The sequence below is a fragment of the Periplaneta americana genome, chromosome 9, assembly GCF_040183065.1.
Source record: "Periplaneta americana isolate PAMFEO1 chromosome 9, P.americana_PAMFEO1_priV1, whole genome shotgun sequence".
NCBI classification, from domain to species: domain Eukaryota; kingdom Metazoa; phylum Arthropoda; class Insecta; order Blattodea; family Blattidae; genus Periplaneta; species Periplaneta americana.
In genome coordinates, this window is record NC_091125.1 from 127,105,442 (window position 1) to 127,175,904 (window position 70,463).

The 70,463-nt window shown below is 34.5% G+C and overlaps 2 long non-coding RNA genes across 2 annotated transcripts; both read left to right on the forward strand.

Moving 5' to 3' along the window:
- The first annotated feature begins 9,950 nt into the window (after positions 1-9,950).
- On the forward strand, positions 9,951-32,380 carry LOC138706467 (uncharacterized). Its single transcript, XR_011334003.1, has 3 exons — positions 9,951-10,100; positions 23,258-23,318; positions 29,277-32,380. It is a non-coding gene; the product is annotated as an uncharacterized lncRNA (long non-coding RNA).
- Positions 32,381-50,950: 18,570 nt separating this feature from the next.
- LOC138706468 (uncharacterized) lies at positions 50,951-59,689 on the forward strand. The gene is made up of 3 exons (XR_011334004.1): positions 50,951-51,053; positions 58,264-58,321; positions 59,536-59,689. It is a non-coding gene; the product is annotated as an uncharacterized lncRNA (long non-coding RNA).
- Positions 59,690-70,463: the final 10,774 nt, after the last annotated feature.

Genomic DNA, 70,463 nt, shown 5'->3' on the forward strand with positions numbered 1-70,463 from the left:
CATGATATCTAGGCTAGTTTAAGCACAATAATTTTTTGAAACTGACACATTTATTTATTCACACTTTTGATTTACAAAAAAATTATTTTAGCTCCTAATTTTTAAGACAATTAGAATATTTCAACGTTAGATCTCAGATAAGTACGCATTAACATGTACTAATATATGTATTTCTTTAAATTCGAGAGAGCGACACGAGCGTGGAGCATTTTGAATATGTAAAAATATAGTTCCGCGAAAAAGACAAATTTTTTAAATGAGATACAGTACTTACGTAAGAACCAGACCTATTAAAAAATCGCTCCTGGACCTGAAAAAAGACGTAGAGGCAAAAACATACCTCTTGCTGTCAACTTACTAATTGCCTAAGTACTATTTTCGTGCAAAAAACCGCAAATTCATTTTTTGTCCATTTCTTTTGTAAAAACATATTTCTAGTGTCCCTTAACAATTGTATTGATTTTTAACTTCGGCTGTACTTTTTTATTATTTGTAATGAAACTGCCAAGGTGACATAACTGATTATCTTCTTCTAATATTCATGTTGGTGTTTCATTCACCACTCATAATTTAAACTTCGTAACATTTATTATAAGTTCAAACTTCACTAAAATTGATAATAGTAATTGTAACACAGGTAGCCTACTGTCCATAGAATACCTTATCAGCATCTGGTCAAATTAAATTATTGTCCGAAAAGTCAAATGTTTTGTACCTTTATTTATCTGTCAATTTCTATTCTCTTTGTTTTTTTCTTTGAATATCCTTATAATAACTTAATAATAATAATAATAATAATAATAATAATAATAATAATAATAATAATAATAATAATAATAATAATTTTTTATTTATACTGGCAGATTTAAGGCCATAGGGCCTTCTCTTACACTCTACCAGGTCACAAAGTATTCAAGCAGTTAAAATTTAACAAAAAAGTTACAGAACAGAATACCAACATATTACAAAGAGAAATAATAATAGCATAATAAAATCGACACTAAACAACATGAAAATAATACCATAATAGAAAAAAAGAAAGTAAAATACATTGGAATATAGCAAAAGCAACTCATTTAGCACAAATGGTTAATATGGAAAACGTAAGGAAGAATATAACAAAATAGAATATAATAAAATAATAAAAAAGAAAGAAAATTAAATAAAAAAGGCTATGATAATAAATTCGTCAGCTGATAAAGGGAACAAAAAGGAGAAAGGAAGGAAAAGAAATATATAGCCTATATTTTTACATAACTATCGCAGAGAAAAGGGCTTATAACTGAAAGGAATCTAAGTTGAAAAAGTGCAATTTTAATTTATTTTTGAAACTAGACACTGTCCGACAGTCTCTGACATGTTGTGGTAGAGAGTTCCAGAGATGAGCTGCAGAGACGGTGAAAGATGAAGAGTAGAAGGATGTTCTGTGTTTAGGAATGGAGAGTGTGATATGGTATTGTGAGCGAGTATCTATTTCGTGATATGAGAACAAATGTTGAAAACGATGTATTCAATGTAATAATCACAAAAAGAATAGGTCTACTATATCTTTTTTAAATTTTTATAGAATATAATGATGCGTTGGTAACATCTATAAAAATATATTCTGTACTCATATGTTACGATTTCAGAATGTCTTTTATTATTGTTGTAAATTCAAATGATTTTTTTTTTCATGAAAGCAGTATAATATGTACGTGTTTGTATATTTGTATTAACTTATTTTGACGCCATTTGTCGGTCTTTTTAATACATTTTTTAAATGTAATAAACAGGCAGCGAAACTTAGTGCCCGATGGGAGAGGGGCAGTAATTTCAGGTTAACAGTGTCCTAGAGTTCCTCTACTGTATACAATCGAACGCGGCATGGATCGTACACCGTTGAACTATCATACCTTAGTTGTTCATAAGATGGAGTCACTGCAGTCGTTTGCTGTTTTTCTTGCTTTGTGATGCAGTCGACGAGTAACTTACAACATGGGCTAGAGACCACAGAATTTCGCATTAATTTCGGGAAAAAAAAAATTGTGATATATTATTATATTTCGCATTTTATTTGTAATTAGTTGTAAGATAATCGCAATAATTTCGTATAATTTGGAAAGCGATTTTGACATAAAAAATAACCCTCTATTACGTATTACGAGTCAAAATAATGATAAAAATATTTCATAAATCAGTTTATTTTACGTACAAAAATTAAACACAACTTTATAACACCGAGGAAAAAAAGACATTATTTGTAGTACGTAATATCTGCTGTTTTCATTTTTGGAATGAAAACATAGCAGAAGTCACAATATTATTTTCTTTAATCCTGCGCCTATGGTCACTAACAAAAATTATACTTTGAGAAAAACTTTTCTGCGTCAACAGATCCCCAAGGAACCTAGACACATTTTAACATCAGTTGTAAGTTCTGGGTAATTCAATATGAGAGCTCATAATGCCTCAATCACGTCAACTGTAATATTGAAAGTGTTAGATGATCGTTTCAAAACTATTTCTTTCAAAGCAAGGAATGCTACACTACAATCAGCACTCTTTATGTCCTTGAAGTAAGTCACTGTTTTAACCCTTTCTATGAGTGCTTTAACATTATCAACATTTGTCTGTACAATATTTTCTGGGTTGAATAATTCGTTTAAATTTACAATCAATGATTATGAATCATGTAACTCGCATTTTTCAATTTTCTGAATCACCAGTTTACTAACATGCTTAAATTATTCTTCTTTTTTAATCTTTAAGTCCAAACTGAAATAGTTAATTAATTTTCTCACTGACTTCCCTACATTATCAGAAATTACTATATTCATTCTACACTTCCGAAAATCTGTGATCTCTATCTATCCCTCTCCACTACCGATCATGGCTCTACTCACGCGCAAGTAAGGAAACCCGTATAAGAACTAAAGTCATGGAACAGCAAACCTGTTTTATCGGGCACTAAGTTTCGCTGCCTGGTAATAAATTATATTTTTGCTTTCTACAATACGTTCTCTTGTATATTGATGGTGTTTAGGTAAAAGGGCTTAATCCTCATTTTTAAAATTGGATTTTTTTTGCTCTATTTAGTTAAAATTTAATTACAAAACGTGGAGATATGTTTCTTGACAATTATGTTTACATACCTTCATATACAGTAATGAATAATAATGTGTTAAATTTTAATTATAGCTATTTCTCAAAACAAATTATTTTGTGGGATAAGCCCTTTTACCTGAACACTATCGCTATGTTACGAGTTGTAATAATATGTTATCAATGTAAGAAAATTAAAATCTATTTTATGTAACTAGTTTGTAAACATCTTTATTTGTCTGTGCATTCGAATTTCTTGCAGAAAGCTTTAAAGTAATCCATTTCCGTGCGTGGTATATTGCGTTGGTCTCCAAATTCCTTATGGAGTCATTATCTAAGGTAGTGCCATGTTTTCTAATTGCGCAGGGAAAAAAAATAAATTTTATTCAAGAACATTACGGTATTCTTTGCAATAATTATTATTGGCTTAAAGCTCAGAATATTGCACTTTGGAGTATAAATTTACAAAAGGATTCCGTTAAAGCCTTCATCAGACATTACTATCAGAATGTACTGTGTGTGAGGATCATGCCCCCAAGGTTTGTCAAACTATTTCTGAAACACTCTGTATAATCAAGTATGTCGTATTTATAGCATCTTGTGTTACAATTTTGTGGTTTAATAGACTTATAATTATAAATATACCACATTGCGAAGTATAATTTAAACGCATTTATTTTTCTCACTAAAACTAATGTGTATATTCCATTGAAACTATGGCCATAAATTCTGAACCTGGACCTTCCACACTTACGTCCTCGGTAAAAACAAGTCTTTGTGAAATGTTTTATCACGGGTGGAAACATGAAAATTATTAATTTGTACAGAAATCTGTCGAAGGATGATCCTATTAACTTACTTACTTACTTTTAAGGAACCCGGAGGTTCATTGCCGCCCTCACATAAGCCCGCCATTGGTCCCTATCATGAGCAAGATTAATCCAGTCTCTATCATCATATCCCACCTCCCTCAAATCCATTTTAATATTATCCTCCCATCTAAGTCTCGGCCTCCCCAAAGGTTTTTTCCCTCCGGCCTCTTAACTAACACTCTATATGCATTTCTGGATTTGCCCATACGTGCTACATGCCTTGCCCATCTCAAACGTCTGGATTTAATGTTTCTAATTATGTCAGCTGAAGAATACAATGCGTGCAGTTCTGTGTTGTGTAGCTTTCTCCATTCGCCTGTAACTTCATCCCCCTTTGCCCCAAATATTTTCCTAAGCACCTTATTCTCAAACACCCTTAACCTATGTTCCTCTCTCAAAGTGAGAGTCCAAGTTTCACAACCATAAAGAACAACCGGTAATATAACTGTTTTATAAATTCTAACTTTCAGATTTTTTGACAACAGACTGGATGATAAAAGCTTCTCAACCGAATAATAAAGGGCATTTCTCATATTTATTCTGTGTTTAATTTCCTCCCGAGTGTCATTTATATTTGTTACTGTTGCTCCCATGCATTTCAATTTTTCCACCTCTTCAAAGAATAAATTTCCGATTTTTATATTTCCATTTCGTACAATATTCTCGTCACGAGACGTAATCATATACTTTATCTTTTCGGCATTCACTTCCAAACCTATCTCTTTACTTGCTTCAAGTAAAATTCTCGTATTTTCCCTAATCGCTTGTGGATTTTCTCCTAACATATTCACATCATCAGCATAGAAAAGCAGCTGATGCAACCCATTCAATTCCAAAACCTCTTTGTTATCCTACATTCCTAATGGCATAATATAGAGCAAAATTAAAAAGTATAGGTGATAATGCATCTCCTTGCTTTAGCCCACAGTGAATTAGAAACGCATCTGACAGAAACTGACCTATAAGGACTCTGCTGTACGTTTGACTGAGACACATTTTAATTAATCAAACTAGTTTCTTGAGAATACCAAATTCAATAAGAATATCATATAAAACTTCTCTCTCAACCGAGTCATACGCCGTTTTGAAATATATGAATAACTGATGCACTGTACCCTTATACTCCCATTTTTTCTCCATTATCTGTCGAATACAAAATATCTGATCAATAGTTGATCTATTACGCCTAAAACCACCCTGATGCTCCCCAATAATTTCACCTACACATGGAGTTAATCTTCGCAAAAGAATAATGGACAAAATTTTGTATGACGTCAACAAAAGTGATATTCCTCGAAAGTTACTACAGTTAGTCTTGTCCCCCTTCTTAAAGATAGGTACGATTATGGACTCCTTCCATTGTTCTGGTACAATTTCCTTTTCCCAAATAGCAAGCAGAAGCTTATAAATTTCGTTAGATACTGCGCTTCCACCCTCTTGTACGAAGGGTGATCCCATGTCTAAAAAATATAGCCCTAGTGGATAAAGTGGTAAAATCAATAGGAGTACAACGAATAATCGGCGAAGTATAGACACATTGAGTAATCATGTGATGGAAAAGAAAGTCATGATTCTCAGGTCTTGATTACACGATAGAAGAAATAAGTCGTGTGGTAATCAACATTCGACATGAAGATTCAGCTTCAGATACTGATGAGAGGTATCTTTCAATATTAATGAGCTTTGCAATTTGCTTATCAGATAAAATCATCCGTAGAGACATATTTACAACAAAAGTGTCGAAACGTTGTTTTATGATCTAGGCCTGCATTAGACAAGCAGAATCTTTCACAATATACAGCGGTATGTTTATCAATACATCATTAACGTTCATGTACGTTTAAAATTGACTATTTTAAGACACTTTATCAACTACTATCTAGCGTCTTAATGAGATGAAGGTGATATGGACAGCGAAATGATTCCAGAGTCTAGCACTGAAATTTACTCAGTACTTTCTCTTAATGGACTGACAGAAAACCCCGGGAAAATCCTCAACCAGGTAAATTGACCCAACAAGGATTTGAACCCAGGCCCGCTTCTTTAACGGTAAGGCATGCCAACCGTTACTCCACAGCGGTGGACAGTCCATATACTCTATATTACTGTTTATTACTACTTTTATTAGTACTTTTACTAGAAGAGTTATCAAAATGTAATTAAATACAGGCATATAAACAATCCAAGTACTATTTAAATACAGGCATATAAACAATCCAAGTACTATTTAAATACAGGCATATAAACAATCCAAGTACTATTTAAATATAGGCATATAAACAATCCAAGTACTATTTAAATACAGGCATATAAACAATCCAAGTACACAGCATCTGGCATAATGAGGACTTGAAAGCAAATTATAATTATAAATTATAATTAGGCTATGCGTGTCAATATATTGTTAATATTTTAATTAATGTTTGTAAATCATTTTCTTATGTTAGCGATGTACCAAAAACAGTCGTGGTCGACTGTTTGGCCATATCCAGTTCATAAAATTGTGTATTAATAAAGTTATAATCTTACATATTTTATAATTCCTTGATCTTCAAGAAATATGAGTGAAACAGAACCTTATGAACAGCACTTTTTAACTGACATTGTATTTTATTTAATTCCGCTCTACAGACATCTCCTGGATGTAAGTAGTTTCGTGATATTTTCGGTAGCAATAAGTAATTTAATATATTTCATAGGTTATACATGAGCCAATCAATAAGTTTCCGGACTGCCCTGAATGTAGGCAACACACAGGACATAGGGAACGGAGAAGCTATCTAGAACCAGGAAAAGACCTGGAATCTATATTAAATGCATGACTTGAAATAAAGAGAAGTAATCTAGCCACAAGGCGTATATTGAGAGATTCCATGAAAGCTCACAATAGGTCCTTGACATGTTTGCACAAAATCACGTGTAAAAGCTCAGATCTTAAAGACAATCTGACGCTGTTTGGTAGACTGACATCAGAGAGCCAGTAGTTCGAAATACCTGCGTCAGAAAGAATAATGCTATTAACTCGCTAGAAGAAAGATTAATGTACACTCTCGCCCAACCCATTCAAGAGAAAACTTTCAGATTTTCAATCTCATCCACGCACCTTTATGATTGCGAATATTAGTTCACGTATTTCCTGCATGTCTTTTTTTTTTTTTTTTTTTTTTTTTTACAGTGGTCGCACAATACGTAGAACAGAAATTCCCAATAATCAACTCGCAGGCCAAATTTTTAACTCCATAAGTTTAGTTATGATCCGAAGTGTAAACAATAGTGAATATAAAAGAAAGTTTGAATAATTCAAATGATGTGCTTAATCGAAATAAGATGATATCTAAAAATGCAAAATTACATGGAAATATTCCACATTTTATCTACGCAAGTGACTTGGGTCTCAAAAATCATGCTTACAATGAGTGTTGCCAGACTAACAACGCAAAAATTCACACAAGAAATAAATCAAGCTCCATACAATTCCACGCATGACTTTAGAATGTACCCTTCACAGCCATTCTATTTTCTTTCGTATTAAGAATTATCCATTGTAAGAAAACATTTAAATGTAATATATTTGAGGAGTTAAGAACACACTAATATTCGAAGACCTATCTTTCCAAAAGTGCTAAGCACCAAAAACATTTCTGAGATATTAATAACAAATACTGTCAAATGTATGTAAGTTGAGATACCTCCAACACTATCTTTCGGCGCACGAATTAGTCACAGTAGAACTACGACAGAGCCCACTTAGGAAGATATGCTCATATTATGGACATACCTTCCTTAGATTGAATAAAATTAAGTTCGAAAAATTGGCACTTAGCCCGATTGGGAAGATAGGTTCCATTTATACTAGAAATGTTGCATAGTTGGTACTAACCCGATCACTTTCGATTACATTGACTGTTGTGGATCATTAAAAGCCAGATACAGTGTATCAGTAATTGCGTCATACGACAGCGACTGCTACACGTCATCATGGTGAACGGAAGTATAAAGTGACAAAAATGAAAATGAAGATAAATTTCACCGGTAAATATACGAGTAAGAGACATGGAAAAATGTTGGTGACAAAGTGTTTCACTGGACACAACCTTACAGACGAAAACGTAGCAGACCAAGAAGATCGAAATATGATGGTCTCAGAGAGGCTATGTCTGCATAGGTCTGCAAGATGATGCTCAAGACCGAGAGAGATGACGTTTAGAAATAGGAAGTCGGCACAGCTATTGCTACTGCTACTGTAGAGGTATGACATACAATTAATAATTAATAATAATCATAAAATTAGTTATCCTGAAAAAATATTTTCAGCTTTGTAAGTAATCGTACATTTTTTTCTAAATCATTGAGTAATATAAAATATTACAATTTCTGTCTTCTGCCCGCGTCTCAACACTGAAGAGAATCGACAAATTACTAACGAAATTTGGAAATTCAATGTGATTTATTTCTGCAACAATAATAATTATTATTACCGAGCGTGTTAGGTCAGACGTTTGCGTTTGAGACTTGTATTCGCGAGTTCCCGGATTCAAACTCCGGGGCATGCAAACTTGACTGAGGTTTTTTCGTGGTTCCCTCAATATAGCATTGTAATTTTATTACAAATCAAGAATGTAATTTTATTGTTTCAACAATAGTCACTTCAATTAATTTAGTTTCAGCTCTTCCGTCGACAATGGGATTTCCACTCCACACAGTAACACAGTATTCGTTATTGCACTCCACAGACGACAATGACAATTTACTTGAATTATTGAGAACAACAATGAACTGTTAATCTTAACTAATGTTCACAAAGCACTATTTACAACACAGAACTGTCAGTTCTCAGTTCACAATTCGTTTGCCTTGGCTAGTTCTTCTAGCTCAGTCACTCGAGTTCACAGTATCTCGAACCCCAGACCTTCAGACACAGTCCACTGAACGTCGAACTGAGGTCCCCCAACTGCGGTCCACTGCACTCAAACTCAGGACTTCGGACGCTCACACAGCTGCGGATACACTCAAGTCGAACTCCGGTCTTGAAGCTGGCTTCATTGCTACACAAGACTGGCTGGCTTGCTGTCCACCGATTACAACAACTGCTCAAGTTCACTCGCGTGTTGTATTTATAACTAAACCATAGTTTCTGGAGAGTACGATATCGCGATGAATCGACAGATGCCTAGAAGATGACGCCTATCCAGACCTCTCTGGATTTCTCCCCTCAGTCATCAGCTGCTTACTTCCCCCTCTCTCCCGCGGCCCAGCATGCCGCCGTTTCTCCTCTCCTCTCCTCTCCATCCCGCGCTCCGCCCCCCCAGTGCTCCGTGGAGCCCGTGTCGACTCCCGCGCGACTCTTGCAGGACGCGTGTTCGAGTCTCGATGTGGCTGTCACAGTATATTATATATTTCTAGTAATAAAGGAAAATGCCAGGTTGATACCCTGTTTCCACGGAAAACAGATCCATAACCCTCCGACAAAAGTAACTTATATTTCAGTAATCCGCCATAACATTATACACGAGATAGCCTCTGTATAGTGAGAGTTTAAATGTTCTGTCCGGAGATTTGATGGCGCTTTGGTAGGAGGTTTAAGTGTCCAGCTGTCGCGATAGATGTCGTGTTGGTGAGAGAGTACCTCAGTTGTGCATTCGGAGTTTACGCCAAACTTCAGACAAAATTATATCGCATCCATAGGAAAGTCGCGATATGACTATTGTAGTTCAAGCGACTAAATAAAGTACAAAAGAAATAATTATTAATCCTTTATCACATATTACAAGTTTCTAACGACTACAAGGACCTATTTCCAGCACTGCTGTATGTAATTTTCGAATGTCCTGATATTTAACACCTTCTGTTACAATTTTATTCGATTCCATGCTTGTTATTCACATATTCATCTCCGTTTGTTTTGTATTATCTCCACATTTAGTAGACTATGACAATATTTCATTGCAGAGTAAACATAAGTATGACAGATCGATTCCTTATCGTTACTATTTATCTTATCAATCCTCAGGAGAGTAAGCCTTTATTAAGCATCACTCTCTCCCAACCTTAGACTCTTCGATGTGATTCTGAACGTAATAGACGCTGGTATGGCAGACGATACGGGATCAGCAGGGTGCGAATGTCTCTCCACAGACTTTACTGGTAAGTAGTTGAATTCACATTTTCTCTGTTAATCTGTTTTCAGTTCGTGTCACCACAGACATAAATTTCTTGCAATATTCAACCACAGAAATACTACTGCAAAGTGATGGTGGCAATGGCTCAATTTTTAACGGGAAATACGGTTATATGGCAAGGAAACGTACCGAGGGTCTTCAGTATAGGGTAAACATTGGTAATTTCGTCGCAGTGGTTATTTCGTGATACTGTTTCTTTGCTCTTTTGTGAACTAACCAATGGTGTTACGAGATCCAAATTTCCGCCAGGGGATTGCATATGTTATTCAGTTTCCAGAAACATACAGCTACGCTTTGTGTGACTATTGTAGTTGCTTCAGTGAGCTTTCATGTTTGGAGAGAGCAAGTTTGCGTCGACTTCTCAGGCGTACAAATTTTGTGGATGTTTGTAATTACATTACAGGCTTATTACTAAAGGTAAGCATATGATATTTGGTACAAAGATTTATTGTATCTTCATGAAAGTTTAGGAAACGTTTTTGGAATTTTAGATACATCTGTAGTCGCCATATAGGCTTAGCTTTACTGATAGAAATCTTAGCTGTTTGAGGCGAAATTTCGTTGAGCATTAAGTGTTACATTTTATACTATTTTAAAAATTGTTTTACAATAGGAATTTTAGAAATCTGAAGACAAGATATGATAACAAAAAAAGAAAACGGAGACGCAATGGGTTCAGTGTAGCTTCTGTTTGAATTGTTATCATGCTAAGTGTCAATGATAAGTGTTAGGTGACTTATTTGCAAGAATTGTGACAGAAGATGGAACATGGCTCCACCATTTTGGACCGGAGACAGAGGCAGACAATGGAGTGGCATCATGCAAATTCACCATAGAAACAGAAATTCAAAAGTACACCTTCGGCAGGAAATGTTATGGCTACTGTGTTTTTCGATTCAGAAGGACTCTTGCTTGTGGTGATCATGCCACACGGAACCACCATTAATTCTGACGGGTATGTTGCAAATCTCAAGAAACTTCTAGTTCGACTGAGTCGTGTTCGACGACATCGGGAGAAGCAGGAAGTTCTGCTATTGCACGACAACGCACAGCCATATATCAGTCACAAGACCACAGACTAGATCAGAAAATTCGGATAGACAACACTGAAACATCCACCTTACAGTCCTGAACTGGCACCGTGGGATTACCATCTCTTTGGTAAGCTGAAGGATCCCTTCGCGGAACGAGGTTAGAAGATGACTCCCTTGTGCACGCTGCTAAAGAGTGGCTCAGACGTGTTGGTCCTGACTTTTACCGTGCTGGTCTATAGGCCCTCGTTCCTAGGTTACCTAAGGCAGTTGAAAGGGACGGGGATTATGTGGAAAAGTGACATTTTGTTCCTTAAGGATGCATCTACATTCTGTGAAAATAGCAAAGCTGTAGGATAAAAATATAATTTTTAAACAAACGTTATGCATTACTTTTGGAGTTACCCTAGTAATATAGGCTATAGTAAAGTCCGTAATAAAAGTATTCACCCTTTCAGGGAAAAGAAGATCACTTTTCAATTTCAATTTTTACTTTGATTTCATTCTTATTATGTGTTGATATATATTTCTATGTTTTCTTGCTATGAATATTAGACGGAATTACTATGTTTGAAGTCTTGTAACAATAAATGAGAATTTCATTTGAGTTTAATGAATTTTTCCACAATTCTTCTACCTCTCACGAAATTATCAATGCAATATCACGAAATTACCAAGGTTATCACGAAATAACCAATCTTTCAGCTTAAGTTGTAAAAGTGGTTTTGGCACATATTCAAGAACGTATACAATATTTTATGTCTCCAGATTTTTACAGCAAGTTATCGTATTTTAGATGAAAAAATCGGAATAATGATGTATTTACACATTTGCATTTTAAATTAGTTTTCATGAAATTATCACGAAATTACCATTGTTTACCCTACACCGCAAATTCCGATAGTCACTGTCGGATTTCGATTAGTCTTGGGCTAGGCAACGAGACGTTCAACGCATGCCACTCCAATGAGTGTAACCTCTTAATCCAGGGGTTCCCGACCGGTGTGTCGCGCAGCCCCATGGAGTGTGTCTCGAAATTTTGAAATTGAAAAATAAATTTTATATAATCCAGAATGTCTATTTACAACACATTTTTTAATTTACAACAAAGTCTTTGATATGATACATTTTATTTTAAGACAGACTTTACCATGAAACGTGAACACCTGCAACAATGCTCAGTTTAATTTTTCTGCCTGGCAATAATTCGAATATAAGTGAAGACTGCAACAACGTTTAGTAATCAGTGTTGCCAAGTCAGCGGTTTTGTAGCTAAATCTGATGTTTTTGGGACTATGGTCAGCTACAGAATTTTACCATCTGCGGCTAGCTATTTATTTGGCGTTTTTTGATGATTCCGGCGGAAGGAGACGATATTTTTTAGTTTTTTTCTGTAAAGATAATTGTATATGTACTTGCGGACAACAATATTAGTTAATCATAAACCAGAGTTTAATATGATATTATCATAATGTTTCATTGTGCGAGTATAAAATATCAACGTTTTATTTTAACTCGATTTCATACAAACACGTCCATTTCCTGCCTCATCCATTTTTGTACAAATAAGGTGTGCCACATTTGTTAAACTCTTAGTCTAATGATGTATGCATTGTTTTTGTAAATGAATTGATATATTTAATTATAAAGAGAAGATAATGAACTGAATTATTATTTTCATTTATGATATATTATTTAATTTATCATTCCGCATTATAGTTTATGCAACACAGACATACTTAAAATTTAAAACCAAACTCATTGCTGGCAGGCACGTCTCAAACACAGTGTGAAATCAGATTATGAACCGACTAGTGTGACTGTGAATGTGATTGTTTCCGAAGTGTCCAGTATATTTCATTCAATTTTGAAATATAGAGAGGAAGAAGTTGCCGGTGATAGCTGGAAAGCTCGATGTAAATGGTGTAAGGTAATAGGTATATTGAATGCAAAATATTCGGATTTAATTGTCCATACAATTTTGCATAGAACATAGAGCCTACAAAATGATATACACTTTTCATAATTTAGTCTACATTTTTATAGAGTGAGTAATGAATAACTCTGGCAGGAATCGTTTCCTCATACCTTCTGTGGCTTCACAGTCCGATAAAATATGGTGTGATGTCTCGCCTTTACCACAAAGAGGACATATTCTCGCCCCGTTGACGGTTTTTCTTCAGTTCCTAAAACTGTATAGTTTGTATTTCAAATTTGGAAGTGATGTGTTAAGAAAAATCTGGAGTTTTTTAACTACATTTTAGCGGTTTTTTTAAGCTCGTGCAGCGGTGAATGGAATTCTGAGTTGGCAACACTGTTAGTAATTCGTTTACACGTCCACTTAAGTTAGTAATAAACAGTTTAGAATCGTCAGAACACATTGGTTAGTTTCAGTATATACGTTTGAGCAGGTGATAGTGCGACTATTTTATTAAAAGCGCTTTATCTAGATTTTATCAGAACAAATTTTTAATTCGAAAAAGACAATCGGAATCAAGTTTTGTGTTACATGACAGCAGTGCTAATTCAAATAATGTGAGCGAAAATTCCCTTCAGGGTTCACAAAAACGTACTGCGCTTCGTAAATACAGTTATGAATAGTTTAAATATGGTTTTACATGTCGTGGAAATGAATGTAAATAAAATCCCGAGTGTCTTTATACGTGGAAAATTATGTGAAATCAGTCGATAGTGCCGACTCAAATTGTTGGATTCTCAAATTGTTGGATTCTTTGTAAGTTCATGCATATGTATATACACTTTTTGCTGGTTGAGTGGAAGAGAAGGCCTTACGGCCTTAACTCTGCCAGCTAAAATAAATCATTATTATTATTATTATTATTATTATTATTATTATTATTATTATTATTATAAACTAAAAAAATATTTATAACTGCCGTTTTCAACGTCAATTATGTGAGTCAGCGTTTTCTACCATGAAAATAGTGAAATCTAAACAAAGGAACAGATTGCTGCATCTTGTAGATGATTTACGTGTTGGTCTCTCAACCGTAAGGCCACATATAGATAAACTCTGTGCAACCCATATAGCGCATACTTCAAATTAATTTAAAGAGGTGAGTTTTCAAAAAACGATAATACAAATCTTTTATCGGACATCCAACATAGATACGTTGGGATTTTTGACACATAACTTTGTTTCTTTCTAATGCCACTCAAGTTGCTGCTTATTTTTTAGAATTTTCGATTGTATGTTAACATCGACCTATTTACAGCACTGGATGTCCGACACTACAAAGAAGTTATCAGTGCTTTTTATCTGGCGGAATGCGCATGAACGGCATTCCGGCACCTTCTTCTTGCATTTTTCGTTATGAAACCGAAATATGTGTGAATAATTATGTTTTTAATATAATTTTTCTTTGAATTCCACTTAGACCTTGAAAGTCTTAGTTGGACGAAAAGGAGCTTAAAAACGACAAAATTCCCGTGCAGTGAACGTAGGCCTAATCATCTCCAGGTCCGCTATAAAATATTCTACACAGAGTTAAACCACATTTTTCTTTAGAAGAAAAGCACTGGTTGTTATTATTATTACATTATTATTAAAAAAATCAAATAAGTGTGTCGCGATATAGTGGGCTTTCAGTGAAGTGTGTCGCCAGTCAAAAAAAGGTTGGGAACCACTGTTTTAATCAATGTATTCTTTATTATAATTATCAACTCAGGAAACAGTATAATCTAAAAAATTTTTAATATTTAATATATTCAAGGAAAACTAAGGTAACAGTTCAGTGTGGAAAATATCCTGTACGCTCGAAAATTATAACAGAAAATAAATCTCTAGGAAAAGTCTCTCACTTTGATTGTTTACGAAGTAATAGCCTATAATTTTGATGTAGATAGAGACATTGAAAATAAAATAAGTAAATTTCAGTCAATATGTTGAACAATCAACACAACACTTCAAAATAAGACAATGAAAGGAACAAAAATAAAGTTATACAAAATAATGGCTGTTTCAATTATTGTGTTCGCAAGTGAGTTCTGGATAATAAAAGAAAGAGATAAAAGCAAAATACAATCCACAGAAATGAGATTCTCCCGAAAAGTGAAGGGTTGCACAACAAACGACCAGATTAGTCCACACCTATGGAGTAACGGTTAGTGAGTCTGGCCGCGAAACCAGGTGGCCCGGTTCGATTCCCGGTCGGGACATGTTACCTAGTTGAGGTTTATCGGGGTTTTCCCTCAACCCAATATGAGTAGATGCTGGGTAACTTTCGGTGCTGGACCCAGGACTCATTTCACGGGAAATATCACCTAGGCTACATATCATTCAGGCTCTACATAACCTGAGATGTTGATAAAGCGTCGTAAAATAACCTACTGAAAAAAGACCAGGTTAGGAATGAAAATATATGAGAAAAGTTTAAAGCACACAGTTTATATTCTACTATTTTTTCGTTTAAAGAAAACTGGAGAATATATTTAAATCGAATGAATAATGAAAGAATTTCAGCCCTAGTATCTATGTATCAACCTACAGGTAGAAGAGATGCCGAGCGTTCAAGGAAAAGAAGGAGTTGAACATTGTGAAAACGGAACAGGTACTGTTCCCTAATACCTTCTATTAAGATGATGATGATGATGATGATGATGATGATGATGATGATGATATTTTATTTAAATTTCACGTTTCTTCTGATTGGAAATAAAAGAAAACTTGCAACGAGACGAAATAAAACTTGGTCACACATGCAAGTTTAATCTATTTCTCAATGGATTTTGACAAGTTGTATATAAACTAACTGTAGAAAATTCTGTTTAGAGAGGTAATTCTACAACAGTGATGAAGATCTATATCGATGATAGTAATCGGAATTTGTTGAAACAACGTCAGTCACAATTTTTGTGATGTTCAAGTTTGACGTTATTTTACATTATTTATAGACGGACGTATCGTTTGGTGTTAAAATTACTTGATTTATTTATCCATAATATATCTACAGAATACTACACTACATGAATTTTGTTTCAACAAGGGAATTTTTAAGGATAGGCTCACACTGCAGCAATCAAACTGTTTGAGGCTGCTCGAAACAAAATTCTTGTTGCTTTCCCAAACATCTTCAATACGCACTGCATAAAACAAGTCATTATAAAACACAAAGTGCTGTGATCCTTCAAGTTAAAATTGTAAACAGTAGGACTTTTCCTAATCACACAAGGAGCTTCTCAGTATTACATTTCACCTAAAACAATTTATTTCACTTTAAATAAATGGTTCAATTTCTTACAGTATCTGATCACAATTAACTGTGTTTCTATATATTAATATAATGATTGTATGTTATTAGTCTATATATTTAACGGACTATACGTATATTTTTACGTCTGTAATTGTTATCTCAGGTTTCGAATTAGCCGTGTACTATTAGTAGACCTACCTAAAATAATAAATCAGTTGTAAAATATATGTAACTGGTAGTAAGAATGTAAAGAGATTAACGGTGTTTGAGAATAAGATTCTTAGGAAAATATTTGGGGCTAAGAGGGATGAAGTCCCGCGCCGTGGCGTCGTGGTCTAAGGCATCCTGCCTAGGTCTCGCGTCACGAAATGCGCGCTGGTGCGAATCCTCATGGGAGAAGAAATTTTCTCATGAAATTTCGGCCAGTGTATGGGACCGGTGCCCACCCAGAATCGTGATGCATTTGGGGAGCTACGATAGGTAGCGAAATCCGGTTGCGAAAACCAGCTATAACGGCTGGGAGGATCATCGTGGTAACCACATGATATCTCCATTCTGGTTGGATGATCGTCCACCTCTGCTTCGGCATGTGGGCGTGAGGCCAGCAGCCGGCTGGTCGGTCTGGGCCCACGGATTATAAGAGGATGAAGTTACAGGAGAATGGAGAAAGTTACACAACGTAGAACTGCACGCATTGTATTCTTCACCTGATATAGTTAGCAACATCAAATCCAGACGTTTGATATGGGCAGGGCAAGTAGCACGTATGGGCAATCCAGAAATTCATATAGAGTGTTAGTTGAGAGGCCGGAAGGAAAAGACCTTCGGGGAGGCCGAGTCGTAGATGGGAGGATAATATTAAAATGGATTTGAGGGAGGTAGAATGAGATGGTAGAGACTGGATTAATCTTGAACAGGATAGAGATCGATGGCAGACTTATGTGAGGGCGGCTATGAATCTCCGGGTTCCTTAAAAGCCATAGGCTAAGTAAGTAAGAATGCAAAATAATATCAGATCGATGTTATGTTATGTTTTATTTAACGACGCTCGCAACTGCAGAGGTTATATCAGCGTCGCCGGATGTGCCGGAATTTTGTCCCGCAGGAGTTCTTTTACATGCCAGTAAATCTACTGACATGAGGCTGTCACATTTAAGCACACTTAAATGCCATCGACCTGGCCCGGGATCGAACCCGCAACCTTGGTCATAGAAGGCCAGCGCTATACCAACTCGCCAACCAGGTCGACTATCAGATCGATACTAGATGATAAATTGATACAGAAAACTCGTTTTCCTCAACTTTGGATTCCTTGCTACGAAGCTATTTCCATATATATATATATATATATATATATATATATATATATATATATATATGTAGATATATATATATATATACACATACATACTATAGCTAACTTTACACAGTCAAATGGGGAATGTATCTGAATTTTGATTGCTGCAAAGAAGTAGACATGAAACAACTCTCGGCTGTCTCTCCCTGCTTGGAACAAATAAAACGTTTCGCCTGCTTAGTGTGTTTAGGCCTATATGACAGGCTTTAAAATGCTCATCAAGGGCTAGTTGGTTGTAACAAACTATCTGAATTAATTTCAGTCAGCGTAACGCTGTTTTGTTTCACGCAGTGTGGCTTAGCCCTAAGTTTCCCACAAGTTTGGTTTTCAAGACTAACGTTGTTTTAACAAATACCGATTAAATTATAAGTGAAATGTCAAATGAAACAAAATAAACCTTAATAAAAAATGAATTGCGCATTACAAAAAGTTAGTAATACACAATCTTCTAAACATAATATGTATTACATTGTGCAATAATAAAGATAGAGCTTACAAAATATTTGAAGATAAATAATATACAATTGATAACAACTGATTATGTTACCTGTTTACGGTAAAGCAATCATAGCAGACTGATGTAATCACCCATGAAATCATTAAGAACGTTATGTAATAACTCGTTAAGCATGTATATTATCATCTTCGCAAATGTCGGAAATATTTATTACAAAATACAAAAGATGCCCACTTATTTTCATGATCACCAACTCCATATCCAAAATACAATTTTAATTAGAAAAGAAATCCTGGTTGGGACAAGTTACCTGGTTGAGGTTTTTTCGGGGTTTTCCCTCAATCCATTAAGAGCAAATGCTGGTAATTTTCAGACCTGAACCTTGGACTCATTTCTCTGGCACTATTACCTTTATCTCATTCAGACGCTATAGCGCTTTCAGAATAAGAAGGCCTATGGCCTATGCCAATCGAGTGATAGCAGCAGTGCGGCGTTGTCACACGGTGCACGATGTACGAGACGTGGAAGACAGAGACAACAGATAAGGACAGAAAATATTAGTATCAGTCGCTGCTGGGTGCAGCGAGCGGACGGGTCGAGACCTGTTCCTTCATTGTGTGTAATGTTTAAATATAATTACTCTTATTGAAATAATTTTCATCCCAATTTTTATTATTCTTCGCTTCACAGATCAGTAGATCTTGAAATCACTAACTTGCGAAATAAAGTGACATATGTAGAAATTTACTTTGCTAATGTCAGACGAAAAATGTCTTAATTTAAAAAAGGAATGCTGCATATTGTATTGCACTATCTGACATGTGGACATTCTCTCCTGAAAAAATTGAGGGCGAGAAACTTTACCCAAATGTTCAGACTTCCTTGTACAGCAATTCTCAATTTATTATTGTCTTTTTCGCCAAAGGAAAGATGAGATAGAGTTTGTTTGTAGAGGCAGCCTACGAATCTAGCGATATAAATCGTAAACATGTTTGTAAAAAACGTAATTTAGTATTGATATTGAAGTTGAAAAGTAATTTATTTTTCCTCTGCTAAATGAAGCCTGTATAATTTAATTTAATTCTCTAGCTTATACCTTACTCAGGGTCCAGGGTTCTATATTCTAATTACGAATCTGGCTATAATGCAACGTAAGCATAATAATTATGTGTTCATAATATATAATTCAGTATTCATACTGAAACTTAGATTATTTTATTTTTCTCTGTGAAACTAAGTCTATCTAATTTAATTTCAATCTCTAACTTTTACGTATCTAGAAGTCCAGTGTTCTATATTCTGGCTAAGAATCCGGCTATAAGAATATAAGCATATCTGCTCATATGTACGTAGGTCTAATTCAATACTCATATTGAAATTGAAGATGACTTTCTCTTACTGTGTTAAATCAAGCCTATCTAATTTAATTTAATCCTCAGGGTTATACCTACCTAGAGGTCCAGGGTTCTATGTTCTATCACTCTGGCCTGTGGCATATCCTACGAGTGAAGGTAGTTATAAAGACGTGAATGTGAAAACCGTAACCCAATAATATCGTTAATATATTGAAGGTAAATTTGTATATTAGAAAAACATATAAAATGTAATATATGATATATAATGTGAGGTTTTTAAAATAGAAATTGAGTTTTGGAATTGTAAAATCTTCTCGTTTCTAGCATGCCCGAATTTATTTTAAAAGTGAAATGTAATTAAATTGCTTATCTTATAAAATTTTTTTAATGCTCTTACGGAAGAACATTGTTAATACTCTTCGTATAACTCATCGAAAAAGAGGCAAGAGTGTTTATGTTTACAATGTCAACCAAATATCTCATACGTTTAAGCAATATTTCGTCTTATACCATGTATAATATTCCAATGAAAAGTGAAAATCGTATCTGTGGTTATTCTCAGCTTTCTTCTTGCTTTCCACGTTCTATAATGACACTACTGCTGCTGCTGCTGCTGCTGCTACTGCTACTACTACTACTACCACTACTACTACCACTACTACTACTACTACTACTACTACTACTACTACTACTACTACTACTACTATAGTCTATTTAAAATATCCTATGATGAAGTAATACACGGTTCTGAAAATCGTCCAAATAATTAACATGTTTGTTTTGCGTTATTTTCCAGGAGAGGTAAATACTGCTATACCACCTATTTGAATTGTCTCTTTGCCCTATCCGAGAATACAAGATAACGTATGTATTTATAAACCACACGCCTCTGCAGTGAGATTCTTTTTTGTGAAAAACTGACACGCACTGTATCATAAGCAGTATATACAGAAAATAGAATACTCCTCGTCTGTGAGTGTAGAACTATCCTTTTGCGTATAACAGATGAAATACCAGAGCCACTTGCAATACCTTCAAGATACATTGTTACAGTAAGTTACACACTACACAAGAGAAAACAATCCACGTCTGAATTTGGAAATAAACAGAATCTATCTTCGCTTACAGAGAGGGACTTCAGAGCAAAATATGCTGTATATTGTAGGTTGGATATCTCTGTTTAGTCTTATAGCGATAACACGCGAACCAGTTGACATATAATTGCCATTATTGTACTGTTGAGTTCAGAATTCGTAGCTCTATCGAATGGCATCGCTTAAAATTCATTCCTAGCCATAAATATTGCGCGCGCAAGAAATAAATTAATACGCGACGCTTCAGCGAGACTTTGCGACGATTTAACTAGGCAACACCGCTTCGCTGTTACTGGCGAGTCGAGATATGTGTGTGTATATATATATATTAAATCGCACTTTATTTCAATTATGTTAACTGTAAGTTTTAAATTACGAAAGTAAACAACATCGCAAACATTACATCGCAAGAGAATGTTCTGAACTGCGCCAAAATAAAGTTATGTCTGAACTTTCGAAGTCCTTGCAATAACAAAACAATATGGATAAATCTCAGGCAATATGAACCGGAAACTTATCATAAAAAGTATCGGAAAATTGAAGTGCTTTAGCTACTATCCGAGTTTAGAATATTCTGAAGTGGAGCACGTACCGAAGAGGAGGATTCCAGCGTATAAAATTTCTTAAATTCATTGAAAAATTGAATAAATTCATTTTAGATACCAGCGCATACGAAAACATTACAAATAAAATTATCTTGATTTGGGGAAATTGCATGTCACACAGTGTAATTTATGATATTTTATTAATTTTTAAGTCTTTAATCGAGATGCAAATTTTATTAATTTTTTACGTTTGCATTAATTAATCAACTCACTATATCTTTCATGAACCAATGTCTTCATAGGCCAATGAAGTATATATCATGCTTGTAATAATAATAATAATAATAATAATAATAATAATAATAATAATAATAATAATAATGACGTGAATATGTTAGGAGAAAATACACAAACGATTAGAGAAAATACGGAAATTTTACTTGAAGCAAGTAAAGCGATCGGTTTGGAAGTAAATCCCGAAAAGACAAAGTATATGATTATGTCTCGTGACCAGAATATTGTACGAAATGTAAATATAAAAATTGGAGATTTATCCTTCGAGAGGTGGAAAAATTCAAATATCTTGGAGCAACAGTAACAAATATAAATGACACTCGGGAGGAAATTAAACGCAGAATAAATATGGGAAATGCCTGTTATTATTCGGTTGAGAAGCTCTTATCATCCAGTCTGCTGTCCAAAAATCTGAAAGTTAGAATTTATAAAACAGTTATATTACCGGTTCTTCTGTATGGTTGTGAAACTTGGACTCTCACTCTGAGAGAGGAACATAGGTTAAGGGTGTTTGAGAATAAGGTGCTTAGGAAAATATTTGGGGCTAAGCGGGATGAAGTTACAGGAGAATGGAGAAAGTTACATAACACAGAACTGCACGCATTGTATTCTTCACCTGACATAATTAGGAACTTAAAATCCAGACGTTTGAGATGGGCAGGGCATGTAGCACGTATGGGCGAATCCAGAAATGCATATAGAGTGTTAGTTGGGAGACCGGAGGGAAAAAGACCTTTAGGGAGGCCGAGACGTAGATGGGAGGATAATATTAAAATGGATTTGAGGGAGGTGTGGTATGATGATAGAGACTGGATTAATCTTGCACAGGCTAGGGACCGATGGCGGGCTTATGTGAGGGCGGCAATGAGCCTCTGGGTTCCTTAAAAGCCATTTGTAAGTAAGTAAGTAAGTAATAATAATAATAATAATAATAATAATAATAATAATGGCTTTATTTAACCTGGCAGATATTATACATATAATATACACAGTGAAAGTCATTAATTTCAGGGGGGTATTCTTTGAGATATTTAAAGTAAAAAAGTTTAATACAATTTTACTTTTCTCGTTTCTATTTCCTTTTCGAGATAAAAATTGTTTTATATGAAACATTTCATAGCATGTTTTGGGAAAGCCATTCATTTGATTCCCAATATGCTCAGTCAATTTAAGAGAGCAGTGTATTGTGGTAATAAATGAGTAAAAAGAATTTTAGTTTTTCCTTTAAATGTGCAGAAATTTGATCCGAACAAAATGTAACATTCTAAAATTCCTTTTCAGAACGAAACTTAACATTTCCATGAGTACTGAATGAAAAATCAGATGATATTATTATGTGAAAAATACTTAACGCAATTTTGAGGAAACAGCAATTTATTAAAATTTCCTCAGATTTTTTCTTATTGGTTTACTTTATACGTTGCTTTATCAACTGCGATTGTTATCTAGCGTTGTTAAGGTGATAATGCCAGCGAAATGAGTCCAGGATCCAGCATCGAAATTTACCCAGCATTTTCTCTTAATGGGTTGAGGGAAAACCCCGGAAAAAACCTCAACCAGGTAACTTGTTCCAATCAATATTCACGGTTACTACCACAGTAATGGACTCTCAGAATTTTGTGCAGATTCTTGCCTCCCCTCCCACCAATATTACAAGTAAGTCGGCTCCTATGCTGGAGCTACGATCTCTCAAAATATGTGTTAACAGTGTTACCAATCCAATCTATGCTCATTTCAAGATATTTAACATAATATTATAATCTATCTTTCTTTCAGAATCTTTCAAGAATAACCCATATGATGAAGAACGAGAATTTGAAGATATAACACAAGTGTCGTAAGTACCTCCCCAGTTTTATAACATGTAGGGTGTTATTCATAGACATTTTGCTAGACTGCGTTACGAGCGTGCTAAACTAGCCCCGGCTATCGACTGATTACTTGTACAGGAATCATATCATATCATATCATATCATATCATATCATATCATATCATATCATATCATATCATATCATATCATATCATATCATATATCTTATCATATCATATCACATCATATCATATATCATATCATCATATCATATATCATTTGTCATGTCATATATCATCATATCGCTAACACTGGTTTATGAATACGAAAAACGTTACTTCGCTGATCACCGGAAGCCAGCGCTAAGAATGTCTATGAATACGGCCCGTAGTTATTTCTACCAGATTAACTCGTAGAACATTATTGAGAATAGATACTATGTATAGAGTAAAAAAATGGGTCTCTCTGTGGAAATTTGGTTATTCATTTCATAATATATTTTATGCTCGACCATGCCGAAATGTAGTAATTATACACCTGGTAGCAGTCCTTTAATGCATGTCATTAAAGTACACCTATTCATTAAAGTTCAGGTTTTCGATTATTCTCGGATATGCAATCGAAAGACAACAAGGGAAACGTCACGAAGGCTGGAAATCCAATACTGTCGCAGAAGGTTATGTTCTGTTACTATAATAATTAGCGTTAATTGTAAATAATATTCAATTAAATTCCATTTGTCATCTCGTTTTTCAATTCTAAATCAATTTCCAGATTATACATTCTCTGCATTACATCAAGGTCAATGACATTATTGTTCCTCGGAAAAAATCAATACTTTCGCGTCTGCGCACATCTCACAATTTCGAGCTATGAACAAGGTCACTTCCCATCTGTCAGATACAAATAAAATGAATATTTCTGAATAATTTCAAGTTAGAAATATGGTCGAGCATAAAAAGTCGTATGAAACTTGCCTATAATGGTAATTAAGACGCTCGTATGAAAACTATGAAACGAGCGCAAGCGAGTTTCATAAACTATCATACTTGCGTCTTAATTACTACCATTATAGGCTCGTTTCATAATGTACTAATTTGTGTAGAGTTGGACTTCAATGTAATTTCTATTACACTGGTCTACAGTGATTTTGCTACTGAACAAAAACAAGTGTACCAACCCTAATTTGAGTGTGCTGATTACAGATCTGAAGTCCGTTTTTTCCTATCGCGTCACAATTCTCAAATAATATTTTTAATACATTTACATCCATTTTATTTCATTTATTGTCATTGTAATACTGAACAAAAACAAGTGCACCAACCCTAATTTGAGTGTGCTGATTACAGACCTGAAGTCCGTTTTTTTTCTATCACGTCACAATTTTAGAGTGTAGTTGATGTTTAACTATTGAAGCAAAGCTTTTCAGGAAGCCCGAAGAACAGCTAGGCGCTTATATTTGCTGCTGGAGTAAATCATGCTCTTGGGAGTGTCACTGGGAATTTGGAGTATTTCCTTGACACCGCTACTAGTCATGTTATCTTAGAAGGAGAGTTCTGGGAATTAGATCTATAGGAGCTGTTTGTAAATGATAAGTCAATGTGGGGTCGTTGAACGGATTATAAGTCAGTTTTTGGTGAGGCAGTAGTAGATGACAATTTATCTCATTATTTTTAAGTTCGCTTAAGACCTCACTCGAGTTAAAAATCAAAATTTGATTGAAGGATACTCTCAGATATTTGATTTTTTTATCAACAGTAATCTCACTAGAGGTTTTGATTTATCTAGAGAAAATCAAAACTCGAGTGCGATTTAATTGACTATTCCATGATTAGAAGAAAGTATATAAAGATTAGAAGTAACGAAGTACTCCAATACAATAAAATATTAATTGGCTTACGAAAATACAACTGTCTTCAAATGTATTATTGTACCATCTCAACATTACGCTAGATGGCAGTAATGTTTTATGATTATGTTTTCTTGTTATCAGTTGCCAACTATGGAATCTTCATTGAACTCTGTGGACACTTACTAGTCAAGAAGGCTTCGTTGATTCAGTTTCATTTTTATTAAAACATTTGCATTTCACTTCAATCATCCAGATCCCAGTAATCACTTGACAGATAATTTTCAATAAATCTTAGTATTAAACAATCTCTGATACACTATCCATTATATCATATAGCAGAAGCTATAACAAACATAACCTAAATAATATAAACAAGTGTTAGAAAAGTTTTAATTAGGGATGATGAAATAAACAAGAAACGTTTTAATTAATGATGGTGAAATAAAAAATAAACATGAATAATTTTAAAAGAAACAATTATTGAAAGTATAATTTTCAAATTTGAATGTTTTAGTGGTTGGTGGTTCAGTTGATGTTATATTGGACGTGTGCGTAAAAGAAGTGAACTCATTGATGTACATGGTGTATCCCTCAACTTATTCAGGATTTCCGAATGGTGCTCTTCATATATGACCAGTGATCTTTATTAATTCTTGTTCTTGAATGACAATGCGAGTCATATTTGAAAGTGCTGTGCATCGACTGGAGTGGTTTGTAATTTTCTGTTTTTTGACGTCCAGACCAGTGCAGTTTGAAATGTTGGCAAACAAAGAAACAAATGCTAGGGTAGTGATAAAAATAAACAAGTGCTAGGGACGCGATAAAATTAAACAAGTGCTAGGCACGCGATAAAATTGTGCGATAAGCAGCCATGTTTGGTTGAAAGACGTCCTTTCGTACCGTTTTATTGGTCAAAAGTAGTGTGACGTAGTAAAAGTGTAATAGTCAGCAGAAATACTTTCGATTTCTCCATTGACAGTATTAATTACGCCTTTTTCCACTTTGCCAACATTAGTCAATAGGCTATAGCATGTGACTTCTGAAGATTTATGTTTAATCTTATTTCTTGCACAAGATTTATAGTTAGAGTGACTAAGGCTGTAACGGCTTCATTATCCTTTCCAATAATCACAAGGTCGTCGACAAAGCATAGTATAGTCTAAGGAACAGAGTCCCCTGTCAATTGAAATCCATATGCTGCAGCAACATCTCTGTCTGTGAGATCATTGAGTAGGCCTAAGTGGTTAATACTTAAGTTAAACAATATAGGAGAAAGCGGATCACTTTACATTACACCGCGCTTTATTTTAATTGGTTCTGTTCGGCTTACTTTCATTTCTATGTGGGAAGAATTGTCAATCAAGAGGTTTGTCAATAAACGTTTGGAAAATTGGAATGTTTAATTGTGGAACACAGATGAGCATGTAAGGCGTTCATGCACGTGGGCATTAATATATTTTATGCTCGACCATGCCGAAATGTAGTGATTATACACCTGGTAGCTGTCCTTTAATGCACGTCATTAAAGTACAGGTTTTCGATTATTCTCGGATATGCAATCGAAAGACAACAAGGGAAACGTCACGGAGGCTGGAAATCCAATACTGTCGCAGAAGGTTATGTTCTGTTACTATAATAATTAGCGTTAATTGTAAATAATATTCAAATAAATTCAATTTGTCATCTCGTTTTTCAATTCTAAATCAATTTCCAGGTTATATCAAAATTAGTTCATGTTATTCTCTACATTACATCAAGGTCAATGACATTATTGTTCCTCGGAAGAAATCAATACTTTCGCGTCTGCGCACATCTCACAATTAACGAGCTATGCACAAGGTCAGTTCCGATCTTCAGTCAGATACAAATAAAATGAATACTTCTGAATAATTTGAAGTTAGAAATATGGTCGAGGATAAAAAGTCGTATGAAACTTGCCTATAATGGTAATTAAGACACTCGTATGAAAATTATGAAACTCGCTTGCGCTCGTTTCATAAACAAACATGCTCGCGTCTTAATTACTATCATTATAGGCTCGTTGCATAATGTACTATAATTTTAAGAATACTATTTTTATCGTTGTGTTTATTATTATTATTCATTGGTTCGTCTAGAGTAGGTTGCTGCAACAACTAGTTGACTAGGGAATTACGATGTTCTTACGGATGGGCCTTTCTTATATGTATATGTAGGCAGTAGAGTTTATCACAAAATTGACAGGCAGATTTATCCGTATTATCAGAATCATTATTTTCCACAAAAAAAAAGAAACACACAAATTGATATGAAATTTCTTGTTGCCATAATTACTAATAATTAGTATCATTATATTCATGTACGGTATATCTTCTTCGGAATTACAAATCAGTGTCCTTAAATGTGATATTTCCTCATGTTTTAGATATTGGAATATAGTAAAATCCATAAATAAAACCATTTCAAAACTATATATCACATATGGTAGAATATTTGGTTGCTATTTACAATTCATTAAGCAATAATGAGTTAGCTTAGTGATTCGATAGAATTCAATGTTTGTTTTACGAATTTCGCTATTAAACTTGCATATGCAATGTCACTAACATTTGTACACATTCGTAAGATGTTAGTAATTTTAATTATATGAATTTTAGATTAAAATATCTTGATATGTGAAGAAAATAGATAAAATCTGACAGCTGATGAATTCTTGCAATCTGCAATATGACATGGCCTCCTTACACATGACATATTGACAGGGATATCAGCGAATAGGGATTATAAAGAATGGACACTTCGCGTCGGTACCTTTGATGTAGCCGGACTGATTTCAATGACCTTCAAGCCAGCTAAAGCGTCAGATTCTGCTTTCTCCCTAGAGTTGGCGCTGACATCACACTAGCTAGCAATCGACACAGCGGAAATATAACACATACAATTAATACATCTAGGTACATTATGTACTCAAATAAAATAAATTGGATCCATAAAATAATAAATCCTTCATTAACTGCAATGTCTAGACTCTAGAGTTCCTTTATAATGAGAGTTGAGACGTTGACCCCAACAACAATTAAAATATGTAATGATTTGATAGCGCTGAAAATGGAAAAACAAAACTCTTACGAGAAGTAAAACCATATACCTATATTATATTATTATACAAATATTAAACGAATTCGATACTTAATTTTATAATGTATTATATTATTTTATAATATAATGTATTATATCTGAAATATAAAATATTATTATTACAACTAGTTTATCACTGAGAAATAATGAAAAGCTGTTAACTTGAATTTATTTGAAGCAAAGCGTTACTGGATTATGCAATAAGTTAGGCGATGTTTGGATCCTGTGGCTCAACTCTATTCTCAATTATTATCTTAGCGTATGCTCGATTACACTACCTCTAGCGCTTGAAAGTGGAACTAACCGCTGGCGCACAGAGAAACAAAACATAGGAAAATACGCTCAGTGTCCATTCTTTATAATCCCTATTCGCTGGGGATATACTCTTGCATCATGAGTAATACTACACAGATTATATTAACTACTCTTTTTTTGTAATATAATTCTCAGATTTTCCTCCTCTATGCTAATAATATTAAACATTAGTTTTATTATTCCATAATCAATTATTTATAGTTTCGTTTCACATATATTAATTAGTATTACAATTTTTCCGTGTGTCACATTTGACTTCAGCAATTAGTTTTCTACACAAACAATAGCCAATTAAAATCGTTGTACAGTCGTTCGGATTAGCCTAGCGTAACGAGTCCAACAGAGTAGGCGATCCCTCTGGTTATTCTTATTTGCCCTAATGATGGAACCTGTAAGTAAGAGGGAGAGTCAAAAAGTAACCTTAATAATTGTTTTATTAATTGAATATGTTAAGTAACACTACAAACACTTCATCACTTTTCACCATAGTCCCAACTACATACAATGCAAGTGTTCCTGTTATACTATGTTGAAAGTGATGAAGTGTTTGTAATCTTATTGTACATATTCAATTAATAAAGCAATTATTAAGGTTACTTTTTGGCTCTCCCTTGTAGTTCCGAAACGTTGGAAATATCAAGTTCCAGAACATGCTGGAACTATTGAAAACTTAATTCTGAAGCAAATGGTTTGATTTCAGTGCTCCTGACGCAGGTGGAAGCCCAGGAGACAGTCCAACTGAAGGAATGTTGTGCACACCTTCTACTGAAGAACCTGCAGAAGGTTCAGATTCTCTCTAGCGGCGATGTACGTGAGACAGCTAGCTACATGCAGCAACATCAAATCAAAATTTCGAAGAATAGTAATTGTTATCTACTATGAAGTATCACAATTCGAAAATTTCCAACAAACCAATAATTGGTTCTACGTGCCAAGCGCTCTAACCACTGAGCTACGCCGAAGTTCAAAAACAAACCTATAATTGTAGGAAAACATTAATGGCTTTCATGTTTCAGATTATAACACATACAGTTCAGCAGTTGCCAAGACTTTCTAAAATATTTACAGTTTGATATAATTATACAGTACAGCACAGATTTTACGAAACTTTTAATATATTTATGGCAATTTAATATAAAAATATCATAACTGCTTTCTGTATGTAATGTCTATCTGTGCTCAGGGACGAAATGTCTTCAAAAGAAATGTTTTGCGGAACATTTGAAGATATCGAGGAAGAAATGTAAATAACACATTCTGCATTGTTAAAAAAATAAATTATCCATTGCTTCTCTATGTTTTGGATAAGAAATATACCTTTCCATATAGACAAGAATTTCTTGCCTGACTCAGGGAAAATTAGCAGTCAGTCTCGTCCTTTTCAATGAAACATCGAATGAATAAACTTTTCAATGAAGCAGAAATATAACTATTATCCTACAGAAAATATATATTATTGTTCCGTAAGGAATATATATTTATCATAGGGTTAAAAATATAAAAGAAGACTGATGATTTATTACATGATAGTAACTATGTTTATAATTAGATTTTCTTTTCTTTCTGTTTATCTTATTTTACAGTGAATGATATAAGACTTCTGTAACATGTATATAGATTATGTAACTAATTAAACAAATTAAAGAAATTAAAGTATATTATATTTCTAATACAGGTGGAAACTGTAATGAAAGTTTCAAATATAAACACTTGAATTAATACAACAATGAAAATCTTAAACAGAAGCAAGATAAATAATATAGAATAAGAAAAATTAATGTTGTAACAATGCAAGTAAAAAGAATCACAAACAGCAATAATCTTATTCCGATTTATTAACATATACTACCAAACTAAAAATAGAAAGGGATAAAAATATTGTAAAATACGTAAACATTTGCCAAAGGATTAATTTCCATTTAGTTTCTGATTTTTTTAATTTCTTTTATTGCAAACATTCTCTAATTATAATAAACATACAAGCAAAGTTAATATGTGAGTTATAGGTTTTCACGGTGACTGTGATCAGAATTGAATGGGCTTTTTTTTTTTTTTTTTTTTTTTTAGAAACCTCTTAATTCACGAAATACAAAGTTTTGGGGAAACACAAAAAAACTGTTTAAAAGAAACGTACGAGTTAAGAATTGAAATATTAGAAATGGGAACTATTGGTAAAAACATAACGAATATTTCTGTGTCCAAAAGAATATTTTTAAATAGAATATGACTCAATATTCATATTTGCAAATGTTTGACTTATGGGTTTCTCGAAATTTGGTAGAGGTTTAACAAAACATTCTCTTTATTTCATGAAATAATTGAAAATCTGGTTCAAAAGCAATATGAATTTGAATCTCAAAACCAGTATTTAGAAGCTGATTTCATAATTTTTGCTTCAAGTTAACAAATTTTACTCTAACCTATATGAAATGTCACTAAGGACATAAATAATAAAGTTCTGCATGAAATAATCTAATACAATAATACATTACACAAAAGACAACAACATTATTCCAACAAATCCAAAATTCAGACACAAAATAATTAATTTACCAAACACAAAAGCTTATGCTATAGTATTGTTCATTCTGTGTCAGCCTTGTCACTGATTTATGGGCCTCCTCCACGAAACCTAATTTTCAAGCGCACATGCCACAACAGAAATACCATTTTACTTTTGGTATATTTCTGGAAAATGGTATATCTATCTCTATAGAACAGGAATTAGCAATAAACTCAATTTTGTTAAAGTTTGACTTATGGGGTTTCTAAAAAAAAAACAATTCAATTAGGTTTTTGGGTATTCCAGGATACGGCAGAATACCCAAAAGCCTACTTCAGATGAAAATTAATATACTTGTAGAAGTAATACGAATGTCATAAATCATATGTTACGATTTCATAATACCACAGTCTAGTATATACAGTCACGAAACTCAATACGTAGTAAATATGCAAACATTAGATAGTTGCTCACCACTAGGATCGCTAATATCGCCCCATTACAGACAATGTGAAATAGTACCGGCGCAGTCTATTGTTTCTAGCACCCTCAAAACTCAAGCTTCGTGAGTGTATATAGTAGACTGTGATAATACGTCAAAAATTTTCATGAACTTCCTTACGAAATTCACGAAAATTTAAAAATTACAAATAACGAGGGTTATTATACTACCACATAATATTAAACATATATGTTATAGAAAATATCAATGGTTGTATATTATTGATTTTTACAGTTAGTTTTGTCATATTACTTTTGTTGAAAATCATCTTTAAGCGAATATCACAAATAAGAAATAAATAATTGTTTTAGATAAATTTAATGTAATTGAAGGTGGAACTTTACAGTCTAATAAAAAGGAGGCAAATTTTGCCTAGTAACAGATTGTGGGCTTCTCTTCTTAACGAATTAGCTGTAAATGAAAATATTCACACACGTATCATTAAGTGCATATTAAAAATGAAACAGATCTGGAAGGAAGAAAATACGTAAGCAGATGCATCTCTGTTCATCATGAAATAACATTCACTGAATGGAAAGAAACTTATGGACAATTTCGAGTACAGCTTCTTTCTCTGATCACAGCCGTGCTGATTATTTTGCCTTACATACTGTCTTAAAACTGTTAAGCTATATCCGTAATACTAGTTAATATAAGGTTGGTTATGAAATGAAAAATAATTTTATTGTAAATGTTTTGACTATATTTTATATCGAAATATATTTTATACCTTAAAATTCTGATTGAAAATGTTACTATGTAGGTGATATAAACTGAATAAAATCACCAATACAATTTACTGTGTATATGTCTTATTTATGGGAAATTATCAGGGTGTAATGTGTAATGAAAATGGCAGATATCTTCCTTAACGACAAAAGCATACTGACCTCTCTTTGTACATTGCATATCCCAGGCAGAGTGATAATTCCTCCACCCACCCACACCACAATGAACATTCTTGGAAGAAAATTTGCAAAATCTATGCAGACTTGAAAGTAGGGGAGTAGTGGGTACAGTGAGACACAAAATATTAAGACATATGTATGCAAGTGAAATTTCAAGTATTTTTAAAATCAAGTGCAATAGAAATATACATTAAAACATGGAGTACAATAATACATAAACAGAAATGTTAATAGATAAAGGACATAATATACAATGTGTGTTTGTCAAAAAAAAATGCAAATGTCTCACTGTTCCCATTCAGGAGGGTACAGTGAGACACCAGTGTCTATTAATGGACATTGAAATGATTTACATTTATTTCAAAAGAAAACAAAACTTGCTGTCTCTTTATCTTGCCATGTTCTGTAGACTTATTTAGAATCATTTTGATGTCTGACTTCGAAATCATTGAAACATCTGGAAAAGTGAATTTTCCACGACTTTTCAAACTTTTGCTAAAAAATAAAATGAATTTTTGATGACAACAAAGCTTATAATTATAAAAATTTAATTTAAATCTTTATTATTTTTAATATTTTTTTAATGTTGTGAATAATTTTTTATTTAAGAAACCATTAAAATGTAATATATCCATTATTTTAAGCTATAGTTCCTAAATTGGTTACTAGTATGTTCATTTTTAATGTTAGTTACCGGTAAATGTAATATAATTACAGCTTATTTTTGCAAATCATTGGTAAATGGGAACAGTGAGACGTCTCAGTGTACCCTTCAATGGCATGTCTCACTGTTCCCTTTACACATAGTTCGTTTAAAAATGGCACCATCACTTCAACATCAAAACAAGAAAGACGAAACTTTGCAAAACATAACATCAAATACCATAGTATTAGGTAACAAAACATTCATATTTCTATTTAATTTGTATATCCAATATAACCTTCATTAAACACAAGCCAAAATTTTACTTCTAGAGTGAAAAATTAAGAATTATTTTTTCATCATTCACCTTTATAACTAGAATCAAATCGAGTATGAAAATACTGTTACTTTACTCATGCAACATACAACTCCACTGTTACAAATATTTCAATATAAAAATGTACCATCCAATAAAAAATGTCTCACTGTTCTCCCTGTCTCACTGTACTCACTTCTCCTCTATTAACTGGCTCCAAAAAGCCTGTATTACGCTTCTTCTGAAAATGAAAGAGTAGATATAAAATTCTCATGTAAAGAAAAAGGAATGGTCTTTAAGACTCAATATGGGAACCAAAAATTGAATAACCGTCGAGATCATCCAGTGAAATCTGCGAAATTTTTTCTTCCTTCTCTTCATATTAAAATAGTTTAGACAAATACTTTATAAAGAATTCGAACCGAAGTGAGTGAGAGCTTGCTTGTCGATTAGCTACTGTTGGGAGTCACCAGGGATACTCCTGAGCTGGAATACAAAAGAGGAAAACAAATAGAAAGTGGAGTTCGTCAAGATAAGTGACAATGTTTCATAAGATACGTACATGTAATTTAGTATATTTCTGTTGAAAAAAAAGTTGTAATTATCGTAAAGCTGAACCAAACCGACATTTTGATTGTAATATTCGTGTTCAACGTCTTACAATGCATAATATGTAGAGATAGGGTTCACTGACGTTGCAAACAAATTGTTAAAATTTGTTGAACAATGCTATCAACATTTTTACAAAGTCATGGTGGTTGTTTACTTTCCAGCAATAGGTCGTTATTACGCACCAGTACTCTGTTACGCACGAAGTGTGGTTGCGAGCGTTATCATACAAAACAAAATACTGTATTACTGCGAGTTAAAGGAGACCTTATCTCTAACATTTACACAGCGCAGAGTGGAGATGTGTCGCAATGCAATATTATCGATTTGACAGAAGCTACAAGTTGCATGAGGATTTATCGTACCTAACAAAAATGTACAATAATCATATCTTTACTGATCTTAGCGAGCGATGACATAAGGTATGTTGCCAATAGACAGTTTTTCTATCTTTGGCTTAAATAAGAACGTCTATATGTGGAGCTTGTTTCCAAAAGGTACCAAATCCACAATTTTCGAAAAATGAGTTACAGATGGCAGCACATTCTTAGCTACCTCTAGAACGGAAACACTAACCATTTCTCTCGAAAAGTACCAAATCATATCTCCAGAAGTCACTGAAAACAGTGTTTTACAGCAGAAAATACCACATCCATGCTCAGTTTGATGCCAAAACATTCCAAATCTCTGTGTTCCTATTGGTTCTCAACTTTGCGTCACTGATATGTCAAGAGTTGTGCAGCAATTTCGTTGACTATTGTGGTGACGTATTAGTTGTTTGGGCTGCTGTGACATTAACGAACCCCCATTTTACAGTAATATTATAAATTCTGAGTCTGTTGTTAGAACAGAGGATTAGGATAACATTGTTGTTAATTATGATGATTAGAACAAACACAGCCTCTATTTTGTGAAATTTAATTAAGAATATTTAATAATATGTATTTAATTTTATAGTGTTTGAGAATAATTCCTGTACATCCCCATTCATGCCAATATCAAAGTCATGTTCAGGATGCTGAGAAAAAATATTTGAAAGTTTTGCTAGCATCCATGGGCTATTGTGACATTAACAAACTCCCACTTTAGGCATATAGTAATTTTATAAATTTTGAGTCTGTTTTTAGAACAGAGGATGAGGACAACACTGATGTTAAATATGATGATTATAACAGCAAACATAGCCTAAATTTGTGAAATGAAAAATGTTGAATTATGTATTCACTTTTACAGTGATAGTAAATAACTCCTGTACTGCACATCTCCATTCATAATACTGAATTATTTCATGCCAATCTGCACCACATCCAATTTTGTTGCCAAAATGTACCAAATCCAAAATAAAACCATCAATAACTTCTTATAAATGTGTGAAATATCTTAAATATAGCTAAATATGATTGATGACACACAAAGAATAGTGACACGAAGTCATAACAATATATAATATTTTTTTTAAGGCTATGAGCAGTTTTTTTCATTTCCTGTAAAATTAGGTCTGTTGGATTTGGTACCTTTTGGAAACAAGCTCCACATATATCCTCCATCCATGTATGGCACAAGAAACAAAGGAGCACAATGCAAGCCCAAGATCACAACAGATACTGTTCTCCAACCAGGAGATTAACCGTGAAAGGAATGTGCTTACTATTGCGTCATCTATTGGAGCGAAGTAGATAAATAATATTACCGTTATAACGTCAGTTTAAAAACCATGCGCTCTCCTGCATATGTTATTTCCTGCATGAAGAGATTAAAAGACCAGGAGATTAACTGTGATCTAATTTTGTAACTAGGGTAGTATCAATACGTATGTATCAATGTTATGGTTTGTGCTGTGAGAGCTAGCCAATAGAGATAAGAGTACCCACGTGTGTGACCTTATGACATCTTATGACATCAACATTCATTCACAGCATTACCCCGCTCCGTTTCATCCGGCAGAGACTTTCTCGTGGTTGGAGCACGGTATAAGTCTCGCAAGTACGGATTACCGACGCGGCGGAAGGAATGCGAATCGAATACTGCGATAAGGAAGAGCGGGCGGGAGAAAAGGTCAAGAGTACAGTCGGAAGAGAAATGACATCGATAGAATCAGTCTTGCGTTGTGATAGTTACATTACGACTTTAGTTTGTTCCATTGCATGTGAATACGTGTCTTTTATCGCACGGTATTATTATTTCATTCGTAAACATATGTTGCGCGTTTAATTAGCTTCGAATGTTTCTCTTGCTACGTTCTTTATTTCCACAGCGATGTCCTCATTTGTTCTTCTTCTTGGAAGAGCCAGTACTTCCATCGGCTCGCACCTCTCCCCCCTCGGCGTGCCTACATATACACGTCAAAACAGACTGCAACGCCTCCATAGGTTTTCGGTAATCGTTTCTTGAGCGAACTATACATCACACTAACATAAGAAAAATAAAAACATGTACGAGGATCCAGGAAGCCAAAAGGTATAAGTGCATGTTTTTAAAAACATGAGATAAGTAACCTTATATGTTCTCTTTGGATCACATAGGATATAGATATAGGTCTCGCAACCACGGATTACCGACAGAAGGAATGCGAATCAAACACGGCGATAAGGAAAAGCGGGCGAGAGGAAAGGTCACGAGATAACTTGAATGATATTCGAGAGTACAGTCGGAAGAGAAATGACATCGATAGAATCAGTCTTGCGTTGTGATATAGTTACATTACGACTTTACTTTGTTCCATTGCATGTGAATGCGTGTCTTGTATCGCACGGTATTATTATTTCATTCGTAAACATATGTTGCGCGTTTAATTAGCTTCGAATTTTTCTCTTCCTACGTTCTTTATTTCCACAAAGATGTCCTCATTTGTTCATCTTCTTGGAAGAGACAGTACTTCCTTCGGCTTGCACCTCTCCCCCCTCGGAGTCCCTACATACATACGTGAAAACAGACAGCAACGCGACCATTGGTTTTCGGTAATCATTTCTTGCGCGAGCTATATATTAATACCATTTGGCTTTCGGAGAGTTGCAAATATTGTGATGATATGAGATATCGACAGTGACATTCTCAAGAATTGTAAATATTTTGGAACCACATTGCGTGTTCTGTAAAAGACTACAAGAATGTCAGATGAAGAATATAATATTTGTAACTTCGTGCATGGTAAGCAGATTAAATTTCTCTACAAAAAGTTATAAAGCATGCCAGAAGAAAATTGACAGAAAATCTTCAATGAATATTCGTAGACGGAACATTCTACTGACGATTCTTGCTTTCGGCATCCATTAAATAGGCCTACACTCTTCAAAATGAAGTGAAAACAATGTAATATTATTGTAGGCCTACAAATAAAAATAATCGAAACTTTTGTTCATTAAATCTAATCTTTCAAAACTTATTAGTAGACTTCGTGGAATTGCCACGAGATTCGCAAGGTTTACTGCGCACGCGGAATAGACTGTATGAGGAACGGGCGTGCAAAGGATGGAGTATGCCTCTAATGTAAACACCGAGCAGTATACTGCGGTTACAATAAAACCTGTATCCTGTATTCAACAAATGTAATGAATGATCATTGAAGTAGGAACTGTCTAAACATATAAATACACAGTTATTTTATAGTGATATATTAACTCTTAAAATTTAATGTAAGATACTCACATAATCCTTGAATATGTACATTACAGTGAAGAGTTACATATATTTTGAGCGACTGCAAAGTAACCTCCTTCGATGGTCACTTAGACAGTTTTTATATTAGGAAAATGTACATTCAACATCACACGATGTAATATGTGCATATTTGAAGAACGGAAAGTCACTACTTTTTAGTGCCCCAACTTCAGACGTCTTGTCGTGGCCTGATAGTACATCATTTATGATACGAAGTTGTGAATAGGCAGAATTTTTAGCAATAATGTTTCTCAACTTACATTTCACTTTTTCTGAAATTAGTGAATTGTTATTTTGGATAATGGTTTGTGATACTTTATCCACTATATTAAGGGCTTCTGAGAGTTATACTTTAGACGATTCTAACAGGGTGATGCTTTTGGACACGATTTTAAAATTAGAATCAATGAGCAGAATATCTTCCAGTAGCTGTTCAGAAAGCAATGATTATACAGCTGCAACAGCGGAACTGTCTGTGTTATCCAATGCATCAATTATCTTCATTATTTTTCCGTAATGTTCTGCATAATAATTAACAGAATCCAACCACGTTCCCCAACGGTCAAGACTGGCTGCGAGGGTAAGGGTATTCCAGGGACAATTATTTGGAACAGCTACACTCTCATTGTAGTATGTTTGATTGAATTCTTGTCTGCACTGAACAAATGTTAAACTTTGACTATTCCAAACAAAGTAATGCAAAAACAAGTGCTTACATAGGTAGACATTAGCTGTAGCTGCTCTATCTATTTGGACCGATCACAACTCTCGCTCACCTCCTCTATACTACCGTACATCGGCAACCTGATAGCATGGTGCGTGTGGCAATTCAACGAAGTCTACTTATTAGTATTTTCTACTCCTGAAATAAAATAAAATACAAGACGTAAGGTAGACAAGTAGGCCTAAAGGCAAATAACCTGGATTACTTTAAAAATAAGGGCAATATCAAGCTCCGCAACAAAAAAATAACCCTGTCGAACTTTTATCAAAATGCGCAACTATCTCCCCTCATCAGTTACCCTCATTCTTTCACATAAATACTAAGCAGATTCCCTTCACACTACAGAGTAAACAAATTAGTGCTGTCAATATTGTGTGCTCTGTTCTAGGCTTAGGACTGCAGCATATGCCTTTATATCGATCAATGCTGACTGTTTAAAAATTGCTTACTAATGTTAAAAACAATAATCACCGTTATCGCTTCCTGTGTTGACTACTTGTCGAGCTTCATGAACCTCTTTGTAGTTTAGGTAGTATTGGATGAAGTTTTCTTCTTTGCGTGCATAAGTTCCTTCTTGTTAGGTTTGTATCCCTGGTCGTTATTGTCTCGCTTATTTCTTGTGGGGCTTAGCAGATTTCTCTCCTGATTAATTTTGAAGGTTTGTGAAACAAGTCTTCTTCATTGGATTTGCGTTTCGCGGCATTTGTAATCATCTGACGTTGTACATTTACATCTTTTTGATGGTAGTGGTTTCCTCTTGTATTTAAAAGAATATCACCTTCAACAGTTGTCAGCTTGGCATTACACATTTTCGTTATACACCTCCATTTCTGTTCTTCTCTGTTCTTGCAATACTTCCTGTATTTATATCTATCACCTACAGTTCTTTTCAGTGGCGGCTTCCGCGTATTTCTTAAGAGGAGGAAAGAAGGTAACAGGACGAAATGACACCTTCTTGAATGAAACATGCTACAAATTATCCAACATGCACACATGTAAGACCAGGTAGTGTTGGGGTTGACCTTCCCTTCTGTATAGTAATAATCTGTTCTTGTAAACTGAGTTTCCTAAATTTTCCATAAAATATAATGTTTTCACTTCCATTCATTGTTGAATAATTGCACAAATTAACAATTACAAGGAAATTCACCTCGCAGCATTTTTCGAGCACACTACAGCATCACACGTGTTGGAAGAGACTATAGCAACTAACACGTAATCGGAACCACGAAAATGGGAATGGGAAATAATCTGAGGAAAGCGAGAACACTGCACCCACCCATGTGGTCTGTGTTGCCACATGTACATTGTACAAGTTCAGTATCACATGCTTTTGAAGAATATCAGTTCTTGTAAAGCCATACTACCATTATTGTTCAAAGTTGCCGGTATCCAATTTTTTATGTTAAAAATAATGTAGTTTGGAGAACCTAGGTACTTACTTTCAATTTCAAATACAGTATATTTGTACAAAACTGACAACTTGGCTGTTGCCCTGTCTAGTACACAATGAACGGAAGTGAATTTCAGGGGCCAAAAAGATCTGCGATACTAACGTAGAACTACTTCCTATTTGTTTTATATAAACACGACTTTAACTTTCAAATATCCTTGAAAGTTTCAAACCATGAATAGTAGCCTATATAAAGTGCAATGAATAATATTTTTGATTTATAATTTTAAAAAAAAGTTTATATGGTCTCTTTCATAGCGTTGCCTTAAAACTGTTTTACTGTGCCTTCTCCTAGTTGTGTTATAGTCTGGTTGAATGCAAGATCGTTAGATGGCAGCGGTAGCGAGCTTCCTGCACGACCAGTCGGTTTCTATTTCCCGCCCATGCGCTGATTCAGAGGAGGATCTCCTCCCTCTCCGTTCATTTACTCGCTTTAAAACTCTGCTTCTTTCTCTGGCCGCTAGTGCGCTGTTGTCTATGTGTGCTAACTGCAGTAAAGGAGGAATGGATTGGCTTTCCTCCACACAAACAATCTCGCATCTTTCTCACAGTTTTCTAGCAGCACATGAGCGCGCATCGTTTAAAACTCGATCAATCGAGGTTTTCTTATAGCTGAGAACTTAAAAATATCGAATCTTCCTTGAATTTCAAGGCATATATTTTATTTCTTATTTACTTTCAAAAGAAGAAAAATGTGAGGAGGACGTTCTTCCCTTCCCTCCCCCGAGGAACCGCCACTGGTTCTTTTCCTCTTTGACTGTACATTTTAATCATATTCCTTATAGTAGCTGCAGATCGAGGTACGTACAGTGTGGAGAAATGACTGTGCCATAGCTTCGCGCGGTGTAATAAATGCTGCGCGCGCACACGGAAAATAGTACCCGAGCTATCACAGTAGGGGAGAGGAAAACGGTGGGGATAGTTGTTATTGTTGTGTCAGCGAAACATATTTGCGGAGTTTGAATATATATTTGCGGAGCTTGATAACACCAAAAAATAATATTACACCTATTGTACTTCTTTTTCCACATGTATTTTAACTATTCTTTCTGACATACGAATAGGTAACTGACAACCAACAAGTGTTTTATAAAACATAATACTACCGTGTTGGTTATGATTGTGAATTATGACTTTATGACCTGTCTTGGTTTTTAGGGAATCTGAATAACTACAGACTCGGAGAGATTTTAGTTTGTTGTTACTACAGTTTACAGCACTACAAGCATTTATTTTATTCAGAGACTTTATTATAAAATTATTTAAAAGTTATTAACAACCCACGCCCTTTTCATAAGAACGTGCTGGCATTAGCAATATTGGTCTATGGTATTATTATTATTTTTATTATTATAATAAATAGAAAACTGTCAGCACAATAATGTGCCTTGATTAATAGTCAAGTACCTTATAAATGAAATCACATCAAAACAAAATCAATCCTAGCAAACCTATGACCTATTGCTTCACCTATTGCTACAATTTCTATGTTAATTGAAGTTAAAATTTCATCAAACCTGTATATTCATTTGTTCGCACGTACGTCATATTAGCAATAAACCTCAGTGCATGTAACTGTATCGTATAAGTAGGATAAGTTAGTCCACACCTATGGAGTGATGGTTAGCGCGTCTGGCCGCGAAACCAGGTGGAACGAGTTCGATTCCCGGTCGGGACAAGTTACCTGGTTAAGGTTTTTTCCGGGGTTTTCTCTCAACCCAATATGAGCAAATGCTGGGTAACTTTCGGTGCTGGACCACGGACTCATTTCACCGGCATTATCACCTTCATCTCATTCAGACGCTAAATAACCTAAGATGTTTATAAAGCGTCGTAAAATAATTTACTAGAATATTATATAAAGGATAAGTTACCTCTCACCACAGTTTAACTGTCGGGAGACTCCTGACGCACATGACGTTATTCAAAAGTCGTTTCAAAGATCGAAAACAACCTTCCGTAGTTACTAAGCCAAAGCACTGTGTTCTCTTGTTTTCAAATTCTCAATGTCTACTCATTTCTAAATAAGACCTACTGAAGGTGACTCAGGAGAAGACGAATGTGGAGTGAGGAAAAAGGATAGTAACAGATAACGTTACGACAGCAGTGCAATACTTGTACTAATAGTAAGCAGAAAAGATGTTTCCGCTTACTAGTAGCCTAGATCATATATACTAACAGATAGCTCTTTTATATAGGCTTTAGGGTTTGCAGTCGAGGCCGGCTTGATGTAGTTCAATAATCGTCAACAGATGGCACAACGACCAACACCATCACGAGACACGAACTCTGAACCGGTCTGGTCGGTCTAAATCGATTATTTCCTGCTTACGAGATTATCTCGTATGTACTGTCGACAACTGATGACCATGGATAAATATTATTGGCCTATATGACCTCGGCAAGTTCGGAACGAGGGAGCTAAATATAGTTGTCACGTGGGCGAAGCGAAGAGATAAGATAAAGTACGCCTTTGTATTGAATAGAATGCAATACAATCTCTCGGCGCAAAGCCAATGTACCTATATAGAATATAGAATATGTAGACCATGTTATAAAGTTATCGGTCGGCTAAATTATGATTCGTTATCTCTTCTGTTTTTATATATTTGTCGTGAATATTATTTATATTATCAACTGAGTGTATAACATAATTTATCCGTTAATTGATATTTTACTAAGATAAATCCAAAGAATAATGGGAAATAAGGGACCAAACACTGAAAAATAAATAAAATAAGAGAATTTGACGTTCATAATTATAATGTTGTCGGAGTTTCGTTATACTTTACTTTGAATTATTTTAACTTGCACCACAAAAACGTATGAAAATTAATGTTAACATTACCTATTTAGTTATGATAGTAGTATATTGGAAAATTTGTGCATATAGCCTGATTACAATATATAAGTAATACTATCCTAACCTAAGCAATAGTAGTCTTGTTTATTTCATACATGTTCGTATAATTATACAAAAACAAGAATAATCTAGTTCGCAGCCTGTGATGTCTCGTTTACAGTATTATATAATATACATATTACGATATTTACTAGGTACTTTAACAATATATAGTTAATAATATAAAATATACAGGCCTAATCCATTACCAAGAAATACCCCTTCCCTCACATTTTCAATACTGTTTACCTCAAAAGGCCTTCAAATCTTAAAAACTATTAGACACTGGATTAAAATAGTCATGTTGATGTAGGCCTACAACATTACATTTTTTTGTTACTACTCCTGATCCCATTTTAACAGTTTCAGGTTTTGTAATTTGTAACAATACTAACAATACTGATGGGTCATTCCATAGTGACACACATAACATTTTCGAAGTAACTATGATCTTCACAGGATATTTAATTAAATACTTAAGAGTTTATGAAAGAGACATCACTGTCTTTTAACGTAAGCATTCCAAAATATAAACAGAAAATCTTAATGAAAAGGAATAATTAATCGTGTAAAAAATATGAAATATTATATGGTGTGACGAACATTTTCTTGCCACTTAATTTATTACCAAAATGGAAAATATTCATATTATTGTTCCAAATGACATAAATAGTTGTTTTCCAAAGAATTAAGACACTTGTGTAGTACATGTAACTGCTGACATACTTTAATCAAAATAACAGTGCCATTAACAAATAAAATATTACGAATTATATTGTGACACACGAACATTTCTGCCAAGTTGATTACTATTTTTTTCAGATGCATATCGAGATTTATACACAGTGCCTACAGTTCTTATTATACAAAGCAACACTTGATTACACTAAAATACACATTCAGATTTAAAATGTTCTTGGTTATTTACAACCATATGTGGTGATATCTCCTGTGTAATATCATGTGCTGAATATACCAATATAGGCTATCTATTTTTCCTCCCATTTGTAGTACTTTCCTTTCTTGAACATCACGGAAACTTTAAATTCATCACCACAAGCTTTTGTAACTTCCTCTGCTTATCTGACGTCTTTTTTTTAAATTGATTATTTAACGATATTGTATCAACTACTAGGTTATTTAGCCTCGATGGGATTGGTGATAGTGAAATGATATTTGGCGAGATGAGGTTGAGGATTCGCCATAGATTACATGACATTCGCCTTACAATTGGGGAAAACCTCGGAAAAAACCTCAACCAGGTAACTTGTCCCAATCAGGATTTGAACCCGGGCCCACTCATTTCACGGTCAGATGTGCCTACCATTACTCCACAGCAGTGGACCGAACATGGGTTATGTACATTAATTCTTTTGACTTTCAGTTAGCTTTCTTAAGAATACGCATAAAGAAATGTAGTGTTTTCAGGCTATCCTTGTAATATTAGTGACTTATTTCAACCAGTTTGTTACTAAAATATATACAGTACCTAAGTGTTTACTTGTGGCACTGGTGATCCATTTAATTGGTATATGAGACGAATTTAATTTTGTGTTTTACAGAAGGATACATATTGATTTACTTTTGCTCACATTGATTTTAATTTTATTTGTTGTAGTCCAGTTTTCAATAACGTCAAGCTAGTTTTGCAAGGCGGTGATACAAGATTTATCACTAATTTTTTCTATATATATTATACAGTCATCCACGAATAACCTTGCCTGAGAAGTGGCATTTCTATTCAAATCCTACAATAATTTTCAGTAAATATTTTGCACCGAGAAGCTATTATACATTTAATTTTACTTCTGAGACCAGTGAAATATATGCCAATTTTATTAGAAAGGTGCATGTATAATTATCCAATAGCATGATGTTATCTGCAACAAAAACTAAAGGGCATGAAAGAAAAGAAGAAAACATTAATGCTGTGGTTCTTAGAGTTCCATTAGAGTTACACGTTCATTGTCCACTGAAAGTTGTATTTCTCTATTGAAGTGTAAAAGAGAAACTCTCATAAATTATGTCAGAAACAAAGAGAAAGGCACCACCCAAATATGTGGGATAATTAATTTAATAACGTTATTACCGGGACTTGAAAAAAGCAATCATATGTAATGGGTGGGGAAAAAAATACTTTTTAATCGCGCTTCTATAGTTCGACAATGCAGACTATTCAGAGTTTTGCCTGACAGGTGAGCTACCATAAATTCCTTGAAGTCCTAGTTATTATTGAAGCCAAATGTGTGTCTATTGTCAAGAGTCCATTTTATTTATACTTGTTAAGACATCATTCATAGACTAGTTACCACTTTCAGTTTTGATACTACATACATTGAAATTAATCTATTATTATTCGTCCTATTTATACATTTATATTGAATGATTCGGTCTACCTTCATAACACATCTCATCAACAATACTCGATAAAGTTGAATTAGCTTCCATGCTGCGTTGTATTTATTTTGTCATGTTCCTATAGCAGGAATATTAAATAGGAATTCCTTAAAACAGATTTATATTCACTCCTATGCCTTTATATAGAATACCAGTACATATACTGTATTTCTTAAGATTTGGTTACTTTATAAACAGTATGTTAGTGCAAGAACTCTTTTTTTCATATTTAATAATTCTGGCATGTGTCATTAAATATGCTTGAGACCTCTGTCTCTCTGAATTACTCTTTACTAACTGGAAACATATTCCAAATTTATATTTTAAAAAAGTATTAAAATATCCTCACAATTTAGAGCATAACAATTCCCGAAATAATCATCCTACATTAAATTATTAAGATAAAAATGATTCAATCTATCGCTTGTAACAATACCTTTATGGTCCTAATAAATTAAGAAATAATTTACATCCAACAGATTTATTTTAAAATGGCCTGCAGTTATTATTTTGAATTTTATTGTACCTTAATAAATTGAGTTAAGGTACAATAAAATTTCATCAAGTTTCAAACAAAGTAATTCCATCTTTCCAACAGGGGGACAATAAATACTTAAAGTAATGCTAAACTCGAAAAACTTATTGATGCAACTTAATTTCATATTCTATACCACTAGCACCAAAAAAAAAAAAGTATCTTATTGTTCATACTGATTCAAGATGAATAGTTTCTTAGTGTTTGTCCATTCCACTTTTTTTATTGTCCTTCCCATTTCTATTTCTCTCATTTTTAGTAGGTACTTCACATGTAATATATGTTTTATTTTAATACATATAATGACCATGAAGATAAAATGGATTTGAGGGAGGTGGGGTATGATGATAGAGACTGGATTAATCTTGCACAGGATAGGGACCGATGGTGGGCTTATGTGAGGGCGGCAATGAACCTTCGGGTTCCTTAAAAGCCATTTGTAAGTAAGTAAGTAATGACCATGAAGATATTTGGATATGTCTTACAAAATTCTTGCTGAAGACCATTGTGGTAATATTCTGCCGCATCTGTAGTTTGTACATTTCGAAATTTTCGTGCTTCAGCCCAGAATTCAGGCGGGGGGAGGGGAGGTTGATGTGCCAATGTAGTTTTCCAGAATATAATAATATTCAAAACATTCTCTAATAGGAGGGGCCTCTGATATTAGCTCTGCAAAAAATCTGATACCGGTACTTCTGTTGCTGGTAAATAAGAAAGAACGAAATATAAAAATTTTTAACCACTTTCGAATTTCAGGTGCTTTGTGTCTCAGCTGCTGGTTTGATATACTGTTTGTTTCCTTTAATTTTCCAGAGCAAAAACTGTCCTAAGCGAAATTTACACTCTGTAATTTTAACACTGGGAACATTTATTTTGGCAGCATTGTGTGATGCTATTTCATAATATAACAAGAGCTTTGAAATGATTAACTGCTAACTACTTACCTGGGTGAAGCGGTTCCTGTGATTTCTGAAGTGAAAACCGTTCAATTTATAAGGAATTTTTTTGTGGAGATGCAGTTGATTGTATATGCAAGGTGTAAAAGTGCCTAAACTAACTGACCCCAGTGCTGTCATGGAGGCCACATGAGGCCATATATCGTATGGAACCTACAATTTTTTTTAATTAATCGTATGGGGAAATGAAAATTTTGTCTGTAAGGAGCCATACGGCATATGGTGCCTAAGTTTTGTACGTGGAGATCTATACAGATCTTAGATCATCTCTTCCTGTTCCTACTGTACCTATTTTGTTTGATGTTCATAAACAAAAATTATCCACCTCTTCAGCACTGGAATCCAGAATTATATAAAATAATGGTTGAAAAACAAGAAGTGCTGCAAATATACACTCCAAGATTCATCGAGACAAGTGTGCATCTATGGTGGTGCTACATGGTGTATTCTTTAAATCAAACTTGTACAATTAAATTGTAAAGCAAAACAATTTATTTACTTCTTCTTTAATATTAAAAAAAAATAATTAAATGGCAATTGGAGAGATAGAGAGAGGAGAGTAAAATATATTTCAAGGGAGAAAACAAGGGGTGGGGTGTATGGCCAAGAAAAAAATTACCATGACAGCACTGACCAAACCTAACCTGTTTACAGACTCGTGTATGCAAGGTGAATAAGCGGAGTATGAAGGAAACTACCTCAGCGCTAGTTTAACTGTTATAGATGAACTATATAAAGAATTTCAAGTGTCAATATTGTCTCAAAGGTTTCTGTGTAACAAACTTCATTTAGAAATGTCCATCTGCGATTATGTTAACTGCAGAAGAAGGAAGAAATATTGTCGTCATATGAAGTTACTCAAATTTCCAATTAAGGACAAGGAAAGGCTACAAAAATTATTTTTGATTTCACCCTTATAAATTGAACTATTTTCACTTCAGAAATCACCGTAACTACCTCAGCACTAGTTTCAGTAATTTAAGGACCAGTATAAAGTAAATTTGATTAAAGTTAGAAAGAAATTCGTAAGGGAGGCGGTCAGGAGGGATTGAGGTTGTCTACTAATTCGTTACAAACAACTATTATAGGCTATTTCATTTGACTAACGATGATTTGTAGAGAGCAAAATACCTACAGTAGGGTAAAGAATCTAAATCAGTACGTTTATGAGAACGGATATAAAAGTGTCAGGAAAATAACAGAATTACCGTATATTGCAATTAACTCTGCATTGGCAGAGAAACCGCACAGGGTATCTTAAATCTGTTGAAAATTAGAAAATTGTGTAAAAAAAAAATGCATTCAGAGCGAATTTTCCAGCCTGATAATATCTCGCCCACGTTATGGACATAATTCAATACCGTAAGACTGATATGAAACGAATACTTGAACAATTTGTTAAACAAAGACGATGTTCAGTAGTTATTTAACAACATACAGAGCAAATAAAAACACAAACGCATATTCTAGCAATAGTTCAGATGAAAAGAAAATGATTAGTACGACCGCTTATTTGTAAAAAGAACACTGCCAGCTGTGTAGCCTACATGAAGCAATATATCAGGTCTACGTTATGAACACGTTGAATTTAATGTGGACGAGAAATGTACAGTTATTATTTATCTGCTTCAATATCGCATCATATAATACACCTGTAAAATGAAAACGTGTAGGGGGAGGGAGTTGTAATTCTTCCCCTTTCGGATAAATTTCAGAAGAGGGATACCTGCTTTTCCTTCATATTCAAAAATTGTAATCTTGGTCACACAAAATAAATTAGTGCCTTTTCGTGAGCATCATGATGTGCATTCAACAAACGCAGACAAATCTGCTCTTTTTAGTATTTTGTGATAGTTGTTGCTAGGGAGGTATTGTATACTGAAAATTAAAAACAATTAGATATCGTACATCAAATGATGACAGATTATATATTGAACGCAAACAACATTATATCAGCCATGTACCAAAATGTCATCTATGTGTGTTGATGAATTTGGGTAAAACAAGCTTCTGTATGCTACAATTTAGCGACACATCAAAGTCTTATTGTAACATAACCTCACTTTACAATGAGAAAGAAATTTGGAGGTGGCATCACGTAAAAAAGTCTTCCCACAGTCGTATTACTCTATGTACTTTTCAGGTACTCTGCCATCTAGTGTTTGTTATTGCAAGCTCATTTCTCGACACTAGCGACGCATAGCGTCCGTTATTTTCCAGTTGCGTCCAAATTTAACATAAGCTTGAGCGATCTGTTTTATATATGATCTAGGCTAGTAGTTACAATTATTTCAAGTGTCGTCGTAATGTTATCTGTTCACCACCCTTTCTCCTCACTCCGTGCTCGTCTTCTCCTGAGTCACCAACTATAGTGATATAGGCCTAGTTATTACTTCGTTGTTTTTTATACGTACAGTAATGGCGAAAAAAACCGGACCGACTCTTGTAGCTGATTTCAGAGCCTTGTTCACTCCAGAGCACGATAGACTGGTAACTAAGACTTTCGTAGTTCGAATCCTGCCTGGGAAGGAAACTTTTTTTGTTCCTTATTCAAAATTATTCCCAATACTTTTTCGATTGCAGCGATATTTTACTACTTAATTAATTTATTATTCCCAGAACATGAATTTTACCAGCAATCGAAAAGTATTGGGAATAAATTTGAATAAGGAACAAAAAAAGTTTCCTTCCCAGGCAGGATTCGAACCACGAAAGTCTTAGTTACCAGTCTATCGTGCTCTTCAGTGAACAAGGCTCTCAAATCAGCTACAAGAGTCGGTCCGGTTTTCTTTTTTGCCACTACTGTACATAGGTTTCTTCGTTCATTAATTCATTCATTCATAGCGTTCTACCCAAGGACAGGTCTTTCACTCCAAATTTAGCATTCTCCAATCTTTCCTATTTTCTGCCTTCCTCATATCTCCGCATATAATCCACATATCTTAATGTCGCATATCATTTGAAATCTTATTCTGCCCCGAACTCCTTTTCCATTCACCATTCCTTCCATTGCATTCTTTAGTAGGTAGACAGTTTCTTCTCAGCCAGTAACACAGCCAATTCTTTTTTCTATTTGTCATCAGTTTCAGCAACATTCTTTCTTCACCCACTCTTTCCAACACAGATTCGTTTCTTATTCTGTCTGTCCATTTCACACGCTCCATTCTTCTCCATATTCACATTTCAAATGCTTCTAGTCGCTTCTCTTCACTTCGTCGTAACGTCCATGTTTTTTCCCCATACAATATCACACTCCACACAAAGCACTTCACTAGTCTCTTCCTTTAGTTCTTTTTCCAGAGGTCCGCAAAAGGTACTCTTTTTTTTTTTAAAGCTTCCTTTTCCATTACTATCTTCCTTTTGACTTCCTGGCAGCAGTTCATGTTACCTGTGACAATGTTAAATCCGTATGTCCTATAACCAGAAAAAGACACTGTATATCTCATTTACTTGTATTTCTAATAGGTATTAGTTGAATATTTGGTGCAGTTTCAATAAGAAATAGAATTGTTAATGTATATTGTTTCACTGTGTTTTTTTTTTCTTTTCATATCTTACATTTCTTTTATTTTTATAATTTTTGTGAAATTTGTTATGAAGTTAGATTAGTTGTAGGCCCTAACGGTGATAATGATACGGTAGTAATAATAATAACTGTTGTTAGTATTATTTTTGTTTTTAAGTTTCAAACTGGGCATAATTATAGCACGAATGGCCGTACGGGCTCGTGCGAAGAATCTTGTGTACTTGAGTTTGTATAATTTATTATGCATCAATAAATGCTGTCTGTCTGTCTGTCTGTCTGTCTGTCTGTCTGTCTGTCTGTCTATCTGTCTGTCTATCTATCTATCTATCTATCTATCTATCTATCTATCTATCTATCTATCTATCTATCCATCCATCCATCCAGCTCGCAACTGTCGAGGTTATATCAGCGTCGCCAGTGTGCCGGAATTTTGTCCCGCACTTCTTTTACATGCCAGTAAATCTACTGACATGAGCCTGTCGCATTTAGCACACTTAAATGCCATCGACCTGGCCTGGGATCGAACCCGCAACATCGGACATAGAAGGCCAGCGCTATACCAACTGCGCCAACCAGGCCGACTGTGACAATGTCAATCTGTACTTAATATGTACGGCAATTGAACAATAAAATATTATATTGAATTACTTCAATCCTGTAACTTCTTAGACTTTCCTTGAGATAATATTTACATAATTTCGAGATAAGATAATAAAAAAAGCAGGTGATAAAATCCCCAAAAGATTTCAATAGATCTCAGTTCCACAGAACTAGTCACTGAGAACGCTGCAATGCCAAAAAGCAGCGAGTCAGAGGAAGACAGCGAGAAATCCTGCGGCCTTTTCGGTAAGTATTTAGATTAATATTTTGTGTCTCAGTCTTTGTTTGCTTGATATCGCTGGCTATAAAGCAGTGATGTCAACGAGAGCGCAAACGTGCTCACAGCCCGTATGCGCTGATCAGAGCACGTAATGCACGCAGGTACAAGTCACCGGTGAACACAAGGGTTGTACATTACACATTGATGAAGAAGTCGTTCAGTAAGTTTCAGGCCGACTAGACTCTTAACTTCTTGTGTAAGTGAAAGATGAGGTTGGCTTGTGGAAATTATTTAGGTGTAAATACAAGCAGTGTCGAACGCCTGAATTTATTAGTTCATCTACAGAATGATATAATATTCAAATTAGTTTGCTTTTATTGATATTAAATAGTAGTAAATGTATGTAAAGATATATTGTAGAGCTTGTTCCTCACAGCATTGTATTTTTGTTTATAGAATAAAGTACAAACAAAAGTGTGTGCTGCTAATGGAGGAAATTCGTTAAATGTCGGTTAGGAGTTGTGTCTACAAATTGTCCAGATTTTCGTACATAAATTCTCAGTTTAACGATGTTTCTTACTATTACGATATTGTTCTGTCCAGATATGTTGACTCACGTGAATATTTATAAGAATTCATAATAGAAAAACAGAGACAGTCCAGAACTAGTTGACTCTACATGGATCGAGGAATGTAACTTTCTCAAGGATATAGGGTAAACTAGGTAGTTATTGACCAGTATACGGTGATTGACCGGTTCCTTTTTTCAAGTATATTGTGAATAAACCACGATCGTGATTTCACTTTTTGCTGCATATACCTCTAGTAGCAATCCTTATTTGTGGTTAGTTGTCGCTGTTCATCCCACTGAGTTAGTGTCTGTTGTCTGAGAGGACTGAAATCGATTGGAAATGCAACTGAAAGTAAACAAGTGTAAGTAACTAGAGAAATTGCTAAGAATAATGCACGCAATAATTTATTTATTCTGCAAAGGATACATAAATTCTGGTGCTCGTTTTTACACTCACAGTGTGAGAAAAGGTATAAGGTTTCCGTCCACAGAATATTATTTTGTTAAAGTTTTTATATGACATAAAAATGCCCCGTGGTCAATCACTATAAAGTGTATGTCCGCAAACTACAGTGATTGGTCGTTCATAAATTATTTGTTAGAATAATGACCAATTTGCTCCAATTCTATATATGTTATCGGTTAAATGATGGGGATTTTTACAGGACTGATACTATATTATAATGCCTAAGCCAGGTAAAGTGCATTATACAGGGGAAGCTTTACGAAACGCTACAGAACCTGTCCACAGTGGATTTGATTTAAATGAAGCTGCCAAGAAGTTTGGTGTCCTAAAAGCAACCTTAGCGTCCAGAAGCAAATATCCCGTTGAAGGAAAAGTGTTCTTTGGTTCTCGTCCAGTGCTGGGTGAAGCCATTTGTAATAACATCAGAGAAATGACACACACTTGCTTCTGATAAGGCACAAAAGAGAAAAATGGAAGAAGAGGCAAGAGAAGGAAGGAAGCGAATAAGAAATTAAAGAAAAGGCAGCGAGAAGAGTTCTTTTCTTATTTTTTTAACTTTGTTATTTAACGACACTGTATCAACTATGAGGTTATTTAGCGTCGATGGGATTGATGGTAGCGAGATGGTATTTGGCGAGATGAGGCCGAGGATTCGTCATAGATTACCTGAAATTTGCCTTACGGTTGGGCAAAACCTCGGAAAAACCCAACCAGGTAATCACCCAAGCTAGAATTGAACCCGCGCCCGAACGAAACTTCGGATCGGCAAGCAAACACCTTTGCCGACAGAGCTACGCCGGTGGCGAATAGTTCTTAATGAGAAAGATCAGAAGAAGAGAAACGAAACAGACAAGAAAAAAGTGAAAATTGTGAAAATGTGTTGTTCAATCACTAATAAATGAGTATTCAATAACTGTGCAGTAGACAGTCAATCACTAATAAGCGTGTGGTCAATAACTGTGCAGTAGACGGTCAATCACTAATAAGCATGTGGTCAATAACTGTGCAGTAGACGGTCAATAACTGTAAAAGTGGACTTGTTGTGTTTATTTAATTTATCTTTGCATTAAAATTTTATTTTTTCTTTTGTTTATTGATTTTGATTTGTTTCTGAATCTTCACTTGACCCAATGCCTTTAAAATTCTCTCAATAAGTTACCACCGTCTTCCTCTATTTCATTGTTTTATTATTCATTAGCTTAAGTGGTCAATCACTATACAGTTTACCCTATTAGAGCATCTGAACGTTATTATTAAAAGCTTTCAGATGAAGATTTCATTATGGATGTCGCAGATCTCACAGCACAATTTTTATAATTTCAACGCCTTCAGTAATTGACCTCCTGTTCAACAGTGTAAAATACTGTAATGTTTAAAAAAAATCTCTGAGAAGAGTTCCATAGACCTACTCCAGCTCAAGTTGGATTTGTCTCGGCAAAAATCAGAAAAAAAAAACACCTCTGAATTACGCGAGAAGTCAGGAATTTAAATTTGTTCCTAGAAGTGTGGTAATGCTCATATAAGTAGTACATGATTATGTAACAGCTCATAACAATAATTAGGCCCAGGCTAATTATAGGCCTCATCATGTAAAACTGCTTAAGCTAAAGAGAAGCTATGTTTATTATTTGTTATATCCTACTATGTTTTAATTAATTGCATTTATTAGAGAGGTACATGCTGCAAAACATGCGTTTATTTCTTGTTTTCTTATATGAGTGTAACACATTATCTATTACTTAAGAGCAGTTTAATTCATCTTGCAGCGATAGGCCAATAGAGTTCATTTTGTTCACCCCTTCTTGTTCACCGCTACTGCTTGTACAGGGACATCATTTTATTTTTACTTCAATTTTTATTGTACCTGAGTTTTTTAATGTACTTCACTCCCACCCCTTCTACTAATGAAATTCCAACTCCACACAGAACCAAGACCGCAGATAGTAAGCACTACTGAGTTACTGAGTTTAGTACATTCCAGAAATATGTTCGCGTTTTCCAGTGACGAAAGAGTTTTCAATATTGAATCATACTTTCGCACAGGTACTGTCCGTTTGCCTACGTCTCATCCCGATTTCTCCCACCTGCTTCTGCTCGCCCCTCTGTAATAGCTGGGCTGTCTTAGCTCTTTTCTGAAAACATTAATTTCTCTTAGGAATTGGACGTTTACGTAATATTATACAGCTGTTTAATTTAACTTAAATAAAAGGGCCTCGTTAAGAAATTAACTGTCACGTGATTTCCTCCCTTTCTACAATCCTGCGGTATAACCACTTGGACGGACAGTTAATAGCATGTTTGAGTAATTTTATATTTTCGGGTCGGGCAGAAGTGAAGATTGAATTTACAGTACGTAGAGTAGGTACAGAATTATTTCAACATGAGTTACTGGTACGAAGGACGAAACTGGCAATTGGAATTAGATGCAATAGTCTATAGTGCGATAATATGCACAAAAGAACTGAAGCCTGTATCGAAATGAACGGCCACCATTTTAAAAATTGTGTTTAAATATTCATATTATGATTATTTTTCAATTTAACTTCTTTCTCTATATTGTACGCTAATGTGCTGTAGACAGTATAATATACACCGCATAATGAATACGTTAGCATGGATAACTCACTTCGTGAGTAAAAACACTTATTCTTAATACAGTACTGTACTTTGATTAAAGAAAAACCTAATGAAAATTATCAAACTCAAAATCGCGATATTTCCTAGTTTACGTAAATGGATGAACTACTTTTCTTCTTTCCTATACCTAGTAGAGTGATTTGTGTTTTACGCCAGTATCATCGAACTCCAGTCTTGGAGGGGGGAGCAAGAGGTGTTTCCGGTTCTCTAAAGGTATAGACAGGTTAATATTAAAAATGTTAGTAAAAATAAAATGATGTCCCTGTAGAACAGATTCACTGGAACCCGAGAGCGCTTGGGAGCACGTAGCGTCTTTCGCGTGCTCTGACCTTGACATCCCTGCTAGAAAGGAATCCGCTGTTACATTGAACTTGGCAGTATTTGCTACTTAAGGCTCACGGTGTGCCTTTCATTATGTGTAAAAACCACAATCAATATAAGCTTTAACGTACTATGTATTTGGCTTACAATTGATATTCCGTCTTATAGGTACAATTACTTGGACTCAGTGAAAAGGTGGTAGGGAATAAGAGTCTCTAAAACTACATGGAACGTTTAAGTACAATAGTTTGTGATAATGTGATTGTAAGGGATTGGAAGTTTCTACGTCTTGATGTGTATGAAATAACTTAAGGACCATTATGAATGTTACATTATTAAGTGTTACCTTCTTTCTATTCTTTATGCTATCTTAAGATTACCAGACGTCCCCGTTTTCCGAGGACAATCCCGAATTAATAGTTTTGTCGCCAACTATAACCTGTCCCCGGAATGTCCCAAGTTTTTAACGAACTTCCCAAAATGTACCGCGATCTCATTTTATTATGGTTAAGTCGGTAACCTCAGATACGTTATCATTTAATTATATCATAGGATACATCTTTAAGACATTGCAATGAAGAATTTGTAACATACATAATAATTAACAGCTGATACATTTTATCTTCACTAGGCGGTGAGAAAATAGTGCTCGTAGTTTTCCTACACTGTATTACTTCATTCTTAATTCCGAATTAAACAGAGTTTTAAATTTGGAAACGGAATTGTTTGTATTGGCAAAAGCTTATTGGGTACATAGCCAATGCTAGCAGTTATTTATTTAATTATTTATTGATGTACTTATTAACCTATTTACTTATTAACCTATTTACTTATTTATTTATTTATTTATTTATTTATTTATTTATTTATTCATTTATTTATTTATTTATTTACTTATTTATGTATTTATTTATTTGTGTATGTATGTATTTATTTATTTATTTATTTATTTAGTTCTACTGGTATAAAGGCCATAAAGACTTCTCTTCCACTCAACCAGTATTAGAACAATCGCAAATATGAAAATGGCAGGTCCACACCTGTGGAGTAACGGTTAACGCTTCTAGCCGCGAAACCAGGTGGGCTGGGTTCGATTCCCGGTCGGGGCAAGTTATCTGGTTGAGGTTTTTTCCGGCGTTTTCCCTCAACCCAATATGAGCAAATGCTGGGTAACTTTCGGTGTTGGACCTCGGACTCATTTCACCGTCATCATCACTTTCATCTCATTCAGACGCTAAATAACCTAAGATGTTGATAAAGCGTCGTAAAATAACCTACAAAAAAAAAGAAAATGGCAGAAATACAGGAACAATATACGATTAATAATAATAATAATAATAATAATAATAATAATAATAATAATAATAATAATAAAATGAAAACAAGTTTAGTTACATGTAATTATAAGAATAAAACAATCGAATCGAATGCGAATCGAAGTAATTGTTAAAATAATAAAGAAAATTTATATGTTAAAAAATAAAAATCATATATTAGAAAAAAATATTTTAGGAAAGCTCACAACAGGGTTTTGAAATTAGTAAATGTCTGACAACTCCTTACAGAATGAAGTAGCGAGTTCCAATGACGACAAATTGAAACGGTGAATGATGAAGAGTATCGGGAAGTGTTATAAGGTATACTCAATGTACCAGTAATCTGAGATCTAGTATTTTGAGTATGATTGGAGCATAAATACACAAGACGAGATGATAGATAACTTGCGGTTGAGGTACGCAGAATTTGAAATAGAAGAGAAAGGCAGTGTAAAGTTCTGCGATCGTTGAGCCGGAGCCAAGATAAAGATTCAAAAAATGATTAAATATCGTATCGTACAACATTGTACAAACCATTAATCTCTGTTCCTCTCTCAAAGTGAGAGTCAAAGTTTCACAAGTTTTATAAATTCTAACTTTCAGATTTTTTGACAGCAAACTAACTTAGATGACAAAAGCTTCTCAACGAAATAATAACAGGCATTTCCCATATTTATCGTGCGTTTAATTTCCTCCCGAGCTTCATTTATATTTGGACAGTCCACTGCAAAAAGGGGGAATGTTGAATGTATTGCATTTTGCAGGAAATGCAATTTAAACTTTGACATTCCCACTCTTGGTTTGGTATACCAATTCGTCAACACGATGTATATCTGGCACTATCATCTTTCTTGCAGTGCAACAAAATGTATTATATTCTACTCCCTTTGATCTATAGTACTGAACCTTCATCTCATTTTTCATAAATTTACGACATTCCCCCTTTTTTGCTGTTGCTCCAAGATATCTGAATTTTCTCACCTCTTCCATTACTTACCAGTTTATGAAATGAAAGTCGTAAGTCGTCTAACCTTTGATGGCTGTGTTAGTATAGACTCCAAAACAACGCCATTGTCAAGTACGTTTTGCCGTGAGAGTACTGATTAAGAAGTAAGCGCTGGCAATATATTTTGAGAACTTTACTAATGTGATCTAAATTGTCACCTCACAATACTATTACCTCGACATAGGCTGATGAAAGCCTTTAATTTTAAAATAATTATTATTGTTGGCTGAGGGAAACTTTATAACAATTATTATGTTACATGATTCGTAATTTATCTTCTCCGTTATCTGTGAACTCCTCACTTTATTTATCATAACTCATTCACAGACACAGCCAAATCGGCACTCGTACTGAAACTGTGTTACTGAAACAAAAGCTGCTGCAGGTATTGTATAGCCCTGTCGCGTTCCCCTCCAAGACGATTCACTCCCTCCAGGTAGGGGAATAGAGAGTGCACATCGCACAGAGACAGTTGCACAATGTGCAGGATTTTGACATGCCTGCTCTATGCAGACACAAGGAAACAGGTGATATGGAGAGCTCACATCTTTTTTTTCTTCATTTTATTGGGTTATTTTACGACGCTGTATCAACATTTAGGTTATTTTGCGTCTGAATGATATGAAGGTGATAATGCCGGTGAAATGAGTCCGCGGTCCAACACCAAAAGTTACCCAGCATTTGCTCGTATTGGGTTGAGGGAAAACCCCGGAAAAACCTCAACAGGTAACTTGCCCCGACCGGAATTCGAACCCGGGCCACCAGGTTTCGCGGCCACACGCGCTGACCGTTACTCCACAGGTGTGGACAGCTCACATCTTACCAGCTATTTCAACTGGATAAAAGTGAATGAAAAATGTACCTTATTTTGTGTTGTGTTTGCTTGTGAGCATTACAATGGGATCTCTCTTGATTTCAGACTGTCTCACGAACCCTTATCAGGAAATACGCAGATTCATTAGAGATATAGTTATGCCGTAAGTATTCAATCTATGAATTACGAGAACGTGTAATTTTCTCTACCGTATCAAATCGTGGTACTAACACCACAGGATACTCGTATTACGAAGAAACTGTGTGTAGTAAAAAGGAGTATTCAATTTCAAACATAACACGGACATTCAATATAAAATTATTCTCAATACTTACTTACTTACGGCTTTTAAGGAACCCGGAGGTTCGTTTCCGCCCTAAATAAGACAGCCGACGGTCGGTCCCTATCCTGAGCAAGATTAATCCAGTCTCTACCATCATATCCCACCTCCTTCAAATCCATTTCAATAATATCTTCCCTTCTACGTCTCGGCCTTCCCAAAGATTTTCCTCCCACCCCCGGACTCCCAACTAACACTCTATATACATTTCTGGATTCGCCCATAAGTGCTACATGCCCTCCTCATCTCAAACGTCTGGATTTAATGTTCTAATTATGTCAGGTGAAGAATACAATGCGTGCAGTTATGCGTTGTGTATCTTTCTCCATTCTCCTGTAACTTCATCCCTCTTAGACCCAAATATTTTCCTGAGAACCTTATTCTCAAACATCCTTAATCTCTCTTCCTCTCTCAAAGTGAGAGTCACAGTTTCACAACGACCTCTAGGAAGAACACTAACTGAAATTTTTAAGAATTTGAGTTTAAGAGTAGATCTGAAGGTTTTATAACAGACTATCTGTGGTATAAATATGATTACAATCAGTTGGAAAGTTAGGTAGTAAACGCGCAATATTCAAATATTGTAACCAACACTGATACATGTTATAATATTTTATCTCACTTAAGAATTTTTCAAGTGTGTATTTTCGCAATAATGTCCCGTTATAATTATTTTAATTGGCATGCCATATTCTTCTCTGTAGGAAATCAATTAATTATTAAATCAGTGTGTGCAAGTAAAAGTATTGTATCTGCATTCTACAGCAACATGCAGTCGCCTTACCTTATAAACAACATAAAATTCGAAAGGAAAAGATCCGCAACCGCATCTCCTAAACTCTCAACTTCTATATCCTCGGTATAAATGATATGTGGATATCAGAGGACCTCAATGATCGCAAGAGGAGATTAAATTTGAGAAACTCGAAATTCAGTCAATGGTGTAATGTATTCAGGGGCGTAAAATAAAATCAATATACTGCCGTAAAAATACTGTGAAATTATATCTAAAATTTGCAAATGATTTTGTTTTACAGTTCTCCTGATGAAGAAAAAGCACCAATAAATAATCCAACTCCAAATACGATGTGAACTCCAGGAGAATAGCTATAACATGCATATAGATCTTAGAATTTGGAAGAATGTAAGGAAATATATGATGAAATTTAAAATAAAAATTTTGAAAATATATTTTAAGAAAAATATTGTGACTTTGGAGTCCCTTATCTTTAATGCGTAGTTAAATACGCAGATAACATCATACATTACATGAACAGCTTATTTCAGAAAGGGACTAAGTCACTTTTGTAAGCCTTGAGAAAAACACAAAAATATGTTAGAATATTGATTTATTTATCATACATTCTTCTCTTTTAGTGTATTATTTTCCTACATTACTTGCAAATTTTGGGGCTGTTCAGACGAAAATTTAAGCAATTTTACTACCATAAAAAATATATGAAAAATGATGACTCAGTCCCTTTCTGTAATAAAATAAGACATAGCCAATGTAAATTTTGTTTCCAGCTTTATTTGAAGTTTATATTAACCAAAACAAAATCGAATACAGCAGTTTAACAAAATTCAGAACCTTCATTATGTGATAAAATATATAGAATCTTATCAGGGATTCTCCAGACATCAGAAAAAATTGTTAGTGGAAAGATACGTAATTTCACTGTTTGATACTGATCCAAAATGTAATCAAACAACAGGCAGAACCAGTACTTCAATATTTTATACTTCTACGTTCACAATATTAAAATTCAGAATTTTAGTTCCACAAATTCTCTAAATTGTGACTGTCCATGTTTAACCAATTCCACTAAAGTTAAATATCTAGAAATATTAATTAACTAGAACCTTAGATGGGACATATATATTGCATTTTTATGTAATAAAAACGCAAAATTATATATAGATTTGTTATACTTCGTTCTTAGCTCTCTATCAATATTTTAAGATTAATTTATTTATCCTTGGTGCATTGTTGGTTGAGGCAATGTTTCTAAATCCATAAGAAAGCCGCTGGATTTACTACAAAAGATAATAATCAAAATTTGTCTGAAAAAGTCTATTGATTACCCTACTAAATATCTTTATTCAGATTTTACCGTTTGAAATTGGAGCAGATATATAAATATACAGTAGTGGCTGAAGGTGACCACATCCAACTCCAGAACAACGCTCTTCAAATCACAAACGCCTACAAATACCTTGGAGTAACACTCCAAACAACAGCAAGATCCTTTAGAATACACACGAAAGAAAGAGCGGCAGCAGCAATATTAGCTATCCATGACATGCAGAATATCACACAACTGTCGCTTGAAATAGCCATGAAAATGTTGAAGAAAAAGTGCTCCCCATCTTAACATATGGAATGCATATAACATGGATTAGCCTTAGCTACAGAGATCTAAACGCTTTAGAAAAAGTGAAAGCAAGATTCCTAAAAGCTGCAATAGGGATCTCAAAATTCGCACCATCTAGACTAGCAAATGAGTTAGCACGCGAAACTTTCCTTGTAGAAGATCTACGCACTAAGTTTCTACTACCAGCTACCACACAAGAAGCAGCACTTAAAAAGGAAAGACAACAGAAGAGAAATGAAGTACCGAATGACTTCTACGCAGCAGAAGCGATGACCGATCGGAGCTGGACTGGACCAAACAACAAGATCCGCAGTGCATGGGTACCACCACAAACTCTGCAGAAGGTCAAACTATCACGACCCATCACCGGAATGCGTGTGTGAACTGTGTGACAAACCATGTGCAAGATACCACTTCAGTGAGTGTTTAAAGAGAAAATCGCTGCTGGAATACAGCAGGGCCCAAAACTAATGCACATTTGTGCGCACTTCTCCTTTATTATTATTATTATTATTATTATTATTATTATTATTATTATTATTATTATTATTAGTAGTAGTAGTAGTAGTAGTAGTAGTAGTAGTAGTAGTAGTAGTAGTAGCAAAAAAACCGGACCGACCCTTGTAGCTGACACATTTGTGCGCACTTCTCCTTTATTATTATTATTATTATTATTATTATTATTATTAGTAGTAGTAGTAGTAGTAGTAGTAGTAGTAGTAGTAGTAGTAGTGGTGATGGCAAAAAAACCGGACCGACCCTTGTAGCTGACACATTTGTGCGCACTTCTCCTTTATTATTATCATTAGTAGTAGTAGTAGTAGTAGTAGTAGTAGTAGTAGTAGTAGTAGTAGTAGTAGTAGTAGTAGTAGTAGTAGTAGTAGTGGCAAAAAAACCGGACCGACCCTTGTAGCTGACACATTTGTGCGCACTTCTCCTTTATTATTATTATTATTATTATTATTATTATTATTATTATTAGTAGTAGTAGTAGTAGTAGTAGTAGTAGTAGTAGTAGTAGTAGTAGTAGTAGTAGTGGTGGTGGCAAAAAAACCGGACCGACCCTTGTAGCCGACACATTTGTGCGCACTTCTCCTTTATTATTATTATTATTATTATTATTATTATTATTATTATTATTATTATTATTATTATTAGTAGTAGTAGTAGTAGTAGTAGTAGTAGTGGTGGTGGCAAAAAAACCGGACCGACCCTTGTAGCTGGCACATTTGTGCGCACTTCTCCTTTATTATTATCATTATTATTAGTAGTAGTAGTAGTAGTAGTAGTAGTAGTAGTAGTAGTAGTAGTAGTGGTGGCAAAAAAACCGGACCGACCCTTGTAGCTGAAACATTTGTGCGCACTTCTCCTTTATTATTATTATTATTATTATTATTATTATTATTATTATCATTATTATTATTATTATTAGTAGTAGTAGTAGTAGTAATAGTAGTAGTAGTGGTGGTAGTGGTAGTAGTAGTAGTGGCAAAAAAACCGGACCGACCCTTGTAGCTGATTTCAGAGTCACAGATTCAAATTTTGCTAGTCACAAAACACATCCATCTTGTATAATTAATTGTAACAATGAAATGTATTGCATTTGTTCGATTCTTACCGTCTTTTGTTTCCTTCTTCAGTGCCTCAAACTAACAGAGAAGAAAAAACTTTGAGAGTTTTATTTTCATCTGATATCAATATTACATTTCTACCTCTATTCTACAAAGATAACTGAGTATTTTTACATTAAATAGCAGTACTTACCTCTGGCTTCACTATCCATATTGAAATTACCACAGTTTGATATAATACACAGCACAGGATTTTTTTGTATCAGCTACAAGGGTCGGTCCGGTTTTTTTTGTCACTACTGTACATTAACTTTCTTTAATAAAAACAATTAAAATTTCGACACTTATTGGCATAATTATAATATTAGAAGGAACATATTACTGTATTTCATTTCACAGAATCTCAAAGTTTAACGTCTTTTGGTATGAAACATAGCTTCAAGTATGACTACACAACAAATTAATTTCTCAGTGTCCTGTTTTAGTTAACATAAGTAAGATTAAATTTAAACAAAATTGCAATGAATTTATTTTATTCACTTCTGTCTAATCTTCAATTTAATTTAATCACTCCTTACACTACACAACAGTTTTCACAGGGAGGTCTCGTAATAATCAATGGCTAAGAAGTGATACCTCGTATCTGTAAATTTGCAGGTGAATAATAGAAATGCTTTTCTCAAAACAGACGAATTTTTTATATATGTTTCTGCTTTGGAAGATCGTGTCTTCTACTCGAGGACGAAATATTAGTTAATTATCCAATTTTATTAACATAATAAAGTAATTATTCTATACCGGCAATAATGTAGTTAAAATAAATAGTTATTTCGTAGAATGCGAGGTTATCACTTATTAGTTATAGATTTACCATTTTAAACTAATATATGATTGACAAATGGGCAACTTACTAGTGTTAATTTATTTAAGCACATGTGGCTTACATCTGTTTCAGTATACACACCATCGTCAGAGCCTACTAGATCATAGCGTCATCTTAATATCGCTGCTTGTTGTAAAGATGTGTTTGTGTGTTAAAATGTTGAGTCAAATAGTGAGTGTGTTCTGAAATTGATCTGTGTGTTGAGAATTTACAAATTTTATGTTGTTTCTGATGACTTTGCCCATGTGTGCGGCTAGTTTGTGTGTTGGTGCATGTTTGTAGTTGATTAGTGGTCTGATTGGTATGTTCTCTTTATGTATTTTGGGTAGTGCGTTGAGTTTGAGTGCTGCTGGTTTGATGGGTTTGAGTTGTTGTTTCATATTGTGCGGTATTATGAGTTTGCTTTTGTTGATTGTGTTTTTCATTGTGGTGTGGTATTGTGTGATGGGGTCTTTTTCAAGTTCTGTGATGTTGTTTTGTTTAAAGTATGTTTCTATTTTGTTGTGGAGATCTTGTTTGTGTAGTATTACTGTGCAATTGCCTTTGGAAGCTTTGGTGAAGGTGAGGTTGTGCTGTTGTTGTTTTGCTTTTAGTGTTTTTATTATTTTCTGTTATCTTTTGTTTGTGTTGGATTCGTGTATTTTGTTTATGTGTCTTATGATGTCTTGTCTGATGTATTCTTGGTGTTCGGTTTTTGTGTTTAGTATTGCTGTTTCCATATTGATGATTGTGTTTTTTGTTTTGGTCCTGTGTTGTTGTGTGGTATGTTGTGTTTTAATCCTTTTTCCAATAGGATAGATTCATTGCGGTTGAAGTTATGTTTGTTGTGTTGTGTATTTTTGGGTGGAATTTATGTTCTGATTTGTATATTTTTGTTCGTTATGTTTTTAGTTTAGCTGTCTTGGTATTGTGTCGTTTCTTTATTTTGTGGCTGATGTTGGATATTATTTCGTTGGTGTGTGTTATGATTTCTTCTAGTTCTGTATGGTGTGCGATGTGTACTAGATGTTGGTATGCTTTGTAGGCGTTTTTGTTATGTTTGTTTTTCATGTAATGTAGGTGTTTGATGTTGTTACGTATGTGTAATTTCTGTTTTTTTTAGCTATGTATGTGTGGTGTTTTTTATGTGTATCTGTGCGTATTTCGGTGTGATTTATTGGTTTAAACATATTAGGATGTGTTTTAGTGTGTCTGTATATTTCATATTGTTCTAGTGTGTTGAGTTTTTGGTTTTTGGGTTGTATGTGTAGGATTTCCATGTGTATTTATGTTATTGTATGTATGGTTAGCATTAGTTATGTGTTCGGCATATGTAGATGTATTGTGTCTTCTGGTTATTGCTTACATTATTACATGACTTTTTGGAACAGAATTATAAATTATTATCAATAATATGAAATAATCATTGTCTAAATTATATAACAAATTATGTGGAATTATGTAAAGCCGTATAACACGTTGTATTGTAAGGTTAAATCCAACCAGGTAGCCTCCTATTCTCTTATAGAGAACTTCCGTCAGGACTTTATATCCTCTAATACAGATGCAGAATTTCTGACGAGTTCTAAAAGAATTCCCACTTCGAACTGCGAAAAGTTCGGTGCTCTTTTCTCTTTTTTTTTCATGATTATTGCAATTTGTTATTTGAAATAAACAGTCCGACAAACAAAAACGAAGCGATAATTGACAGAGTGCGTTCGTTCATTGCTTTTTTTTTTTATTCAATGCAGTGGCACTTGCCTAGAGTCATTGGCCGTACAATGGCGATAAAAACTAAAATGAAAGAAAACGAAATAAAGTGAACAATGTGTACAGTAAATGAAACTATGAAGGAGAGGATGTCAGCACTACTGCATTCTTTCTCTGACCTCCCAGTACCTATCTACAAAGCTGGCAGATGAAAGTGCTGGACAAGTCTTGATATGGTTTGAGTCCATGATTTCGGAACATCCACAGAGCATGCAGTGGGGGCTGGATAATACACCCAGGCGGTGGAGGTGATTAGCCAGACAGTCATGACACACTGCGGTGCGGAACGTCGCAACAGCTTCTCTTCTGGGCCATTCGGGGAGAGTGGAGTTTAGTGCGTCCTTCCAGTGTTTATCTTTAATTTATTCCTCCAAACGCTTATGGAAACATTGTCTCACTCGACTTCTTATATTTGTAGATGCTCTATGGAATGGCAGCATGTTATAATATGAAATGGGGATAGTTGTTCCTTTCTTTGCCAGAAAGTCTTATGCTTCATTCCCGACAATGCCGCAGTGAGAAGGTATCCATTGCAGATGTACACTTTTATTTAGTTTCTTGATGTCTTCTCTGCATTGTTGAATGTCATCATTAGCTGGTTGTAATAAGTAGTTTCCAATTGCAGATATTGCTGCTTTTGAGTCACTGAGGAGGACAATGTTTGGAAATGGGAAGGACCTGCACAACAGTTGTTTCACAGCAGTACATATGGCTCTTACTTCTCCATCAAAAGGTGTATGGTTGTTGCCTAGAGTGAGATAGGTAGAGAACAGTTGGCAATGAATTCCGGCTCCAGTGGACCCGTGTTTTTCTATTTAGGAGCCGTCAGTGTACACATGCAGCCATTTGTCTTGTGGGTAGCAGATTTGTAATGTTTCTAAGGCAGAAAGACGGAGTGCTTCACTACATTCGTCCTGTTCGTTCATTGTTTCATACGCGGAAACCTAGCGCTCAGGTAATTCTTCAAGTGAGCGTACCGTCAGCTGACGGTACTGAGTTAATCGAGGGAAAATGTTGGTGCACCGCAAATGTAACTTGATCATTGTCAAGAGTTGACCATGTTCCTGTGATTGCTGAAAAACAGGTTAGATGATCGAGAATGGTGCACATAGCCATAGGACTGTTAAACACTTGTCCGGAGGGGACGATGTGTGGATAAGAGGACAGGAGAGAGATGAAACTGGGGTTGAGATTAGTTTTCGCAATCGAGAGTTCGAACTACCCTAGGTTAGCGACTTTTCGACAGCGAGACCAAGCTCCATGGCCGTCGATGGATCAAAAGGACTTAGTTTCGCGACTTTTCGACGCCAGAAGCAGAAAAACGGGTAGACTCTACCGTCCAGGGAACCAACGAGCCTAGCTTCGCAACTTTCAGACAGCAAAGAAGGTTCGAATGAGGAACTGGGGTCGAGCAAGCCGAGATGAACATGGGGGGATCGAAATTAGGAGTGATCTAAGAGAGACTAGGGAAATGGAGATTAGAAGCGGATGGTTCGAATGTGGAGTGGCTTCTGGCTGTACCGCGAATGATTGAATCTTTACGACTTTTGTAATAGGCTACTTCATTGTTGTATACTTGCGTAATTGTTTATTCTTACGAATATAGATTTTAAAATCAGAAAACATGAGTTTAGAAGAGTAATCAATAGGTTCTTAAGCAGATTTTGATTACAATTTTCTTTAATTTAGAGAATCTAAAGAAATTGTTTAACCTCCATCCACGCAATAATGCAATATTGGATGGTGGACTGAAAAAGATCTAAATAAAAGGTACGTAAAATAGTGACAGGAGAAGAATGAGAATATTTATTTTTCCAATGGCTGGGTGCGTTGAAAAAAATCTACATTGACCCATTTGTCTTCTGGTTTCACAATATTGGTCCCATTCAGAAGTGTTGGATTTATTATTATTTTATTGGATTATTTTACGACGCTGTATCAACATCTCAGATTATTTAGCGTCTGAATGAAATGAAGATGATAATGCTGGTGAAATGAGCCCGGGGTCCAGCACCGAAAGTTACCCAGCATTTGCTCGTATTGGGTTGAGGGAAAACGCCGGAAAAAACCTCAACCAGGTAACTTGCCCCGACCGGATTCGAACCCGGGCCACCTGGTTTCGCGGCCAGATGCGCTGACCGTTACTCCACAGATGTGGGAAGTGTTGGATAACAATGGGCAGCGATTATAAAATTTATAAATTGTTTTACGCAATCTGCTGCCATATGTAAGAGATATGAAAATGTCGGGAACAATAATGATACCCAGATATTTCACAACAGCAGCTTCTTTCAAAGAAGACTTTTATTATTTATTAAAAACAGAATAATTATAATTATTTTGTGTTACTAAACTTAAATTGCTACAATGATTCAAAGATTGTTGACCAATGGTTGTTAAAGAGAAATTGATTAATGTCTATTTTTTTTATATTTAGCGAAATCAAACCAATTTTAAGTTCAGTGAGTGTATTTATACTTTTACATTAAAGTAAATAAACTTCATCCCACCACTGTGACATCTGCTTATGAATATATGAATCGACAACACTTTGAAATTTTCTGACTTGGAGAAGTTATCACGCGATGTAATGGGCAGTAGTTAAGTGTCAGCATCCACAGATTGTGCCGCGCACGCTGAGAAGTTGCAAGCTGACAATTTTCGGCGTGAAATGGTTGCAGATAGTGTCATCGAACCAATAGTTTTAAATTTACTTGATCCTAGTACTGGGAAAATGAATTCTAGCGACGAAAATGAAGAAGAAAATTCACACGGATTAATGTTCAGGTAAGTGTTCTACAGGGACATCATTTTATTTTTACTAATATTTTTAATATTAACCTGGCTATACCTTTGGATCAACGTCGTTTGCTACCCCCTTCCACGACTGGAGTTCGATGATACTGGCGTAATGTACAAACAAATCACTTTACTAGGTATAGGAGGGAAGAAAAGTAGTTCATCCATTTACGTAAACTAGGAAATATCGCGATTTTGAGTTTGATAATTTTCATTAGATTTTTGTTTAATCAAAATACAGTACTGTATTAACAATAAGTGTTTTTACTCACGAAATGAGCTGTCCATGTGGACGTATTCACTAAGCAGTGTATATTATACTGTCTACAGTACATTAGCGTACACTATGGAGAATGAAGTTAAATTGAAAAACAATCATAATATGGATATTTAAACACAATTTTGAAAAGAAAAAGAAAAAGAGGTCCTGGACGACCAATGAAAAGATGGCGTTATCAACCCTAAAATGCTTAATCCTTAATCTCGGAACAGGTACACTGCTTAAACCGTATATGCACTTGATGATGATGATGATGATGATGATGATGATGATGATGATGACGACGACTACAACTTTAATGGAATCTCTCACAAGTTTTAGAATTTGAAGACAAAGTTAAAAATATAACCAATATCTAGAAAACATAGTTTTTTTTTTAAGCATCACCTTTTAGAATGACATCGACGTCATTTTTCTTGACTTCGCTCAAGTTGCGGCTTCTACAAAAATGTTCCCGATAGCCGAATGGATAGTGACGTAATTTGTTATAACAAGTAAGGTTCTAGTTTCTAACTTCAATATTTCCACTTTAATTTTAATTTAATTTTTCTGTTAAACATCCCAATGACAACGAATGAGCATACATTCTCAAGGAGGAAATTTAACACGTCACATCTGCACCTTTCTCATTGTACGCATCAAGGCCCTCTTTTTGCAGTAGCGTGTTTCGTAATATTCTAAATTACTTCAGGAGGAAAACTGTCTTAAAGGAAGCATTTTTGTTGTGGATGGAAAAAATTTTGTGAGAATATTACGCGTCACACACTTCGAACATGCATACTCTATATAATGACGGATAACTACTGTGTCTGCAATGCAAATTATATTCTTTATTCAAAAGATGTCAAACAAGAACGTACTTTTAGCTGTAATGCTTACAATCTATATCTACTCATATGTTTCTGCAAGCAAACATATCGTCGGAAATTTGAACACTAAAAAGGGAGCAACAACGCAAATTAACAACTCCAAGGTAAGAGAAAAGTGTGATGAGAATAACTATGTAGTCAGTATTTATTTAAAACACAATTTACAGAAAGTGTGAGCTATATCATAAAAATATATGACATTACTGATCTTCCTTTCCGAAACTCTCTGCCTCAAAATTAGCTTAGTACCGTTTAGAAATGAAACCCTGCGAACTTCATTGTTATCAGTGAGAAGAGGTGATATTAATAATAATGATACAATTAACATTAAAAAGTAAATGATTTTGCAACTTTTTTCTTATGGGCGGATTTTACATCTTTCACTGAAATAATGTTATTATACATCAACATTTTCCTTGCTCAGAATCTGTAGGTCCTTTGGAAATAAAAATTAGCATGCTTATATACACTATCTGTACATTACTAAGCAATTTTAACTTTTTTTGAAAACCTTGTAGTTTTTTTTAATCGTGAAAATTTGTACAGTGTTATATTATTCAACCGAGCAGAGTTTATATGATGAATTATTCAAGTAATTATTTGAATTTTGATGTAATACTTGTTTCGAGATTTTTTTAACAGACATGCCTGCAACATATAGTAAAATCTCTTCATATCAGTTCATTTTTTTTTTTTTCGAATTTATACCAAGTTTCTTCACAAAGAATTTTGTCAACAATAATCTCACTAGATGTCTTGATTTATTTAGAGTGGTATTTAATTGACTATTACACGATTAGAATAAAATATATAAATGAATCGGTTATTGTTGAAAGGAACTAAGTCCACTTTTTAAAGTTTTGGGATAATCGAAAAAAACTGATTTGTGAATACTCTATCGAAGATTAAACCAAAATATATTGTACACATGAAATATATGTGTACAATATATTTTGGTTTAATCTTCGATAAATTATCCACAAATCAGTTTTTTTCGATTATCTTAAAACTTTAAAAAGTGAACTTAGTTCCTTTCAACAATAACCGATTCAAATATTAGAAGAAATAAAGTAGTCTAATACAGTAAAATATTAATTCACTTACGAAAATACTAAATTGTCTTCAAATGTATTTTTATACCATCTCATTATTACAAATATTACACTAGATGGCAGTAGTGTTTGTGGCTACTATACAATCTTCATTGAACTCTATAGACCATTACTAGTCAAGAAGGCTTTATGGGTTCAATTGCATTTTTATTAAAACAGTTGCATTCCACTTCAATTATCATTTTCAATCGCTGTATTTCTATTACAAATTCATCGAATGTGAGTAGGTCTAGAGTTTAATTTTCAGATTGATTCTTATCTTACACTCCTTTTGTTCTTTATTAGTATAAAATGGACTTGTCTGGTTTACTGCGCATAATATTTTGA